Source organism: Rattus rattus, chromosome 6 (assembly GCF_011064425.1).
Source record: "Rattus rattus isolate New Zealand chromosome 6, Rrattus_CSIRO_v1, whole genome shotgun sequence".
NCBI classification, from domain to species: domain Eukaryota; kingdom Metazoa; phylum Chordata; class Mammalia; order Rodentia; family Muridae; genus Rattus; species Rattus rattus.
The window spans coordinates 29,450,760-29,522,398 of NC_046159.1; the positions used below are offsets into that span (position 1 = coordinate 29,450,760).

Genomic DNA, 71,639 nt, shown 5'->3' on the forward strand with positions numbered 1-71,639 from the left:
TTGATCAAGTATCTGGGATGTACGGCTTGACCAAGTTGGAAAATAAAAGGTCCTCTCAGGCCTTCTTTCTTGGAGTCTGGATGCCATGCTGTGAGCCATCTAAGTCACAACCCAACCTGTGTGCTGTTAGCTCAAGTGGCAGGTATGGAGGGCAGGTGTTTGGGGAGGGTCCACACCCAGTCTTAGCTCTCAGCTTCAGTGTCAGCCATTCCTGTCTCTTGAGCTGAAGTCTGAGAGAACATAGTGAGGTGGGGGGGGCAGGGCATACGTCACCTCCATTTTCCCCATTCAGACCATGAGCTCCTGAATCTGTGCACACAGTGAGGTGCTTTGAAATGGTTTGCTGCAGCAGTGTGAGGGAGAGGTGTGAAATCTCCAGAGGAGATCTTCAGAGGGAGGCAGGAGAGATTTTGCAGGTTCCACTGAAAGCTGCAGCTCTCATTAAGCCCAACTCTAGGTGCTCTTGCTGCTGTCTGTCTCTGTTTTCTCTTCCCTAGAAATAAAATCTTCTATGGCCCATTCCAGGTACCTCAGTTTGTTTGTTTTTCCATTACTTAACTTATTTATTCACTCTACCTCCCAATCTAGGCCCTCCTCTCCTCCCAGTTCTACCCTCCCATCCCTTCTCCCATTTGTCCCTCCCCTTCTCAGAGAAGGGGAGCCCCCTATCCCCAGTACCACTCTCCTTGGCATATCAATTCACATCAGGACTAAGCGCACCCTCTCCCACTGAGGCCAGACAAGGCAGCCCAGCTAAGGAAGAGGGATGTATAAGCTGTCAACAGAGTCTAAGTCAGAGAGAGCCCCTTCTCTAGTTGTTGGGGGAACCACACGAAAACCAAGCTACACATCTGCTACAGTCCGGAAGGGGAAATAAGGTAGATATTAGAAGGGATGGCGAGAGGGAACTGTGTGGGAGAGGGGGCGGGGAGGGGAATTGGGGTGGGGATCAGATGTGTGTGAAGGGGTGAGTGGGTCCAGTCCATGAACGCTCTTTGGTTGGTAGTTCAGTCTCTGTGAACTCTTATGGGCCCAGTTTAGTTGGGGAGACAGAGAGATACATGAAGTTCCATGAAGTTGGGTGGGTAGAAAGGTATAGAGTGCATCTTCTTTTTGTGCTTTTAAACCCTCCAGCGTCCTCAATCCTTCCCTCAACTCTTTCACAAGACCCCCTGAGCTCTGCCTGATGTTTGGCTGTGGGTCTCTGCATCTGTTTCTATCGGCTTCTGGATGAAGCCTCTCAGAGGACAGTTATGCTAGGCTCCTGTCTGCATGCATAGCAGAGCACCATTAATAGTATCGGGGTTGACTTTCTCCCATGGGGTAGGTCTCAAGTCGGGCAGCCATTGCTTGGCCATTCCCTCAATCACTGCTCCATCTTTATCCCTGCACACCTTGTAGGAAGGGCAAATTTGGGGTTGAAGGTTTTATGGGTGAGTTCGTGTCCACTGGAAGTTTTGCCTGGCTACAAGACAGTGCCACTTCAGTCTCCATATCCCCTTCCATTTAGGGGAGTCTCAGCTAGGGTCACCCCATATTCTTCCAGGAGTCTCCCTAGTCCCAGGTCTCTGGCTTGTACAGAGATGTCCCCTTACCAATTTCTCTTCTCTCTCCCAGCCCTCTCACCCCTCCACACACATATATCCCCACTCCAATTCCCATCCCCATCCCCTCTTCCAACCAGTTCCCTCTCTCCCTCCACTTCTAATAACTATTTTTATTTTCCCTCGAGTGAGATTCAAGCACCCTCCCTTGGGCCCTCCTTGTTTAGCTTCTTCGATCAGTTTCCCTCATTTCTCATGTCTCTGTATCCTCAGCAGTCTGTCCACAGCACACATCAGCCCGAGCTTACAAAGAAGCCCAAAATGAAGAAGCTGCAGGACTTCTTTTGTGAAAATTAATTTAGCTTAGGATACACTGATGCAGTCTCTCAAGGGGGAATTAAAGGACGCAGTAATTGCCAAAGTTCCTACTTCTTCCCCTCTTCAGAGACTCTCATGAGTTGACTTTGTAGCATTGCATTCAACTTAGTGGCTCGCACATGCCAAACTCTGGCCCTGCCGCCAAGCAACACCTCCAGCCCTGTCTCAGGAATTCTGTGGGTCAGCTTTGAACTGGCCTGGAGCCTCTTGCCCTGACAGGCACTGGGAACACGCGTGAATGATGAGGTTGCATTGGATGGGGATGCATTTCTGGAAGGAGGAAAGAGAGAAGCGGGCTGTGTGACTTCCAGCCTGCACTACCCGGCCTGACATGGGAGCCAGGACTACTTTTGTTGAAAGGAGAACAGGCTTGGGAAAACTGCTTCTTTGCACCCCGACTTCAGGGGATTCTAATTCCATCCATGCTGTCCTGAGTGAGCTATGTCAGAAACAGATGGGCCTGTTTGTATTTTGATACAATGTCAGCATTTAGTTAACATTTCACTACTACATGCGTTATTTCCCTGGGTACTCAAGGCCATTCACATACAAGTGTCCTTTTATTCCAGCCTTAATTATATTAACTCTCAGACCACACTTTTATAATTCACACAGTCACACACACACACACACACACACACACACACACACACACACACACACACACACATTCCCACAAGGTAAGGAAGGGTTAAGGGGGCTGCAGAGTTCTGAGAGGCACTAAGTTGATAACCAACAAGGAAAGCCTCTATTGGGTCCCAGATAAGAAACCTCATAAACGTGTAGGCACAGGGCGGCTCACGGCGTAGACAGATGCAGGTCCCGATGGTGTGCTGTTTTAAAGTGTCAGTTTCAAGTGGGCTGTGTGTCACAGACAGGAGAAATCTCACTCGAGCCAGAGGTTCAGGGGAGCAGACAGATAGCTTTCACTTTGGTAATTTTTCTCTATGAGGCTTGTGACCAGTGACAGAGTGACAGGTCAGCAGACTTGTCACATCTCAGCCTGGTGCTCTTTCTCATATGGTCCCAGGTGAGGGTGTTCACATCTAAAGTAACTGATAGACTAGTGCTGTCTGGTGTTTCTAACATCACTTTATTCATTCACAGATGTCCTTATTTGTTGGTACAGATGTATTATTGATTTATTTGTGTCTTCTGGTATTCTAACAAATGTTGGGTGCTTGCTTGTATAAACAAGATGTATAAGATTCGATCTTAATACTTAGATGCAAAATGGGAAAACAAGTCAAAGTTGTTGCTTTCTGAAATGGCTCAAGGAAAGGCACGCCTGAGAGATGGTGTTCTGTGTAGCATGTGTGATGCAGAGCAGATCTGGGCTCTCACAGGATCTTCTCTTTAAAATTCCCCAATTCAGAAGGTCTTTATTAGGAAACTGCCTTTAATGGTGGAGTGTGCCTCTAACAAATTAGTCTGGAAGACAAAACGCAGGGGGCACGGTGTTCTGTCATTTCCACAGGGCATAACTTGTCTTCTATTTAGCTGGGAGAACCAGGAATGATGGATGAGATGAAACATGAAGGCTGTGGGCATCGTAGCCCTGAGATGCCCTGAAAGGCTGGTGAGGTCATTGAGGTTAGAAGTAGCTACAGTCAGTCAATCCTTAGAAAGTATGAGCAGTGGCTGGGTCTGCTTGGGTAGAGCCTTTACCCTCCCTCAGCCACAGAGCATGAATCTGAGATGGCAGAGTGTCCCAGTCATAGGACACGGTTCCTCCCTGACCCCGAAGGCAAATGGGGCTAAGGAGTAGGTCAGTAGCCATGCATGAACCCATGCTTTGGAGTCACTGGGACATATCCAGCTTCTCAACTGGACCATGCCCTCTCTGTTCCTCATGACCAGTACTAAGTAGGGGAGGAAAGATTCCCTTCTCACCTTTTGCTAGGCTGAGGGTGCTGTAAAAGGCCAATTTGCAACAGACTATACACATTTAATTTCATATCGTTTTATGAGCCATGAGACCTGTTCACGTTTGATAGAAAGTCTAGCCATAGACAAGTATAACTAGGGACAAAGCATTTAATATAATGGTAACAGAATGTGGTCACTTAGCAGGGCCTGTTTGTACAGATCTTCTATCTGCCCCTGTGTTCTCAGACATGAGATGTTTTCCTTTGCCATAGATATGGAAACTGTCTTTCTTGAATGGAGGCTTTCCCACCCTCGTCAGGGGAGAACGACGAGAAGCTAGGATTGCTGTCTAAGGTCTTTGGAAATGTCCCACAGGATGGACATCAGCCCAGAACACTACTGGGAGATGGCAGGACTCTGAAGAGGGGAGACCTAGTGGGAAAAAGAAGTTAGGTCATTAGGAACAGACCTTTGGAGGGGACATTGGATCCCTAGTTTCTCTCTCTTGCTTTCTGAATGTCATGAAGTGGGCAGTTTCCTCTGTCCGACACTGAGAGGAAGAGGTAAAATGACCTCTTTGGGGAAGGTTCATTGTAGGCTCAGAGGGAAACGGTTACTCGTGGGGTTCAGGCGAGGATACCACAGGAGCAGGCAGGGGTCACAGGAGTGGGGCATCTACCTTCTCTCAGCTGGGCACTGCTGGGGTATGTCTTCCCAGGAGGCTTTGAACAGAAGAGGAGAGCTGAGTGCTGGACACACGATAGGGCAAAACATTTTTTTTTCGAAAGGAGGCTTCAAGCATCACATGACCCTAATCCTTGACAAGGGACAAAGTATGAAATGTCAGAAAATGGCCTTTCTTGTAGGAAACAGAAAATGCAAGCACGAGACAAAGCCAGAAGAAGCCAGCTGGGAGTTAAGGGAGAGGCCCACCAGGAAGAAAGCTGGGACAGATACACAAGTGTCAGAATGTCCAAGGAAAGGGCCTCTCAAAATTGTGCTCTAGGCTTTGGGGAATAGCTACAGATGCAAGAATGAGAGATGGAAGCCTGTCTTCAATTACTTTATGATGTGATCATTCAAGCTATGGCAAAGAGAGACAGAGGAAAACACAAGAAAACTGTCTGTTGAACTCACAGATTCTAGAAGCAGGAGATGTGAGCACACTGCCCAGGGCTACATGTGAGGCAGAAGCCAGGGTAGTACTGGCCGCAGGCTTTGGTGCAGTTTCTGGGGCAGAAGCAAGGCAGGGTTGCATGAACAGTGGGAATGATATGTGGGCTTTGGGCCAGGGGTAAGTCTCTGGTTGCCTGGTTACCTCTAAGATTTTGCTGTCTTAGCCCATTCAGAAAACAAAACAAAATACCACAAACTGGGTGGCTTCTAAAGTGAAACTTTACTTCTCACAACTATAGAATCTGGAAAGTCTCCAAAGTTTCCAAAGTCAAGGAAATTGGCTCTTTGGCGGTGCCTTCCCTATCTCTTCACACGGTGGAGTTGGTGTGGGCCTCTGTCATGAGGACACTGATCCCATGTGTATGACTTTTGCCTCCAAGACTCCTCATCTCCCACTGTTTTCATTCACACAATACTGTCCACTAAGGGATGAGAATATTAGAAATAAATTTGGTTGAAGACAGGGGGTAGGGCAAATAAAACTGACCCTTAGATAATTAAATTAGGTGAATATTGCCTCTTGTGGAGGGGTGGGCAGAGAGAGGGGAGGAATTCTGTGTGAATCAGCTTTCTGTTACCATAATGAGTTAATCAGTTTTCTCTGTGATATGGAAAGACTTACTTTGGAGCCTGGTATTAAAGATTTTAGTCCGTGATCTCTCATCATTGTCTTGGAGTAGCAGTGTACAGACAAAAATGGGCAGGAGATCTCAAGGGTACAAACGGAACCGCTGGTCTCATGGCCAGGATGCAGAAATCATCGAGGAGGGGGCCAGAATCCTAAATCTTATTCAAGGGTATTCCTCCATGACTGAAAGACCTAACAGCCTAGAACACCCAGAACCTTTCTTTACTCTTTCCTCATCATCACAGCACCACGATGGGACTAAGTATGGGTCTCCTATTCCAATAGGAGACCACCGGAAGTATGGAATAGGAGACCACCGGAAGTATGGAATAGGAGACCACCAGAAGAGAATCTAGATCCAAACTATTGCAGGTTCTGACTGATTGGCTCTCCCATCCTTGTCCACACATTGCCTACCTGGCCACTAGCCGCTAATATTCTTAGTTTTCTTCAAGATAAACACAGCTTTATGTTTGAGTAGATGTGTCTTCCGCTCCTGTCACCTACTGATTTGGAATCTGCTCTTCATCAGCCATAGTTGGCATCAGTCAGAGTCCAAGCAGGACTGATGTCTTCCATGCTCACTGCTGCCAGCACCAGTGAGGCAGCAAAACACTTCCCAGAGGGACCAGTCGATTTCCAGATGGGAAGAGCATCAGTGAAGGAGACTCAATGCCAGGGTGTCAGGAGCTGGAGAACCAGGTTGCCGAGGAATCAGAAGGTCGGCCTGCCTTCCCAGCCACCATCTCCAGAAGGTCATGGCGGCGGAAGCTTTCCATCTGCCTCCCTGCACTCAAAGGTCACATCTCCTTTCAGCGTGACACTTAACCCAGCTTGAAAGACAAAGGCTCAGCAAGTATATCAGGAGAGTGTCAGTGTGTATATGTACATACATGTGTGCGTGTATATGTGTATAGTTTTGTGTATGTGTGTGTGCGTGTGCGCGTGTGAGTGTGTGTGCTTAGCCAGGAAGCCTTGGGGAGGATTTCCAGAACCGAGTATGGAGCTCACACCCTGAAGCCTGTAGGGCACTGCAGCCCATCAACCCTTCCACGTCTCAGCAGCCCATAAGCCCAGCTAGCGTCCTCACCTCCTTCCTGTCTTCTTTATGCCCCACTAACCTCTGTTTCTATTCCTCCTGTGAGTGAAGCAAAGCCTCCATTCTGTTTGGGCAACCAGCAGAGTGTGAGTGTTGCCAAGAGGATGCGGGGACTTTGGCAGGGAGGAAATTCAGGGCTGGAGAGTGACCCGAGGACCAGTCCTTGGGGAGGTGCAAGAGAGAAGGCTGTCAACAGAGGACCCACTGGAGTACAGAGAGGCTTTTTCTCCAGAGCCAACCTGTTCTCAGAAGATGTTGGCTCTGGGACCTTTCCAACAATTACTGCAGTCTGCTCCACTCGCAGGTTTGGAGAGAGACAGGGAATTACATATGAAGTCATGAGTTTATTCTCTGGTGTCTTCAGGTCAGGTCGTGTGGACTTTTCTGCTAAACTGAGCACCCCACATCCAGCACACCCTGGACCACTGCATCCTTCCCCGTGCCTGCTCTCTCTCTGTTGGTAATGCTGGCTGTTCCGAGCCGATCCTGACCAGCGTGCCCTCTGTTTTCTGTAGGGGCCCAGACGGAAACATTGGGTGGTCTTACTTTCAGCTCTTGTTTTTCTACAGTGTCAGCATTTCAAGTCACACTTCCGTGATGCTTTGATTGTCGGGGTAAATAGTGGAAAAGTCGATGAGGAAAGACAGCACTCACCACTCTGCAAGGGGAGCTGCCCCAAGCTCAGCTCACTCTGGGTTCAGGGGCCAACCTCTGCTTTCTTTCAGACCTTTGTCTGTCTGTCCTAGGTTGAAGGACCCAAGTTGGCTTCCAATGGGTGGCAAAGAGCTTTCATCCTCTTTACAAGTGTCAGCCTCCCATCAGCCACCATTCACAACGGACTGTGTGTGCTTTGCCTCTAAGGAAGAACCATGACGCTGATAAGATCCCCCAGAAGGCTGCCTGCCACCCTGAGTGATTAGGTGGGGGCAAACATCTTATGTTGTGTCACTGAGTGCTTTGTGGCCTAACTCACTTTTTAATAAGGGACTGTTGCTCAGGACAGGTATTTTCATGAATGGAGTCAAACTGAGTCACCCGGATGGCTACTCATGGACACAGGGACAGTTCCCCTGTGTCGGAGCCCAGTCCTTGCTTTCCTTCTCATTTCACACAACCTCTCTGTGCCCAGAGGTTGAGAGATTCACTCGATGTGGGTCAGTGGAGCATGTCCGATGCCAGCAATAATGGAGTCACCAGATCTGAAGTTAGAGAGGCAAACTGAGACATACATGCCTCCAGAAAGAAAGGCAGAACTTTCTTGTTCATTCCACCCAGTGACACATAGACCACTGCTGGGGACCAGCAATATAACTAGACTTACCTCAGCAGAGTCGCTGTTTGGGTACCAGTGGCTGGGAGTACCAGACAGGTTCCAGCAGAGGAGATAAAGAACAGGGGGAAGGGAGTAATGGATGAATGAGTGAGAGACCATGGCTAGTAACTCTTACATCTCTGACTGACTAGCAACCAAGATGTTTGTTTATACAGATTTCACAAAAGAGGCAAATTTATGATTTCAAAGGAACATAGATGATATCATTGTGTCCGTGGGCAAGTGTTACAAGTCCAGAGAGAATAGTTATTATCAATCTCAAATCATTTTAGGCTACATGAAGATTTATGACATATGACCTATTCCTCAGGAAAATGAAACATTAAATAGAAAAATAGCTGATCTGATCTTGGTGATTTCCCAACGAGGGTGGTTGAAGTACAACTTGTGTGTTAGCCTAAATTAAAGTCTGAAAGCTCTCCCAGACTGCAGGCTGATTTGTTTTCTCTTTATTTTTTAGTTAAAAGACATCACTGTAACTTAATGTGAGCCCATTCCCCTTATGATTGGCAATTTCTTATACTTTCATATTAATTTTACATCTCCATATGTCTCAAAGGTTACTTTAGGTAAACTAACTCTGTTACTAGGTTTTTATTTTCTGGGGGAAATGTCCTGTGGACTACACAGAGGGGGAGGCCTGTAATCTGATCTGTTGCAGAATCTCTTGTTTCTGAGTTTACTATGGGCAGCTGTGCCAAGAGAACTCTGAGCTGCCTAACTTTTTGTGTTTCCCACAATCTCCATGGTAAGGAGGACTCCCAAGGAAGAGCAGATAAGGTTATTTTCTTAAGAAAACTAATTTTTCCGGGGAGAAGACATAGGGCATCACAATGTAAGAAGTCTCCCACAATGCATCATGTAGAGATCCGAAACCCAAAGTGGAAGAGAACACAATGGCAAACAGCATTCGTCCCAGTTTTGCTGGACCATGCACAGCTGTGCCTCCTTCATAGCTCTTGTCATTTTTACAGCTATGCCAGACAGACGGCCACATTCCCTTTCTGCTCGTAGTCGGCTCAGTTCTGAGAAGGGCAAGGATCTCCCTCATGTGTGTGACAACCCAAACATCTTGGGACTCAGTCCATGGTGATCAATAAATTACAGTCCAGCGACATGTTGTATATCATACGACAGGACCTTTTATGGTTGCAGACCCTTACTAGGCAGCCGAAAGCTTCTGCCAGCCGATTTGATTACTGAGCATTAATTCAGCCATTCTATTCTTGATGAGAAGAATAAAATCCAAGCTCCTTTCAGGAGCCCACAGGTCTAGTAATCCTTGCCTCTCACAATTTTCCTCAGCACACTGAGATCTAACACCTGCCCCTTCAAAAGACTCCTATGCAGAGTATATCCAGCTTTTTGCTCTGCCCCACCTCTCCCTACTTGTCCCATACCACAGACTATTATGTCATGGTTTCTTGTCAGTTTGTGTTCTTACCTGCTATCCCCATCAGTCTGGGAACGTCATAAGGGTATATATAAATAGTCAAAGGTCTTTGACTTTTCCAGACTCTATCACCAGGACCTTGGAGATGTTTGGAGGACCTGGTAAGGACTAATTTATTTGCAGGGGCTGAATAGGTCCTGTCACAGATTAGATACAAGAGGTCCTGTCTCTGAGAGAATTGCCATCAGCTACTCCACTCTGTGGACCAGCGGGGGGAAATGATGTCATGCTCCAATAATAAGAACACGGTGGCCTAGAACCTCCTGACAGAGGAACATGGGGAATAAGTGTGCAGAAAAGGGAGGCATTGGCACTGGAGTTCCAGAGAGCCCAAGGTAAGAGATGGTGTCCCCATGTAAGTTCTGGGGACAGGCAGCTTGCCCAAGCCACAGCTGTCCAGTTTCAGCTGAGCCTCTGGAAAGAGAAGGGCTGTCTAAACAGGAAGTTCACCACCCAGATGCTGATGTGTCTTTGATAAGTGCTAAGCCCTTCTGGGCCTCTTTCCCCAAAACATTCCACCACACAGTTCTGAGGTATGAAAATGAGTTCTGTATCTTCTCTACCCAATCACCATGAGCCAGAGGAAAGGACGGGGAGGGGGGGCAGGAAGAAGGAGGAGAGAGGAGAGGCAAGGAACAAAGGATAGAAACCCCAGGAAGAAAGGCGAACTTGAGAGAGAAACAGCAAGGCAAGGTGCACTACAGGGATGAGGCAAAGAGGAGTTGGGATGGATGTGTAGTTTCTCTAGTGTGAACTATGCATACGCAGAACTTGTAAATTTTAGGGAAGCCTGGGAGGACAACTTGGAATGCCTCAGGTCTCCCCTTCTATCAGCTCCCTACCTATAAAGAATCCAGTCAGAATCCCATCCCTGTAGAAGTGTATGGTATGGGACCCCTCACGACCTGTCTGCCTCTCATGCTTCCCTGTAGGGAGCCCCGGCCCTCATCTCTCAGAAAACAGCTGGTGCTCTTGGCATCCACAGCAGTGTCCCTACTGCTCTGTTCCTGGAGACTCTCGAAAACACAGAGAACCAGCTAGAATTCCTGTCACCCAGAAGCGGCTGCACATGCTACCACTTGCAGTGAGCTGTCTGACACTGAGAAAGTCTTTCTCTGCCTTAAGCCTTAGCTTCCTTATCCCTAAGACGACAATGAGAAAAGTAGCTCAAGAAGATTCACAACTGCCTGTGATCCAGTTCCAGGGGAGCTAACATTCCTCTGCTCCTCTGCTGACACTGTCTCTCTCTGTCTCTGTCTCTCTCTGTCTCTCTCTGTCTCTCTCTGTCTCTGTCTGTCTCTCTCTGTCTCTCTATCTCTATGTGTGTGTGTGTGTGTGTGTGTGTGTGTGAGAGAGAGAGAGAGAGAGAGAGAGAGAGAGAGAGAGAGAGAGAGAGAGAGATCTGTCAAGGGAACACAGCAGACCAAAGAAACTGTCTGAAGGCAACTCCTCCATCTTGTGTAATACTCCCCCAGGGCAGGTGGGCAAGTCAAAAAACCAGAGGACCCATGACAAAGTGCATAGTAGAGAGGCCTGGCTAACTATTCACAATCCCAGGAGGCCAGCCAGTAGATTTCCTGGCTGAACATGTCATAGGGAAGAGAGTCACATGATGCCCTCTGAGGATGAGACTGTGAGGAGAGAGAGACAAAGGCTGTGTACAGCTGAGCCAAGAACTGACTGTTTCTGGGATCTTGTCACTCATGGGTCAGATTCCAGGTAATTAAAGCAAGAGCAGCAATATTTTTTCACACACTGGACTAAGAGATTCATCTCAGATCCTGATGCTTGCTTCTCTCTGAAAAAAGGCAGAGAGAGTTGAACACTAAATCTGAAAATTTTTCCAGTGGATCTTGTGTCTAAGGTAGCTATTAAGTGACTACTGGGCAGAGGGCTAATTCATATACCGCATGGATGGAGCAGAGACGAGAGCTTTCAAGCTCCTCAGAATGGTACTCAGTGTGAGCTTATGAATTATTTCTAGAAGTTTCCATTTAATATTTGAAAGCTTGATTGATCTGAAGTAACAGAAAACAAAACCCCAAAAAAGAGGGCTTACTCTTCTGAATGTACAGACAAGATCCACATCAATACCCCAGATGTTGAACGTCTCTTCCCATCTCACAGTCTCTTTCCTTGTCTCTTGATCTTAGAACCACCCTCAGCACAAAGCCCTATACCTTTAACAAGATAAAATGTCCAGGTTGTGAGCCTTGGTCTTCCTTACCTTAAGGTTCTTAACGTTCAACACTGTGTCTCCTGGAAGCCATTGCGAATGTGTGTTGCTGAAGTCCCACTTTCACCTGCTGAATCAGAGACTTTGAGATGCAAATAAACCATGCGTTAGAGGCCATTGTGGAAACTTTGGAAGGTAGGAGCTGATGGGAGAGCCTCAGATCATTAGAGGTGTGGCCTTGAAACAGACTTTGGGCCCTGACATCCCTTCCTTTGTTCTTTTTCTGTCTTCTACCCCATTAATCAATCATAGACTGGAATCTCAAAAACTGTAAATTAAGGGCTGAAGAAATGGCTTGGCCATTAAGAGGGCTGACTGCCCTTCCCGAGGACCCAGGTTCAATTCCCAGCAGACACAGAGCAGCTCACAACTGTCTGTAACTCAATTCCAGGGGATCCAATAGACACGATGCAGGTAAAACACCAATGCACACAAAATTAAAATGAATCATTAAAAGTTTTAAACCAAAAAAGTGAATTAAAATACATCTTCCTTCTCCATGTATTAATCCCTTCAAATATCTTGTTATAGGATAGAAATCTAACAACATACAGGGCCTGATTCGCTGTCCCAACAGGACACCCCAGTGGAGAGTGCTGGCCTAGCCTTCCTGGGAGAGAGCTGACATCCATTAGAACCATTTCCATCTCAGTTTGATTTACTAACCTTTGTAAGGTTTTCCCTCTCTTTCCTTCAATACACCATGACACACAGCTAAAGGACTACTCTCTTCTCCATGTATTTCTTGGTAAATGTCAAACAAAAGACTCAGAAACAAAGCCTTTGATCAGAGGATTTTTATACATGTCTTGTTAAAATGGTCTATTCCATTTCTTAAAAGATTTATTTATTTATATGTACATGAGTGCTGTATTTGCACGTACACCTGCATGCCAGAAGAGGGCATCAGATCCCATTACACAGATGGTTGTGAGCACCCATGTGGTTGCTGGGAATTGAACTCAGGACCTCTGGAAGAGCAGTCAGTGCTCTTAACTCCTGAGACATCTCTCCAGCCCCAATATATTCTATTTTATTCAGGGCCATGGTGTGGTTTTTTTTTTTTGGGAGGGGAGGTTATGGTATTTTTTATACTAAACTGTTTAAAATGAATTACTTATATTAAGTACTATGGATATTATGGTTTGTGCTAATATAACATTTTCCTTGCAAATGTATCTATAGGAAAGACTTCAGAGAAGTATTAGTTTGCCACATCATTTACATTATTATAATTTGAACACTGGGAACCTCCGGGCTTATGGGCAACCTCAAAGTAAGGCCCCATTCTGTAAATACCTAACATGCAAGGGAGGTTTTGGCTGTCTTCCTTTTCTGAACTGTAAGCCAGGCTTTGGCCACTGAGAAGGAAGGTGCATTTGGTTATGATTGAGAGGTGGAGGAAGACAGAGTAACAAGCCCATAGAAGAATCAGGTCTCCTCAGATAGCTGCCGGGCAGGAAGAGCTGCAGGTGTGGTGTGCAGGACACGGCCCTGCTGGCGGAGCGCTCGTCCAGCAGACCTCAGACACCTATCAACTAGAGATGAAACAAGGGGTTAGGGGCGTGAGGGAAGCGGGACAGAGCAGAGCGCGGCGGGAGAGCATTCCTAGCACGTCTCTCAATGAAGGAAGCTCAGTGAGGAGCGGCCTGCTCTTGGCCGCTGGCTTAAGGAGATGGGAGCAAGAGGGCGTGGCCGAGGGTGGAGCGAGGCAAGGGCTAGAGGCAAGGGCTAGAGAGCGGTGCTGTGGGAGCATTTGAGGGGGTTTCAGACGCAGGACTGTCACATTCTGGTACTCTGTGGCTCTGCAGGGTAGGATGGTTAACAACAAAGCAGCTTATGGGAGTCAGGAGAGTCTGAATGTTTGCACCGTAGTGAAGCCATCGGTGTTCGCACTACCCGGAGTTGGTCATGATCCATTTACCCAGAAGCCGAAATATCACAGTACACGTCATAAGTATGAACAAATCTTGTGTGTCCATCAAAAAAGAAAATCGAACGTATTAGGTCACTGTTCATGCACAATGACTTTATTCAGTGTTCATGTGAATGTACCCAGAGGCGAACCTTCGATTAGACACAGCAGGTCTTTTTGCCTCAGAATCGGACATGCTGCAATGTTTGAGAGACTTCCAGTCTGCTGGACGGAAGAAATTGTTAGGTCCAAAATTCCAAGTGTTTAGGGTGATTATCTGGGCCCTCCTAGCATTTTTTTCTAAAAATGTTTAGCATTATTTTACAAATTACGTTTTCCACCCTTGGATTTATTCTTTCAGACTCTCCCTGGCCTTATCCAGCACTTTGGATAGCCTCCAGGCTTCTGATTCTGGTTGCTACAGCATCCGAAAGTTCTTGAACCTGCTTTCCTCACACTGAACATCAAGAATGGTCTCCAAAGGTCATCATTCAAGACCAGAGTTTTCCCTAATGCTGCCAGTTCTCCTCACTGCAAAAGCTTCATAAGCTGGGTGTGAGCTTACCAAAAGGCTCTCCTCAGCCCTTCTGGATCTATTTCCCCTCTGTATTCCCTACTGAATACACCGGTTTTTGGTTGTCGTTATTTTGTTTCATTGGATTTTTTTTTCCTTTCCTTTTTTTTCTGTTGCCCTCATTTGAGTGTGGTTTGTCCTCTCCAATGTCATATTGACAGTTGATTGCCACATGGTAGTACTCAGGGTAGAGCCAAGGGATAAGTCAATCACCTAGTGATAAAGTCCCCAAGAGAGACTTCGGTGTCTTATCACTTTGTGACCTTATCACGAAGAGAGATAGGGACTTCCTTTCAGGACATCAACCCTAAACATTGCCTCTCTTCCTCAAGTGCCTGCTTACCTTTCCCACAACGCTGTGGCCAAGCCCAAGGTCATCCACCAGCTGTAGCCGCTGACCCTCATCTTGCAGCCTCCACATCTGCGAGCTAAGTACCCGTTCCTCTGTGAGTTACCCAGGCTCTGGTTGTGCTCAACAACAGAAAGCACGTGAAGACATCCATCTTGGTTTGCTTCACTTTGATGCTGAAAATGGTGCGAAAATGTGAACAGAACCGACGGGGAAGAAACATTCCAACGCCGGGACCTGCTAAAAAGTGCCTTGCTTTGATCTGCTTCCTGAGCTGCAGCGCATGCTGCGGGCTGTTGCCAGCCTTTCTGGAACATTCCTGCTGATCACTAAGCAAGCTGAGGAGTGTCCAGGTTGAGAGATGGAGAGGGACCTTGGTGGAAGGCACTGTGCTCGTCTTCTTTCCTTTTACTTTGAACCATCTTATTATTCTATTTTCTCCCTGTGTCTTTCTATCTGGTTATGCTAAGAAAGGCTCCACTTCTCCCTGTGACACCTGTGTGGGTGGTGGTGGAGCCCCTGGTTGCCAAGCCGGAACGGAACGAACTTGCTGAGCCTAGAGCAACTGAGAACAGATGATGGGATTTGGGAATCTGGAGTCTCAGGAACACATGCATGCAAAGCCATGGAGATCCGTGCGCCGCGAAGCATCAGCAGAATTAGGAGATGCTAAAATGCAGAGGCAAGCATCTCTGTTCACAGGTGAAGGAGCAAAGCTGGTTTCCAGCCCCGTCAGCCTGCAGTCAGGTAATTAAGTATGCCTTTCCCCCCAGAATGGTGCAGGTTCAGTGCTCTAAGGAGCCCTAGGGTTTATGTCCGGAAATGTGGCTACCCTAACCCCTCTGAAGCTGTAGGTCAGAGAGCTGCAGTGGGTGGCAATTTACATAACCTCTGGCTGTTTATTTAAAAATTCTGTTCAATGCAGAATTGCAATGCCTTGCAATGCGTCTACAGTGCTTTAGGCTTGATCTTAGAAGCTGGAAATTTCCATGAAACTCTGTAGAGCTGGTAACTCTTACCAGTGGATCTGGGGCCAAGGAGACTAGTATTAAAAGCCCACATCAAGTTAGAGAATCTCACAAAAGACTAAACTAGAAGCTCTGTGGTCCCCAGCGGACACTAGTAACAAGGGCAAACCCCTAAGCACAGGACTTTGGCATAACTCCTGATACCTGATTTCTGATCATATCCTGTCCTTGGTTACTGCCAAGCTCTCAGGCCATCCTAGCAAGAACACAAGGAGGGAATCTTCTAGAAAAAAAAATGATTGAGGAGATCATAGTCCTATGGAAGCCCAGCTTCCTGTAAAGACCTTTCCTGGCTGAAAGGGTATCACCAGGGCACTGCATGCCATGAAGATCTGCGTTTCATTGCGGCTGCGGCTGGAAGGATGGTTGAGAAACAAGAGTATGGTCAGGGTACCACACTTTGACAAACAAAGCCACTGACGGAGAGCCTCACTCACTAGTCACTGTGACTACTGCATCTCCAGCCCCAGGAGTTAGCGATCAAAGTCAGTGCCAGGCTGAACAGAAGGGAAAGGTCCTGTGCATGCGGTGACCGTGGAGTATTTAGGTCTGCTCGAGTGCCAGGGTTACCCTCTTTCTTTCCATTGGACAAGGCTGTTACTGCCCTGTATCTAGAGCAGCCACGCCCACCCACCCACCCCCGCCTCTGACTGACAATTGATACAGTCTAGGGACCTTGATTTCGGGTTTGTCCTCTCTGCCAGTTGAAGAAGTAAGAGGCAAAAGCAGCCTCACAGATGATAGCTGCAGAGGAATCCCCAATGCTGCAAACAGGAGCAGATAGAACAAATCAGCAATGGCAGAACAACATTTACTGGGGGCGAGGAAGCACACCCAGAGCAACCACACAGAGAAAAGGACCCTCTGCAAAGAAAGTGGGGGAATCGGAAAACTGAAAACCCAGTTTCCACCTTGAGGGCTGGAGTTTTAAAGTCTCTGAAGAATGTTCCTCCCTTGGTTTAGGACAGATGAGTTTGAAAAAGGTGGGATGGCTGATTGGATACCAAATGCCATGTAACGTGTCCTGTTCTGTCCTCAGACTTGCTGAGGCTGTCCATCAGTAGGGCCTTGCTGGTGGCAGACGAAGCGGACAAGGCTTTTGTTTTAAGCAACCAGGCTTTTGTCCCAAGTAGGGAAGTTATGGAGGAAGCTGGTCATCTTGGAAATCTGCCACTTTTATTAGCTACCCATGCTCTCTTTCCCTACCTGTCTGCATACCAGGAAACCTGTCTAACTCCTAGTATCTTATAATTAGCACTTGGCATAACTTTATTGATGATATTTCTCTGCCTAGTCTCCTTCATCTATGCCAAGAGTCTAACACTTCCTTTCCCCAGTTCCAGGACATTTCTCCCACTCTCGAGCCTGTAACTTCCTCGGACAACTCACCGAGCAGCAGGCCAGGTAAGAGACACATTATGCATATGTCATGTGCTGGGTTTCTTGAGGATTCACACCCTGTCGCCTCTTATATCCAATGACAGCCAATAGCAAATAGAAAGAAGGCAAAAATGTGTCTAAAGATACCTGTTTGGTACCAGTCATTGCAACATCCCTCCATACCTCATCTCTTCATATGTCCCTCAGTGTCCAAATGTCTGTGGACCAAACCTTTAACTCCATTTAACAAACAAACAAACAAAGCCAGTGAAGAGTCAAGGTTCTACGCTTCAGATGCATGACTGAGGAAAGCACTTAACTTGCGGGTATCACGTCAACAAGGTGGAAGTCTCATCTCTCTGTAGGGACCATGAAACTGTCAGGTATAGCAAGTACCAGGTACATCAGAGGGTGAGAGCACGCACAGTTGTCCTCCCTTACCTGCAGAGCAGTTGAGGGCTACTCTTTCTGCCCACAAAGCATTTGTTTATGAATGAAGAGCCTCAGGCAAGGAGTCTGGATAACTCCTGAGCCCTGTGACAGCCCTGGGGGAAAGGAGAGGACGGAGCTCCCAGGTCTCCCATAGGAGAATCAAGTGCATCCAGGATGCTGCCCAGATGCCTTTTCAATGCCTTCAAACATGGACAGGTCCTCTGTCCGATGTGAGTGTGTTTGCCTGCTGTGCCAGCAATGATCGATGTGGCTCTCCTTCCTTCTCAGACTGCCTTGGGGTGAATGACAAGCTGTGCAGCCACTTGGCATAGAGTGACCAAGTCTATGGCTTCTGTTGAGCTCACTGTGCCTTGGTAGGCAGAAGTTCCCCCCTTCCCGCCTCATCCCCACATCCCTGTCCTCCCCCAGTTCCCAAAGCCGCAGGCCCTGCTGTTCTTCTGCCCACTCCCAGACTCTCCTCTCTTTCCTTCACACAAAGCTGGGTTCACTTCCCAAGGGGTTTGGGTCTCAGCCAGATCATGTATATCTTCTACTTCCTGGAAGCTCAATGTAAGGCAGGGAGGTTGGGGAGAGGAGATAGTGGAGCGCAGTCTGAGAAGGGATGCTGGAAGTGTGTTGAGAGGCAGAGAGGCGATTTCCTTATTCTAGAAAATCGCAGAGTTCACCGCACTCTTTCTGTGAGGACTCAGATGCTCCAGCTTTTCTAAGAACAGCAGTGCTGTGGTCACACGTTCACGGCATGAGGACTTCACCATACCTGTCTGGGTACTCTTGTTTGTAAACTGGTGATCAGTGGCATCTCCAGGGCACATACTGGTCACGATCGTTTCTCAGAAAGGTAGGATGAGGTGCTGGTGTGAAAACATAACACAGACAAGTTCAGTGTAGCTACAAATACGACTGTGGGGTTGCTTGCTTGGTTGGCTGGCTGGTCTTTCAAGACAGGGTTTCTCCGTGTAGTCCTGGCTGTCCTGGAATCCACTCTGTAAACCGGGCTGGCCAGGATCTCATAGAGCTCTGCTAATCTCTGCCTTCCAGGTGCCAGGGTTAAAGGCTGTGCACCACTGTCACCAGGCAAGAAATATGATCATGTTTTGAAGATTCTGGGTTATTATCATTAGGAGAGAAAACTTAGCCCAAGAAATGCATTTCAACTGTAAAGTGTATTCGGGGTCTACAGTATTTCAGGTTCTCAAACCAGAAGATCCATCATCAGCCTCTGCCTCTGCCTGCTCAGCCTCCCTCTATCTGGGAAACACGCCCGTGTCTATGTGCACAGAGCTTTACTCGCCACATCTGTAGTGGAAAACGAGCTCTGATCTTCACAGCGGCGCACAAACACAGACTGCTCTTTCCCAGTAGGCATGAGGTGGGTCAACAGCTCCCATTTTGTCCTATTCTTTCTCTTTTATTTGATGCTGCAACCTTCCTCTTTGTTTTCTTTTTCTCCTCCCCCTCCTCCTCCTCCTCCTCCTCCTCTTCCTCCTCCCCTTCCTCCTCCTCCTCCCCCTCCTAACAAGTACCAGGTACATCAGAGGGTGAGAGCATGCATAGTTGTCATCCTTTATCTCTTCTGCTCCTCCTCCTCCTCCTCTCCTCCTCCTCCTCCTCCTCCTCCTCCTCCTCCTCCTCCTCCTCCTCCTTCTCCTGAGTTGTCGCCCCTGACAGGTTATTACTTTATTACACAGTTCAGGTTTTCCCAGCACTTCTCCTAAAACTACACTCAATTCTAACCCAGAAGCGTCCTTGGACCCTGAACCCACATCTTCTGCCTGAGGCACTGTGCAAACTGCAAGAACAGATTGGAAATTGCCACCGAACAGCTCCAGAATGCCCCCTGCCCCTGCCCATGAGGAACAGAGCTTCTTGACCATGGGTGCGGAGCTTGCGCTTTCTTTGTGTCCTTTACAAGAGACAGCGCTGAATGTCAGCTATGAGTATTTGAACAACTTTAGATGGAGGCCAACGTGTCATGGGTACACGTTGTCCCAGGAAATGTCAGTTGAACAGAAAGCACCTGATCAAATGCTCTTCACCCCCTGGAATCTCAGCCCTGCAGAGCTCTGTGAATGCATTAGCCTCCCATTCCCCTTGGCTTCCTGAGCAAGGCTCCCGTGCAGCATGCTGGACTGGTATGCTCTGCAAGTGAGAACTGGAAAGAGCTGGTCCTTGGTGAGCCTCATTCCCAGGTGCTGAAGCACTGGAAGGTTCTCATGGTGGTCAAAGGGAAAACTAGTGCCCTGAGGCTCAGAAAGGCCCCAAAAGGTTAGTCACTCATGACTTGCAAGCCCATGTGACCTGGGCCCACACTACCATGTTAGGAATTCCCTGGAAATAGGGGAGGACAAAGTCAGCCTGTGGCTGCATCTGAGGCCTCCCAGACTGAGCATGTCCAGTCCATTCCCATGGCTATAGTTCGGAAGATGGAGGTCACTGGGAATACTGGGCACAGCCTTCTTTGCCAGCAAGCCAACAGCCCAAGCTCTCAGCCACCAACCTCTATTCCCTCAGGTGACCAATTTCAGCAGACAGTAAGCATCTCTCTGTAGTCTTGCCCAGAAATCCAAGAAGTGAGACTTATACCTGGGCAGGGCTATGAGAAAGGCCCAGACAATTCCAGAATGAAAGTAGGAGGAACTCTTGGTGATAGGTTCATGTTAAGAACCAAACAGGTGTCGGATCTCCAGTGCACTGCTTCTTGGCTGTGCCTATTTGTAGAGGAAGTGGCTTCTAGCCACTGATTTCTTCATAGTACTTCTGTTGGCTTTTCTGCTTGACAGTATCTGTGGAGTCATGCTCCTCTGGGGCCCGGGACACGTCATATGAGTCAGACCTGTGCAGAAGCACCAGGACCCGACCCATGACCCGAAGGATCTGCACTTGCAATGGTGGCTAGCCCTGCCCACCCAGTCACTGGCTGCGGTCTAGATTGACAGGATCCCAGCCTGGCAGTGATCACCACTATGGTCATATGATCTGCACAGCAGTGAGCACAGGGCCTTCACTGGGGGAAGAGTCAGATGTCAGATTCTAGGGGTGGCAGAGTATGTACTATAATTTCTGAGAAATATTGGCATGAACTGAATTTTGGCCCAAGTAACAACTTACCAGTGTGGACATGAGTGTCCAAGGAAATGCACAATCCTGAGAGACAACCATTGCCGCCTTTACTGTCAAAATGAGCAAAGAACATGTGTAACATGTTAAAAGATCCTGTCGATTTATCAGGCAATCTTCAAAAACTCTTTCTCCAGTGCTTCCTGTGTCAGCCAAAAAGATCAATTAGGCAAAAAGACAAAGACTATGGCAAAGGCCTGCTAGCAATAAACCAGCCCATCTGGTCAGGGAGAGCCACGGAGAGCGGCGGGTCGCAGGCATGCTGGTGGGAGGGAACAGCTGTTAGGGGTCTCTGAGGAGGCTGCACGGGCAGAGAAGGCAGGAAAGGATGAGTCATATCTTCTGAAGGCTATGGAGGACTGCCCAGTACAAAAGCCCTACTAAGACAAGAGTCTAACCTGTTCGGGGAGAAAAGGTCAGAGTGACTGTGACAGAGAGGGGCCAAGTTAGGGGTGGAGATGGTGGTACAAACTTTATGGACATTACTTTATCTACAAATCTTTATGTGCATATACTTCCATGCATATAAACCTTACATGTATACAGATCTTTATATACTTATACTCTGCATAAGCCAGGACATCACTGGAGGGTTTGAGCTGAGGTAGTGTGGCCTGTTATTGTCACAGACCACTGTGGCTTCTGTTGAAACGTGAACCCCTCAGGAGGCTAGTAACACGTGTGGTTTAGACCAAAATGGTAACGGTAAGAAGAGATTGGGTTCCGGAAGTGTTTTTCGGTAGCTCGTTTCATTTATTCATGAGGCAACTCAGAGTTGAAAGGTGAAATAACAAGTCAGGTGGCAATAGGTCTCGGCAGGAACCATTGCAGGGAGGTGGTGGTTTGCAGAAACAGGGATGGTGAGTTGTGAGAGAGGGCAGAAGTGGGTTTTGAGTTATTGGTTTGCCTGGGATAATGTTTACAAGGGAAGGTGTGTATGCAGGGTTAGAGCTCAAGAGAAAGTCTGGGCTGAGGTCAGCACTCTGGGCTGAGTGTCTTCATGGCTGCACAGTGTTTGAGGCCAGAACGGAAGGGGAATTTGGTGCTGTGAAATGTGAAGTAGTTCTGGATGTTTCGGGACTCAGATGTCAAGAAGGAAGAGGAAGCAGCTGAAGTTCATGAGAAAGTGACAATCTGAAGAGGAGGCAGTCCTGAAAGCTAGGCTGAAGTCTACTTCCAGGAGGGTACATGGTCACATGATGCTGATTAAGCTGGAAACTCATAAACAGTGTGATAGTTTGGATGTGCTCGGCCCAGGGAGTGGCGCTATTAGAAGGTGTGGCACTGTTGGAGTAGGTGTGTCACTGTGGGGGTGGGGTTTAAGACCCTCATCCTAGCCACCTGGTAGTCTGTATTCTACTAGCAGCCTTCAGATGAGGATGTAGAACTCTTAGCTCCTCCTGCACCATGCCTGCCTGGACGCTGCCACGCTCTGCCTTGATGATACTGGACTCAACCTCTGAGCCTGTAAGCCAGCCCCAATGAAATGTTGTCCTCATAAGAGTTGCCTTAGTCATGGTGTCTGTTCACAGCAGTAAAACCCTAACTAAGACAAATGGATTTCCTGATGTGAGTTTCCTGATGTTCTTGTCAAAAACTATCCTCATGGTGTAGGTGAGAGGATCGATGTTTTAACTGAAATCGAATCAGGGAAAGGAAGAGGGAAGAAAACAAATATTTACATTATGAGAGAAGAATCATAATGTAAATACTTTTGGGGTAGGATTTGCCAAAGGAGTTGTAATGCACAAGTTGAGAACCACATCTTTAGGAAGACACACAGGTATATGCATAAAACACAGAAGTGCTTTTATTTTTGCCATTGTTTTTCTCCTTGTAGACTTTGTCAAGTTTTGTAAAGTTGGCTAAGGTATTTTACACTAGGGAATGGGTTTCACTGTGGCGTTCTCATAGATGCCTTTCACCGTTACTGTTATTCCCCTTTCCCCTGCCTGTCCTCATGCCTCCTGAATCATTCCTCTGGTTCCCTTCCTAATCCCAGAGTCCTCCTGTTACCAGGATGTACATACTACGCTAACTACTCCTGTTCCCACCTCCCTCTGCAGTTAGACCTCCCCATTCCGTCTCATAGACGCTGCATAATTTGCCTTCTATTGCTCTGATAAACACCATGACCAACAGAAGCTTAGAGAGGATACTGTTTGTTTCATGAAGAGAAATCAGGGCAAGGACTCAAAGCAAGGGAGGAACATGGAGGCAGGAGCTGAGGCAGAGACCATGCGGGAATGCTATTTGCTTGCTCTTCACAGCTCTCTCAGCTTGCTTTTTTATATAACCCAGAACCACTTGCCCATGGTGGTACAGCATACAGTAGGCTAGACTCTTCCACACCAATCACTGATCAAGAATTTCCCATGGATGTGCCAACAGGCCAGTGTGGTGGAAGCATTTTCTCAGTGAGGTCCCCTCTTCCCAGATGACTCTAACTTATGTCAAGTTGACAAATACGAAACAAAAAACTAACCAACATAGACTCCTCTCTACTTTCATGTACACATATGTGCATATATACGTACAGAGATACAAGTATATATAAATTTAATTTAGATTCTACCCATGAGAGAAAACATGTAATATTATCTTTCTGTGTCTCACTTATTCTGTTTAATGTCATCATCTCCAGTTCTAGTTCCAAAAAAGCATGATTTCATTCTCTACATCCAAATACAGTTCTATCGAGTGTGTCTCTATATGTGGTTTGTTCTTTTGAGGAAGTGCCACGGGCCAATTCGCCCTATCTGGGCACTACTGTTATTCCTACAAGAAATGTGTGTTTCTCTTTCCCAATGTCATCACTGCCAACATCTGGAGTTTTCTTCCCCAGGTCAGATAGAATCTCAATGCAGTTTTAATTTACATTTCTATGATGGCTAGGAGTGTCAAAGCACTTTTTCAAATATTCCTTGGTCGTTTGTATTATTTGAGTATTCTCTATGTAATTTATTATCCTATATATGGATCGAATTAGTTGAGTTTTGTTTATTTTTACTGTTTCCCCCCTGTTTAAGTTTCAGAGTTATTTATAGATTCGAGATACTAATCTCCTTCCAGATGCACAGTTGTCAAACATGCTCCCCATTCTGTATACTATCTCGCCATTCTGCCGATGGCTTCCTTTGTTCTGCTGTTCGCTTCCGTTACTGTGCAGAAGTTATGAAAACGGTTTTCATGAAATCCCGCTTGTTGGTTTAATGATGTTTTGGTGATTTCCTGTGCTCTTGGAGTCCTTTGGAGAAAGCCTTCACCTAAGCCTGTGCATTGAACTGTTTAGCCATTTCATTGTCTCAGGTTAAGATCTTTGGTCCATTTTAAATTGATCTTTTGGGGGAGGGGCACTGAAGAGATGCGTATCTAGTTTCATTCTTTACGTGTGGACCCTCAGTTTTCCTAGCACTCTCTGTTGAGCAGTCTGTCCGCCAACATCTCTGTGCAGCACAGGTGGCTGCAACCACGCGGGTAATTCTAGATCCTTCACTCTGTTCCACTGGTTGATATGGGATTTTGTTATTTACTTATCCGTTTATCATTTGATTGTATTTGTTTGTTTGTTTATTGATTGACTGATTGTGCCACGCTGCTTTTGTTGCTTTGGCTCTGTTATATAATTTGAGAATAATTTTGTGATGCTCACAGCACTGCTTTGTGCTTAGGACTGCTTCGGTTACTCAGGCTCCTTTGAGCCTTTATATGCATTTTAGGATTGAGATTTCCTAGTCCTGTGTAGAAAATAATTGGAATTTTGATATGGCCTATATGGCATCTGCAGATTGCTTTTCATACTACAGCCATTTCCATCATATCACTGCCATCATATATGAGTGAAGGAAGTCTTGCAGTGTTCAACTGTCGCCTGCAGTTGCTGTCTTCATTGTCATAAAGTTTTCCTTGTACAAAAGTTCACCCTCATAATTAGGTTTAGTCCCAACTTTTTGGCTTTGATGAATGAAGCAAGCTCCATTTTGGGCCTGAAAGCCCTCTTATAATAAAGACACTTAAGTGTCATTCTTGCTTATAATTAAATGTCTGCTTCTTAAAGACTGGGCCCCACCCCACCTGTAACTCTAACTACGAATGGTACCGCCTGTTCCAGAAAATAGTAGCCTGTTCGTTTGTTTCACAAAGTTGTTGTGACGACCTTGCAGCTGTGCCTTTGTTTCTGGAGGATGCTGCGACCATTTTGCAGCCCTACCTTTGTTTCAACAGGTTTATTATGACCACCAGCTGTTACGACCACCTTGTTATGTTCTGTGTCCGTAACCCTGCCTGTTTGCCTGCCACCCCTACCCCTAAGCTATAAAAACCTATCTTCCTTAATCCAACGCTGACCTCTTGAACCCTGCCTTAGGGGGAGGCAACCCATGAGCATGAATTATAAAAATGCTTTAATTAATCTAGCCGTGATGATTTGGGTCTGTGATCTTTTGCTTGGCATCTTTGGGATTAACCGTCTGATTTTAAAACCATTGTGAATGGGAAGTTTTCCTGACTTCTCTCTCAGCAAAATTCATTATAGGTATATGGAAAGGCTGCTGATTTATTTTACATGCGTGTGTGTATGTTCAGGCACACACACATGCATGTGTGCATGTGGAGAGCAGAGAATTAGGAACACCATCCACTCCATTTTAGACATTGTTTCTCACGGCATGGTTACTTTAACACCCGGAGCTACATTTAACGCTCGAAACTGTTTTTCAGGGCTGCCTCTCACATTGGGCTGTGGCAGGGTAAATTCAATCATAACCCCCTTCCCTCTCTTCATCTCTCATGTCCTCACCTCCCCTCCCCCAGGGATGCCCCTGTCTCTGCCCTCCCAGTGCTGTAATCATACACCTGTACCACTATGCCCTGCTTTTTACCCCATTTCGGGAGTTTGAACTCAGACCCTCGCTCTTTCCAGGTAAGTATTTTAGTTGCTAGTCCTCTCCGGAGCCAGCTACTGATATTTGCATGCTGACTTTCTCTCTCGCTACTCTGTTAAAAGTTTTCTCTTAAAATCAGACCTGTATGTTTGCTGGTATAGTCACTAAAGGTCTCTAAGGACAGGATCCTATCCTGTGGAAACAGGGATAATGTAATGTCTTTTCCTGTTGGTATCATCTCCAGGCAGCCCCCCCCCCAAAAAACACTCACCTCTTTGTCATTCATTCTTGGACTGCTCTTTTAGCTTCTGTTTCTTTAATTTCTGCCCTGATCTTCATCATTTCTTTCCAGCTCCTGCTTTTAGGTGTACTTTGTTCTTGTCTTTTTTAAGATGTTGATGAACATCATTAATTATTTGGTACCTCTGATTTCAGAATGTAAACACTCACATTATAAACTTTCCTTTTAGAATTGCCTGAGTTGTATCCCAAAGTCTTGCTATAAATCAGGAGAAAGAGAAGAGTACCCAAGCTCCAGACTGTTGAGCCTGTCTGTGTTGGACAGGTAGGTGTCCATTGTCACTGGAACTGTCCTTACTGCAGCACCTTCCCTTCTGTGCATACCAGAGCTCCTTGCTGACCACATTTACCTTTGAAATCTGTAGGCTAAACAGGATCTTGTATGTTTATGGGTTTCCTCAGACCCCCTTCTCTTAGCTGGCTAGTGTTGGGGGATGTCTTCCAAGTGTATTAGGAATGTGGGCGACAGTGACAGCCCTGGGTCTACACATATGCTGGAGCTCCAGAGCTTTGGGACTTCACAGCAGTAATGCAAGATAATGGCTTCAACAGTTGACTTACTTGCTGCCTCAGGCACAGGGCTAGGACAGCTCGGAGTAACCCCACTGATTGGTTTACTTCCCAAGGCTGTTTCTCACATTGGGCTAGTTAAATTCAAGTACTGTAGCCTGTGATGTTTCCAGTCCTCAGGAGCCCAGGGTAGCTCAGTTTTAAACAGGTTCACTCTCAACACAGAGTCAAGCCACTGCCTTCTGAGTCATGCAGAGTGAGTAGAAACTAGAGATGGGGGTTGGGGATTTAGCTCAGTGGTAGAGCGCTTGCCTAGGAAGCGCAAGGCCCTGGGTTCGATCCCCAGCTCAAAAAAAAAAAAGAAAAAAAAAAAAAAAAAAAAAGAAACTAGAGATGGTTCAGAAGTTACCTTTGCTTTCCCCCAAGCCTGAGGGTTCAATCCCAACAACCAAATAGTGAAGAGAACAGACTTCTTCAAGTTGTTCTCTGATTTCTCTGATAGACACAGACAGACAGAGACAGACAGACAGACAGACAGACACACACACACACCCTACATAAGCAGTCATGCACGAGTCAGAGAGAGAGAGAGAGAGAGAGAGAGAGAGAGAGAGAGAGAGAGAGAGAGATATGAATGACTGCATAAATGTTTAAAGTGTGATTTCTTTCTATTCTTGACAGGTCCACAAAAGAAAACACTGTCTCACCAAAAGTTGCAACAAAACTTGCAAGTCCATTTACTGTGGGCTTCTCCTGGGACAGGAACTGCCAGTCTCTTCTTACCAGAGCCTCCAGAGCTTCCAGGCCAAAGTTGTGCTTCCCTTAGTTTACTTGTTTGCGTGTGTTTCCTGTTCTTTGCTCTACATTTTCCGGCCGTTATTATTACCTCTGTGAAGTTCCAGGGTTAATCCTCTCTGGAGTAGAGTTTAATTTTTTCCCTTATCCTGGCTTTAGCTTTGGTAAGTCACATAAGCTATGCGATTAAATAGTCTAGTCTGCAATTTAGCTGGGAGACAATTATATTTTCTTTTAAAGGGAAGATATATTTATTTTTATCATGTGTACCCATTTTTATTGTGTGTACTGCATATGTGAGCATGTGTGAAGGCAGGAAGAGTGTGTCACAGGCAGAGCTGGAGTTACAAGGTCTTGTGAGTTACTCTGTGTGGGTGCTGATTACCAAACCTGGGTCTTCCATAAGAACAAAAAATTATTTTAACTACTGAGGTGTCTCCCCAACCACAATCTTTTTTTAAACAAAGATATAATGTTAGCATGTTGTTATAAACCAGGGTCATCCAACCTGTTACATGTAACCCAGGATAGCTACAAATGTAGCCCGCTACAAAACAACAGTTACTTAAAACATTACGGGACTATTTTTGGTTACTTGGTTGCATGGTTCTTGAGCATGAATTTTCAAGATGAAGTTATCATGTACAGCATCGTGCAAAATAAACCTCTGTGTGTTCTTGATCTTTGCATGCATGCAATGTCTTCAATTCTACCGAGGTTTGTGGCTTTCAGTTGAGTCATTTTCCAGGCAGGGGCTTAGCATGGCCCACCACACTTACCTGTGTTCATAGTAACTTGGAGAGTAAAACGTGGCTGTTGTCAATGAAGTCTTAACCTTACATTACAAACGGTAGGCATTTAATATAACTTGGAAGATAAGTATTCTTATTTGATTAAGGGTGTTCCTCACCTCAGCTAGGCCTCATGGGCTGTCTGCAGCACTTGGCCCTCTGCCTTACCCAGCATTCCGTGAGTCAACAGCCATCTACTGTACCTATGCTCTTTACAAGTCTGAATGCCCAAGCCCCCCTTGCCACTCCACCCAGACGGCTCCCTTCCATTCTCAGCAATAACCGGAAGGCCTGGCTTCTCTCTTCTTTGTTTCTATTTGGTCTTGTGGGGCAAGAAGTAGATTCTACTCTGTTTACCCCAAAACTTGCCAGAGCACCATCAGCTGAAAACTGAGAGCGGTTTATGGCACAGTAAGAGCACCAGCTCTTTGCTGTTGGTGTTGGCTTGTGGACACCAAGTCTCTCAAGTATGCTCTAAACACTCATCATGATCAGGTGCTGGGAATACATCCTCATGCAAGACTTCTGCAGCTTACATCTCAGTAGACACTCGAGGATGGACTTCACCTAGAAATTCATGGTCTTCAGTCTATCCTTGGATATCCAGAGTGAGATTGGGTTCTAAGACCCATCATGCACCTGTAGAGCTCTAGCTTTAGACAGGCCAGTAGATGTCTAACTGTCTCTCCACGGGTGATTCTGGGCCACTAATTTGGTGTTCATACGTATCTTTAGGCAAAGAAGGATATCCAGGATCTAAATGGATTCTGAGCATGTTTTATATGAGGAGAGCCTGGGCATCACATCTGAGACTTAAATCAATCTAGGGTGAGAGCCATAGTCTAGAATGCTTCTGTAGTTTCAGTAATCTTTCCTTGGAGTTCCAACTAAAACCAGGAAGTGAGCTTTAAGAAGATCTCTGGGGAAGCTTGGCAAAGAAGTCAGGAGACCTCTAGCAACTTCCTGTGCAAGCACCAGCCTGTGGCCTCCATACTTGACCCACTTGGTCTAATTAACTTAGAAATGGCTATTTTGGTGTCATTACAAGATTTTTTAAAAAAAATCTTGGATGGAAGTGTATCTAACTAGAGTCTAGGTTAGGGAGTATGGACCAATGCTAATGCCTTCTGAGCCCTTCTACTATAGGTTCCCTTGTCTCTTATCCACACCTCTCTCTGAGTCCTGTTGATCAAGACTTAACCTTTTCTGCCTGTCCTCTGACTGTCCACAGTCCTGAGTGTCAAGTCCCCAGTATGAACACAGAGAAAAAGAAGCAGAAGTGTGACTCATTGCAATATATCTCTGTACCCCTGAAACAAGATTGGCCCACAGCTGGCTTGGGTGTCCATGCATCTGATCACCCTCAAGGTTTTCTCACACCTTTCCAGACTGCTGGGACCTTCTCACCATGGGAGTCAGTACTGCCTTTGTACAACTTATACCTCTCGTTATAAGACTACAGCCAGAGTGAGGAGGTAGAATCCTAGCTTCCTAGCTGTGCTGGACTCCCATGTGCAGCCTCTAAAGAGCAACGGCTGCTTCTAATTAACAAGGATACCTTCTGGGCCCTCAGTGGCCTAATGCACTCAGGAGACTGGCTCTCAAAAGAGCACATTTTCTCTCCTATCCCAGGCCAGTAGATGTCTAACAGGACCCTTCATTGTAGCCTGAATTAGACATCTTTCTTCTTTGAGCTTCCCTGTCTGTGCTGTATGGACATGCCCAGTCTGTTCTGCATGCAGAGGGAAAGGAACATGGTGGATTGAGGACACAGATTGTTCAGAGAACTGGTGATCAGGTCCTGGTGCTGGAATAGCAGCTTACTGTTCTTGAGAACGCTGCTCTGACCCTAAAGAATCCACAGGGGCCAATGGAAGGCTTCTCCCCTTCACTGGCCTGGAGCAGGCTCGACCTTGTCACTGGGCTTTGCTGTGGGCTGTTTGAGAAGCAAATGTAAGCAATTTCTTCTAGTTCTATGAACTTCATAGCACAGGAGGTATAAAGAGGGGACCTTCTGGAAGCACGGGTTTGGGGGGTGTTTCTATCATTCTAGCTGATCCTATATTCTCTCTCTCGTGGATGGTATATGACTAAGACCCCAAGGACAATTAGTATGTCTCAAGTCACGGCGTGGGCAAAGAGAGAGTGGGATTCAAGCTCTTGCCTGTTTCTTACATCTTCACATGCATGTGGTCGGATAGTCCCATGTTGCCTCCCCTGGTGCCTCTGACCCTTCTAATTCTTGTGGGTTACACAACTTAGAACTCACCTGAAAACTATCCTATAAATAATGGGGAATTTGTGAATGTGGAGGGAGATGTGGTGAGATCTCTAACATTGAAGACTTGGACATTTTTGGAGCTTGGTGCTAGCCTCTCTTTTACAAAATGGCTGAATGTGGGATAAAGAGAATCCAAAGACCAAGCTGTAAGAGACAAAGGCTGTCTGTTGGGGAAAGCAGGACTCTTCAAGGAAGCTGGCCAGCAGTAGTCAGCAAATTACCCTTTCATTAGCTCCCTCACCCAGGATAGGAACATGCAGAATATTGTGGTTTTCAGCTGTTATAAGGACAGAGTCCTTCCTTTATCACCTACTACAATGACCTATATGTGTAGCGTGGGCCTTCCTCTCCCAAATTCTTGTGACTGTTGGGAAAACTCCTGTGACTTTACACTAAGCCATTGCTTATACAGTGAAAGGCTGTCTGGCCTCTAAGGAGCAATCCCGGTCATGTGGAGAAAATGGAACACCTTTCCCTATAGAGATCTTCCGGCACCGGCAGTTAGACCAAGAGGGGGCGAACACCAGGGCCTGTTGCCTGTTAAGCTCTTCTGCTAACACTGCAGGGTCGGTCTCCCAGAGTCAGGCTCGAGCAGGTAAAACCAAGTGTGGAAAGTTCCACATGGTAACGTTCACTGAGGATGCTTGGCAGCTACATTCGAATACAGAACTTTATTAGGAAAAATTGTAGGTGAAGATACATCATTTTTCATTGATATGACTTCAAAGTAGAAATGGCCTCTCAAATAACTGTCATATATTAAAAACGAGAATAAGAAAGCACACGCTGCGTATAGGAAGCTGCCTTCTCCTGGACCAGTTTCACATTATCTGGGAGACAGAACTGAAACAAAATACAGTATTCACCACATGCAACACTGAAACCATCGCTGCGTAGACACTGCAAGCTCTGCTGAGGAATGACTTCTGAGAGGAAGCCCCTGGTGACACCGCCGAGATAATCACCCATGAGAAGATAAACAGAACTCGAAGGAGAGGCCTAAAGGCCTCAGGCCAAGTCCCGCAGAGGAATGCAGCCTTTTGCTCTCCAAACCCTCCCTCAAAGCAGACCAGGCAATGAATCAGAGGGGTCTGCCACCTCGGCTGCACTTCCTTCCCACTGTCCCCGAGAGCCAGCAGCACAGTGTAAACACAGGGTACAAATCTGGGTTTCAACACAAAGCAGACTGTATGTCTCCAACCCCCCTTTCCCTATCCAGATGCAAAGGCTGGTGACAGAGGGACTGGCTGCCTGGCAGGTTACTTGGCGCCCAAGGGAATTCGGGCAGCACCAGGACCATCAGGGACAGCTAGGTGTCCGGGGTCAACAACCATTCAAGGACTGCTGTGCTTGTATTTTGAAAGCAGGAGCATGGGGGATTAAGGTGGGGAGAGGCTTTTCCCATGTAAATGTTCTATTTAAATGCACATTTGCTCTAGGCAGGCTGTCTCCACCTAGAAACTGACTGTCAGCAGAGGAATTGATACACAAATTCATCTCCCTCCAGTTTCCACCCAGTCTCTTTATCCTCCCTGTGAAGGAGACTTTGAAAGGATCCCTAACTGGAGAGAAGGTGCAAGGCTGTACTTGTTTCCTTCAAAGCTTGGATTAGATGCTAAGTGGCCATTGCACAGCGATCCAGACTAGTGGTTTCTCTTGTGGGGGTCCCGGATGTCCTAGTCAAGAGAGTTTAAAATAATTCTGAATCCACATGGGGACCCAGCTCTGCGGCAAGCCATATGCCCCTTATCCAAACTGGCTTCACATTTTTAGTTTTGTTGTTGTCCGAATTTGATCAAAATCTTGCTGGTTGGGTTTTTCATCTGCTGTGAAATCAACTTGAATGACTATTTATAGAAATCCCTCACCACACACACATCAACTAACAATTCTACAGCTCGTTCACTCTCAAACGCCTGCTTTTGAAGATGATCTTTTGGTAGCTTTCTCCCTTCCATCTTACTCCGTTTTCCTTCCCCTTCTTACTCCCTCCATCTTTGTCTCTGAAGAACTAGATACTGGCTCTTAACTGTGCGTTTGTCAAAGGTGGCAGGGAGCTTGCATAAAAACTGCAGAAGACAAAACACTTCCTGGGCCATGCTGGTCGGCTGTCCTAAGGAAAGGTAGGTGGTTCACCCCTTTCTAGAGAAATGCCCGCCCAGCGGGGCCCAATGCTGATGCTTTTATTCATTGGCTTTTAAAAATAATTGGAAAGAACTGAGACCTGCTAGTCCTCAATAGAAGAATGCATTTGGTTCCAGGAAGCTAAGAACCCACAATTTAAAGCTAACAGTTACGAAAATATGAAGGATCTACAGTTCTTAGAGCTGAGCGCTGTTGCAAACCACCTTTCTTTGGGCTTTGTGTGTCCAAAATGAGCCTGTCAACAGGGAGACAGTGCACTGTTTCCATGAAAGCCTGGACCTCAGGGCCATTACCTCATACACAGCCTTTGCATTTGGGTTAGAGACAGTGCACAAATGAGACATTGGTCATGGAGGTCAACAGAAGCAGGGGGTTGAAGAGACAATATTCCAAACAAGACATAGACGCGCGAAGGGTTTGGGCAGAAGAACAGACATTTCCTTTTCTTTCTTGCTGTCCCATTTGAGTAAAGGAGTTCATCTTGAGGGAGTCCTTTTTCAGGGTCATGGAGACAGTCTTGCAGACACACGGTGATGGATGAGACAGAGATGAGCATGGTGGGATGAAGAGGAGAGCATGGGATGAGGGTGGATCTCGCTCTTCCCTGACCTCACACTCCTGCCTAAGCTCGGGGAAAGCCCTGCAGTCCTTGGGGGTAGGAACACCCAGTTTCTAATCAGAAAAAGGTGAGCCTCCTGCCTCAGCTCAAAGAGACAAACCTTGGGAGCCACTGTTCAGAAAAGGTCCTTCATGGGAAAGATACTAGAACAAAGGAGATGACAGGCCTTGGCCTGTCACCAATGACATTGGAGAATCAGACTAAAAAAAAAAAATGATTACCATGTATCTTGCTATATAATCAAATGGTGAAAATGTAGCAAACTGCAAAGCAAGTCCCTTGGAAATGGCATCAGCCCTGCTCAGGAGCAGAGGAAGTGGCTATGGGCCCTTCCCTAACACTGACTTCAGACCTAGGCTCCTTCTGTAAGTTCCTCAGGCGTCTGACTCACACCTCTCACATCTTGAGCCTCCTGTTGACAAGAACAGAGGAGACACATTAAGGCGGATTCTCACCACGTGCCTGGGACGCTGTGTGGCCTGGCAGGAGCCACAGGCCCTACTCCTTAGTTCAGCTTGCAGTCGAGCCATCTTCCTTCCAAGGCCTGAGAGAGTGGGAGGGCAGGGAAGGGCACAGCCAGGGCTGATGCTGAGGGTCTGGGTGGTGGTGGCAAGCAGAGAAGACGGGTGAACATGTCAAGCACAGGCTAAGGCAGACACACACTGGCACAGGAGGCGTGGTACAAGGAACACATGACAAGGCACACTGCCTTAACCTTAGGACACTGGAGTTGACACTATGCATCGACTCCAACAACAGCAGGTGCCCTGAGTTCCTGGGCATCCCCAGGCCTCAGAACTCCAAGAGAAGAGGCAGTTCCCATCAAATATTCACTCTTGATATAATTCAAGTTATTTCATCAAATAATCACTCTTCCTTGAAATCTCTTGGCTGCTCCCACACCACCAGAAGAGGTCTTGGCACTGAGGAGGTGACCTCTAGAGCTGCAGATCTTCCAGAAGGTGTTTATGCTAGATACTGTAAGGACGACCCCCTCTCACCTGCCTGAGAACATACAGGAGCACATCCTACCTTCAACCCATCCTTAGACGAAATCAGCTTCTCACGCATTTCCATGAGGACTCTGTCCAGAAGGCTGGGGCTGCCCATTAGATGGGCTTCATAAGCACAGAGGGCTCCTGGGAGCTTGCTGTGGTTCCTAAGAAACAGACTGTTCTCCTACTCTCTAACTCTTAGGAGTCAGGGGTGGATGGTGGGAGGCAGAGTCCATGGGCATTTCGGAAAGTGGTCTTCCAACTCAGGGCAGCCTCGGTATGGCCTTTGGTTGCTAGGGGCCAACAGTCCTTCCCAGTGTCCCGGAGGGGCTGGGCATCCATTCCTAGGCAGAACTATGGCTTGAGCACAGATCTGGCCTTCAGAAGTGTTTTGTCAACAGTAGGAAGGATGCAGCCAAGGCCACTGAGACCAGACTGTAACTGACTGCCCCAAGAAGGACAGACAGTAACCCTGGGCTTGAAAGATGCCCACCAATAGCCCACCCCACTACCTCAGATCTGAGGAGAGGGTATGGGCCAGGAGGGCTGTCCAGATAAAGCGTAAGAGTTCGTAACATGGGTCTTCCCTGAAGCTCCCTGGTGAGACCCTTCCCCAGCAAGGACCATGAAGGCCTCTTACCTATTTAATGTTAGACCCTCTAAGGAACCTAGAACTTAAGGACCCAAGAGGGCATGGCACACAGGACACTGGGCCTTCCTTCCCCTGCAATCCATTTGCTGTATCTTCAGATCATTTCTTCTTTCTGCCCCAATTATGAAAATTAGACCCAGAGGTCTGGGGTACAAGATGTGTGTGTGTGTGTGTGTGTGTGTGTGTGTGTGTGTGTGTCTACATGAGATGAAGAAAAAAATTTTTTTCTCCAAAACACTGCTAGAATCAGAGCCTTGCCCTCTATCCTTCTAATCCAAACCGGAGAAAGACAAAAACAAAAGACTAGACAAAAATTGCCAGGTGAGGGTGGTGGGTTGGGATATTAGATAATTCCAGAGCTTTAACCCAATCCACAGAAGGCAGACATCTCTCAGGAGTGAGGACGGAGGCAGTGGTGACCGGATAGCACACCATTCTAGGAATGTTGAGACCAAACGTGGGGAGGACAGACTAAGTCCCTGAAGCTGCTGGCCCTTCAGAAAGTCCCAGAGCACATCTGCCCTCCCCACGAGGGACCCGTTTAAAGACTCTAAAGTGAATTTTCCAAAGGAAAGATTCCCTGAGAAGCAGCTAACATGCGTTCTCTGAGACCTCATTCTTCCGGCTTCTCACCCAACACAGTCTGCAGATACCCTTCTGTGTTGAAACCAAGCTGCTCCCACAGCCCGGGGAAGCAGGGCTGAATGAAGTCCCTTCCCAGGCCGCGGGGATTTGGAAAAGCTCCCCGTGGGCCTGAGAGCAAGTCAGTTACCTGAGAAGGCCACAGGGGGCAGTGTGGTTGAGGGGAAGGCACATGCCCTTTCCTGGCTAAGCAGACCACCCTGGCCTTCATGGGATTGTAGGTGTGAGCCTTGTGAACTCCTGGCCAAGGGGCTCAGCTCGGGGCAAGCTGCCAGGCTAGGCAGGTCCTCTGTGGCTTAGTCTCCACCCCAGTCTCTGCACATCTTTCTTCATAGCTTAGCAGACAGAGCAGGGCCTTAAGAAGCGCATAAATACAGCAGCTGGTGTGGCCACCGGGGCAGGAAAGCCTAAGCATCTGCCCCGGGGTGTGGGGTCTGCCCCGGGATGTGGGGTCTGCCCCCAGAAGAGGGAAGAGTTTACCATCAGTCTGAGCACCTGCCCGGAGTGTGGGATCTGCCCCCGGAGAGGGAAGAGGGAGTTACAAAGCGCCAGAGCAGAGCGTACTGTGGTCCATCTGCAGGAAGCACGTAACTAGTTTTTCTTTTTCTGGGCCGCCTTTCTCTTCTTCTGTCGCTTCTTTTTTCCTATCTTTTCTTTTTTCCCCACTTTTTCTTCTCTGCGCCCCCTTCGATAGAATTAGTAGAACCATTAATCACATTGCAACATATGGGAGGGTATCTCTCTCAGTTCGCACAGTATTTAACATTGCCATACGAGTTGTTTTAACTCGGTCTTCAGTTTGAGGCCTGGAGGCCACTTGGCAACTGTGGTTCCTAAGCAATTTATCAAAGTAAACTAGACATTTTCCCCACCCAGAAGTTAAATAGGCTACCTTAACCCTATGGCCTGGGGACCGCTGACAGAGACTGCCAGTTTGCCAGGTTGGTCCTGGTTTTTACCATCCCTGCCAAAGCTCACCAGGAGATAAAAAACGCCCATCTCAGAGGGCAGGGAAGGAAGCTCTGGGCCTGCCTTCCTTTTCAAGGCAGAGGTGAACTCTGCCTTCATTACAAATCTGCATTTCAAATTATACAAAGTTGGGGATGTTGAGGCCCCAGGCTCAGGCAGCCCTCCAAGAAGGCAGGATGATTGATCCCACTTCTCTTTTCTGGATGCTGGGGAGCATCCCTAGGGATAACTGAGATTGTTCTAGAAAGCTAAGGAGAGGAATGGTTAGCAGAGTTTTTATTAGAGCAACTGCTTTGTGACTGTCACATTAAAATGATTCAAGCTGAATGGTATTTAATGATTTATGGGGTGAGGCCACCTGTTCCCACCAAAGCCTGATATTAACATGGCCTGGAGTCATGGGATTTTTTACATGGGAAACTAGGAAAGCTTGGTATTACTGGGGTTGAGTCCGGGGATTACATGAGGATGTTAGGAGAACTGAGGAGGAGGAGGGGAAGGAGAATTAGTGAGTCAAGTATTATTCATCAGAAAACTAGTTTGGGTTAAAAAAAAACAAAACAAAACACAAACTTTTGATGCAGACTCAATCTGCACCTGAGACGAGCCTGCCGCCGTGTCTGTTGCTCGCCCGGACTGCAGGGCGGTCCACAGCACATGACCGGCAGGTGTGCCTGGTTTTTCCATCTTCAGACACGTAAGTGCACTCCATCTAACAACTAGTAGATTTTATTTCAGGTAAATAAATTCCCACATACAGTAGGAGGCTTACAGCATGAAACAGTTGGCATTTTATTGCTAGTGCATATAGTGTCACAGTTGATACAATTTCATTACAAGTGGAAAAATACACTGGCTGACATTGGCAAGCTACAATACATCTATATGTCATATATATTTCTTTACAAATCGCCAGTAGTTCAAGACCGTAGAGGTTATCTACTGACACTACTATGGCTTCTCTTCAAATATAGGAATTGACTACAAATATATTCTGAAATACATTTGTCTTCCAAAGAAACATAAAAAGTGCACAAAAATATATGTAAAAAATGCCTTGCAAATAGTTATCAAAACCACCAGGGCCGTCTGTGATCATAAGGACGTATCCAATTTTTATCTTGTTCCCATTTCTGATTGGAACCCAGAATCCCCACTGTGGCTTCACGGCAAGATTCTGGCTTATTCGTTTTTTTTTCATCTCTGATATTCGAAAACCCAGAGCCCACGGAGCCACTGTTGAAATATATAGGACTCATGGGCAATTGCAAAAGTCCAATTCCTCACAGTTTTCAAATTTAAAATTGCGTTTCGGATAATTCTCAGACTTGTGTTCTGTGGTTAATTCTAGGCATGTTCTCACATTATCCAGGAGGGGCTGGCTCCGTTCTACAGGAGGCCAAAGAGAAATCTCACAAAGGGCCCAAGTGAGAGGAAAGCAAAGGGAAGAGAGGGGGGGGAGCGCCCCCCAAATCATTCTCCTTCCTTCCACTGCAGCATTGGCAGATCAGGCTACAGAGGTGAGAAGCGGAAGCCAGTTGAAGCATGCTTTTGGAGGCAAGCAGAGATCAGGAACGGCTAGGAAAGGGTCTCTGAGCACAGGCCCCAGGGGTACCTTCTAAAGGAAGCTTCCCCCGGCACTGAACTGGAAAAAGGAGCCTCTGCCCAACCTTGAGCTGAGTGACTCTCGGCAAGGAATCTGTCCGGGAGCGCCCCCTGCAGGACAAGCCCTGCAGCATTCCTCGGACCTGCTCTGGTGGAAGGTTGCTACTCCCCAGGGCTCCCAGCAAAGCCACCACCTGTAACTGTGCCCAGAGGCCCCAGGGAAGCGAGAAGCTCCAAAGCAAACCGAATACAGACCTTGAAGTAATCACTGCTTTTAAAAAATGAGGATGAGGATGAGGATGAGGAAGATGAGGATGAAGCTAACTGGTTAGGGTAATACAATTTCTTAGAAAAACCCCAGTTATAAAAGCTCCATTGTGCACGGGCGAGGGCACGGATGAATATAAGTAGCAATATCGTACCATGTGCTATTGGTGGAGTGTCTTTGTGCTGGCAAATCTCAGCATGACCCCAGTCAGTGCCGTCCCACTGGCCAACCTGGCCAGGGTTCAGGCCCTCCTCCCCACCACTGCCCTTTCCTCTCCCACGGAGGTCAGCCTTCCTCAGGGGTCTACTGGAAAGTCCTTTGGGCTGTTGTGCTTACTTGTTTAAGGCTTTGTCCAGGTACTCTTGGATCCACTTTAATTTCGGGTCAATGCACACTTGTCTGTTGTTGCTTTTCAGCCTTGCACTGCCAAAACACAAGGGAAGAGACACTGTACAGCCGAGCAGGAGAAAGCGATCGCGCGGGAGAAAGCGATCGCGCGGGCTCACCCGACACACCCAGCTGAAGGTCCTCACTGAAGGGCCCAGCTGCTGCTCCTGGAAGCCTCAGTTTTGGAAGACACAGCGCTTGAAGTGTGTTGGGACCACCACTGCAGAGTTAGGGATGTGCTAAGGATGCTTCCCAGGGGACACAGAGAAGAGACCACAGCAGAGACATCTGAGCATCTGGCCAAGCCAGAGTTTGGCAAATGAGTAAAGTAAAGGAAAACGAAGGACGAATCTCCAAAAGGAGCCAAAGCGCCCAAGGAGGTGGAGGAAGAGCCACCCAGAAGGCGCAAATGACTGACATCATGGGTGCGCGGGGTCGGGGGTGGGGTGGGGTCTTGGAAACCTCTGGTGAGTGCCAGAAGCAGCCTAAAAATTTGACAGAGCATCTTGATAGCACACAGGACAAACTTAAGGGTAGCTCAGGAAAAAGACGGCAGGAATGCAGAAGGGGAGGAACAGGGCAGGTGAAGTGAGGTTGTTCAGATGGGCAAGGAGCAGTCTAGACAAATTGTCCAGCGGTTGCCTGAGAGCGTTTACAAGCGTTTACAAGCGCTTGAAAGTCTTAGCTTTGTGGGTTTGTTAAAATTGACTCAATGTTCTCCCTTCCATTCCTAGGCTTCCTAATTGAGAGATGAACTGATGAACTGGTTATTCTCCATAAAGTCCTCGATGACAGATAATTAAAAAGCAAAACAAAAACAAAAACAAAAACAAAAAAAAACCGAAAGCAACCCCCCTCCAAGAAAACAAACAAAAATCAAACCAACCAAACAAACAAACAAAAAAACACAACAACCAAAGACAAACACAAACTACTGGAGAATATTCCTCCCCAGCCACTGAGTTGTCTCTGGGGAAAACAAACGCCTACCCAGTGTCCTAGGACAGGGAAAGCTCTTCAGGCAGGCTGTCCATTAGTTGGTCAAAGGGATGCAATTTCAATAGGGTTGGGGGGGGCGGTCAGTCTGGATCCAGTCATTTATTAACTTAGTGATCACTTAGAATCAATAGTTGTATTCGACACTGAATGTTCAACGCTCATTCCCAGGACACTGAACCAGCACGGCCTACTCAAAAGTCAAATCATCACCTTAGAAATACCTTTCTCAGGACAATACTGTATTTTAATCAAAATAGTAATAGTAATATTCACCATCGAGGTCTCTAAAGCATACTGTACATAACACAGCAGCGAAGGCCGGTAAGGGAGACTGACGAAGACGGAGAGCCTAAAGCAGTCGCTGTTGGGCGAAGAAGCCTTTGAGCTAGCATGGTTCCAGCTGCCGTTTACTGTTTTTAGTGTTGATCATCTGAGCTTGGGAACCCCTCCTAGGAGGCTCTGAGCCCTCACCATCCTCAGGTATGGGAGGACAGACTAAAACACGACACATCTCTGCCAAGTCTACCAGACTCTGAGTGAGATATTTACATCACTTCTATGTTTTGGGCTTTTCTTATTTCCAACCTAAATTTAAATCAAACGCTGGCAGCTATCATCACCATCCAGCAAACCGGAAAACTCTGAAACAAAATGACTTTAAAATGTTGACCTCTGAGAAAGTGATTAAAAGTATTTCCATGCTATCTCGGGTCCTTTTTGTTTCGTTTTGTTTTGTTTCACTACGTGAGAAAGGATTGATTTTGGGTACCAGAGCCTTGAAACTGACAGGACAGATGCAACTGTCGATAGTAGAGGGCTGACCTCCGTCAAGTCCATGGTTTTTTAGTTGAGGGCTGACCTCCGTCAAGTCCAGAGTTGAGGGCTGACCTCCGTCAAGACCATGGCTTTCTCTGTAAAGAGGCAGCCCACTGTAATGCAAGAAGCAGCTTGGAAAGCAAGAGTGAGAAACACTGAGCGTGAGCACACCAGGGTTCTGGGAACAAAAGTAGCCTTTGAAACTCAGGTCTGATGGCACATCACTGTCCCAGTGATGGCAATAGCTGCCCCTAATTATGCCGAGTCTGAGGCCTTCTATACTGTGTTCCTCCTTGGGGAATGATGGCTAAGACTTACACAATCTGAAGGGCACAGTTTGGAGTGTTGAGGATTTTCAGATGTTTGACGTTGGCTCTGGCGACATGGCTCTCGAAGAATCGGCAGGGGCATCTGTAGCTCAGGCTGACTGGCTTACCTAAAGGAGGTGGAGAGAGAAAAACAGGACCAGTCATTACTCTGCCTGGTGCTGGGGGTTTGAGTGTTTGAGGGTTTGCTGGTACCAGTGATGAAGAATGGCAGGAATGGTAACAGAAAGATTCTTGCAAAGACCCTCCCCTCTGCTAGGGAGCACCGTGAGATTTGATTTGGGTCAGCTTCTGAGGGACAAAAGGACCCGGGAAGTGGGGGTTCTAGGCTCCTCTTCATCCCTCTGTTGCAGGCCTGGGGGTGGGGGCTTCCCTCTACCACCTGCAGCTCCTCCTCCTCCCACTCACCCTATCCTAAGCCCTGGAAATCACAAAAGAATCCACAGGGGAGGCCATGGCTTTACCTTCTATCCAGCTTTCCCCAAAAGCTGGGGTCAACTGTGGCTTTTATGGTCACTACCTAGACGCTTAGGCCTCCTGGATCCTATTACTAGCTTTGTTTGCCAATTCACCAATTTGCAAAATGCTTTAATTGACACTCATTAGTGTAAATTAGCAAGGGGCTCCTTTAGAACCCCTCTTAAGACCCACCCTTTAAGTCTAGAATTGCAAACCCCTGAGGACTGGATTTGTAGCTGCTCCCCTCCCCTCCAACAACAAGATTTTATCCTAGCTCTTCTTAATATCCCCAGATGTTTAAATTTATGGATCTCTTCACCAACGTTTAAAAGTATGGTTGAGAATAGTTAGTCCCAGGATTTTAAGTTTGCTTATTCAGAGTTCCAGGGGACTTCTGGGTACTCTGAAGGTCTCTACCTTTGGGAAGCAGGTGGAGAAGTGGGCCAAATTAAATATATGATGGGATTATCTTCTTCTGCAGGTGCCATTTAGCTAAGAGATGCGTGACCTGGGAAGGGTAGTGTATTTAGACGCTAAAGCATAGGAAAAACAGACTGCAGGTACAGACCAAAGGCCGAACCAGCTCACTGCCCACCCTGGACTTGGGAACAGAGAGAGCTTGGCTTAAGGAGGCAAGGCGCATTCACTCTAACAGTCCTGGGAAGCTTGCTGTCCTGGGTTTAAGCAAGGAAGCCTAGGGTGCCTAATGTCTAGCTGCTGAGTTGGATCCGCTGGTGGGGAAACACAGGAACCACAACAAGGTTAGCCATGCTGCAACTCGAGGGCTGTGCAGGACCGGAGGGCACACAGGCGCTTTCATCTGGGCAATGCAACGGAGTCCTGCCTAGAGAACAGGTCTGATCCAGACACTTGGTTGTAGAGAAGACAAGAGTCCGACTCTTCCTACAGTCAGAATATGTCTGGGGGTGAGACACCCCAATTACTCGGGACAATTGCACTCCAGCCTTGAGGACCCGAGTTCCTACATTCCTGCCTCATACCTGACTTCCCAGGAGGCAGTACAGTTTGCCAGAGACTGTGACCCTTGCAACGTCACCAGCTCATTCAATTATTAATGCCCAAATCAATGTGCTCCATGATGACGCACTGGGGGCCAGTGGGAAGTTGCAGCCTCCCAGGTGTTCTCAGTAGCAGAGGAAAAAAAAAAAACTAAATTGCTTTTCATTTGTCTTTTTTACTCCTCCGATCAGCAACTGACTATTCTTTTATTGAACTTTTACTGAACATTTACTAAATTTTTACTGAACATTTCCCTCGGACTAGGCAAGTCCAGCCTCTCCAACCATACTTAGCCAAACAAACGCAGGTCCCACTACTTTCCGTACCCTGTTGTTCACAGGGAAAGAACCCAAACCAACGCTTTGGCGCACTTGGGGCAGCATTTAGATCGCAGCCTCACCAAGGGCTCCGACCGCCCCTCAGTTCGGAAACAACACAGCGGAGGAAGGCAGGGGCCCGACTGGTAGGGTTTTGTTTTGTGTTCAGAGGCAATGGTTTGTTTTGTTTTGCAGCAACGGTGTCTTGTAACAGCGCTGAGAGTTTTCTCTTCAGTGTCAAAAAAAGAAAACAAAATGAAAGCCCTTTCCCAGTGAAAGAAGACACCACCCTGGGTCTGGGAGACTGAACTCTGCTGCAGATCTCATTCCAGAGCGGAGGGCTCCGGGGCTGGCTACAAAAGCGCCCATTTGCAGGTGTGTTTGGGGGTTGGGGAGAGGTGTGCAGATAGCTCGAGTAACTGCTGCGCCTTTGTCTAGTGACCCCGGTAAGAAGAAAAAGGCGCAGCGAAGAGACGCGTGCTCAGGTCCGCGTCGCTACGGACCAACGAACTGTGCAGAAGCGCAGCCCTGGCTGTTGGCGCAAGCTCTAGCGCTGCACTGCGCTGCTCATGGCCGGGAGGGTGTTGTAAGAGAACTCGCTACAGTCTGAGGGGACGAAACTCAACTGCACCACCGAACCTATAGCCAAACCAAGCTACTTTAAGAGTTTGCTGGCACACGCACCACCCGAATGAATCTCCTGCACGGTCAACTCCGGGACCACGCTGCCCTTCGCCTCTGGGAACATCTGGGCGCGGGTGGACACTAGCTGAGTGCAGCTGGCGCGCTCCAGGGCCCAAGCCCAGGACACCGTCGCCCAAGCTTCCATTCCGCGCCGACCCCACACTTGCCCAACAATCCTGCAGGGCCTCGCCTGCAGCCCTCTCTAGGTCCTGCAGCCGCGCTTCGCAGAGCACAAAACCTCGGTGCGACCCGTGGGACACGGGAAAGGGCACCCGTGGGGAGTGCGCCCTGCAGAGTGGGCTGCCTGAAGTTAGCTTGCAGTGAACGGCGCGGAACGAGTTCTTTCTCCGCGACTCCGGCGCGGGCAGGGGAACCGCGGACCCGAAGGAGCTCCGGCACAGAGCTGCGAGCCTTGCCCGGGCCCGGGCGCAGATTGCACTCACCGTCACTGATGCAGAGCGCGGCCAGCACCAGGGCCAGCACGGCGACGACCTTGGCGTCCATGGCGTGGGCGGGAGGGCGCGCCGGAGGCTGCAGAGCTGGGCAGCAAGAGGACACCGAGGTGGACCGAGAGTGAAAGTGCGGCAGCGAGAGGCGCGCGCTGGGCGCTTTAGAGCCGAAAACCAGGCGGGGCGGGGCTCGTCAAGGGGCGTGTCTGAAGTGTGGCTGGGGTCTCTGACGCGCATCCCCTGCGGAGCAGCCGCCCTTCCAGTCCCCTACCTACCCACCCCCTTCTTGGCGCCCTCGGTGTCCCCGGCTCCGCTGGGTGCCGAGACCTTTGATCTTCCCAGTCCCCAACTTGGGCGGGCTCCTTGGACTACAAATGCTCCCATCCTGCAGATAGAGAAACTAAGGGGCTGTCGAAACCGAAAGTTGTCAAGTAAGGACCAGAGGCGAAACAGTGTGTTCCAGGCACGAGGTTCTGTTGCGCCGCACCCAAAAAGTTGCCAGAGAACCCTTTCTTTGGTGCCAGGACCTCAAGCTGACCCACCTCACTCCCAGGGTGTCTGTGCCGCAGGCGACAGCTAGGCTTAAGGACAACGCGGAGCAGCCTACAGTTAGAATAACTTGGACTCCCAGCCAAAGTCTCACTACAGTCACCCCCGGGAAGATGCATTCTAACGTAGGGCCGTGCTGCCCAGCAAAGAGACCAAGCGGGTCTTCCAGACATAGTACCATGAATTTTCTTTGCCACCTCCCCGCTGTAACGGTATCTGTCGCTGGGGGGTGGCGGAGGGAGGTGATCACAGCTCTCACCCAGCAGAATGGAAACGGAGAAATCACTGAGAGCCTCACTCCCGCGAAACGTCGTGACGCTCAGTACCTGGTTTTAATGGGTGTTCTTAAACTTCAGTGTTTCCTACCTCTCCTGAAGAAAGTCCAGTGTTCCAAAAGGGACGAAAGAGTTCCTTTCCCTGCTCCCTAAAAACCCTAAAACTTCGGAAGCCCAGGAGTGAGTGCTTCCGAAGGTGGTCATTGGTGTCTTTACAAATATACCCACGGGTGCTCAGTCCTGCCGATAGACCGTTGTACTCCACGCTGGTCAACCAAAACAACCCCAACCTGGGTGTGGGGAGACACAGGGGAAGGGGCAGACCGCAGCTGGAGGGCTAGAGGCTGGGAGCAGCGTCCTTTGGACCTTCCGCTGCCACATACAGTGTTGGCCACGCTCCCATTGCCTTTCCCACATAACCAATTAGCGATTTGGATTCTGTTATCACGTTCACCCAAGGGAGTGCACAAAGAGACTTGCCTCTGTCCAGGGCAATCTGGGAATCATATTTTTGAAGAAGTGGCCAGGACCTTTGGCCTGGGGCTCCACCTAGGGACTAAAGAAGGGTGGCCGGGGTCAAGAGGAAAATGTTTCAGCCATGAGAGTGTCTTAAACAATTCCGCCAAGCACTTTGCGTCCATTCATTTGTCAGGCGCACTTTAGGGGCTCAGCTTCAAATCTGGAACAGCGCCGACCTGGTCCCTGTGTTTAAAAAGTAGCACTCTAGAGAAGGCAGCCATTCATTTCTACCGGCTTTTGCATTATCCTGAGCTTTCAGGATGCTGAACACTGAACTTGCTGGCCCTGTTGTACTGTAGGATCGGCAGAGGCTGGGCTCCGGCGCCCTCTAGTGGTCCCATCTCCCCTGCTCCCGTAACCGGAGAGGCTGGAGTTCAGGCAGTTGGGATACCTGATGCCTGTATAAAGCACAGTTTAAAAAAAAAAGAAAACAACAAAACAGATGCTCTTGGGCAAAACCTACTCTGCGCACAAAAACTTGTGTGGTGCTCCTATTCCCTACATCTCTGAGGTGAACCTCTGCTGTAAGTTTGTCCAAAGCAGGTCGACGTCCAGGTCTCTTGCTACTTAGTGTTTGCTAGGAAATCAGGAGAGAAGGACCCACTCACAGCCCAGGAGTGAGGTTGGGGGAGGGGTGTCCTATGCAGGCCAAGAGCAAGGCAGAAACCAACAAAGGCTCTGGCAGACCGAGGCTCCAGAACAGAAGCAGATGTGGGTCACATCTGTCCCTACCTTCCTACAACCATTCATTAAAACACGTTCGGTAGGTTCTCCTCTATGTGCTAGACATGCACTAAGAGTTCGAAATATTTAAAAGAAAAAATTCCGGGGTAGGGGAAGAAGAAGAAGGGGCGAGCAACAAAAAAGCCAGCAATCGAGCACCAGTCGAGCAACAGTGAGCGCTCTGGGAGCTGCCGCACACAGTAAGAGGGTTTCGGATAGGGTGGATTTTAGATGTAAAAACTCTACAATTTTACAGTTGGTGAATTTTTTTTTTTATTTTCTGAAAAAAAAAAAAAAAAAGAAAAACCACAAAGGAAACAGATGGGGTTGGGGTCATAAGCCTTTCGAATGTGCTCAGCCAAAGAAGTCTCTCCACAACTTGGGGCCACCTTTGTTGATGCAACCGTCTCTACTCAGGTCCACCCAGTTCCTCTGTGGGAAGACTGGTTTCATGGGAAGGCACAGAAAACCAGCTCATGTCTCTGTGAAGTCTGCAGCTCTTCTCCACATAACCTGGGAACAGAGAGCGGGCTGCTGCCTCCTGGACGCTGCCCCTTGGCTTTCAGGGTGGACTATCCAGAAATCAAGATGGGAGCCTGAAGGCTGGCTTCAGAGTTACGAAGCAGGCTTGTCTACATGGCCAGCCTCTGGGTCCTTGGCGCAGACATCTGCCCCTTAGCCCTCTGCTTGATCAGCGAAGCTCACTGCAAAGTTCACTGGCTAGCCTTCCCCGGTTGGCTTCTCAGGGCAAAGATGAAGATCTGTACCAAGTCCCCATCTGCAAGGTGACTGCCAAGATGACTTCAGTTGTCTCCTTCTGAAAGCAATATTATTATTGTCTTTAAAAAAATACAGTGATAGTTCACAACTATCATGTAATGGACCTTGATGATACTCACGTCCCTGTGAGTTTTATCTTCTTTTTCTCACTTCCTCCTCCTTCCACATGACGACTAGTGTCATAACTTCCTTTTCTTCTTTTCTCTATATTCCATATATGAAGGAAAACAGACAATGTTTGTTTGTTATGAGATTGAACGTATGTTCCCTTGCCAATGACATAATTTCACCTGTCTTTGTGGCTGAGTATAACTCCATTGTCCATATAAACCGCATTACCCATTCACCCACTGGTGGCATCTAGGCTATTTCCATAATTTGGTGGTGCAAATATTACATAATAAAAGTGAGCCCAGGAAGCGCTGGTTCTGGATGTAGATTTGCAGATGTTTAAAGTAATATAAAAACACGACTCCTACAACGGTTCAAATATCCCTCAAGATTGGTCCTGTTTTTATGTATGATTTTAGTTTTACAAAGTGAGTTGATTTATGCTAACATATGATAAAATAGTATAGGTGGTGGGTGACAGCAAATCTTGAAAATAATATAAAAAGTCCCGAAGTTTGATATCGCACACTATCTCGGCGAGGTTCTCCTTCTGAAATCAACTATTTGGCTTCACAATGGTAAAATATAAAACCGAAAGGGAAGTGCTTATCCTCCTCACTCACATACCCAGCTAGGCAGGGGAGAAATGATCGAGGAGTGTGCAGGTCCTAAGAAGAGAGTGAGTACATGTGAGATCCTTGGGCATCTGTGGTCCTCCCGCCCCTGACAGTGCTCCTGGTGCCTCCTCCACATAGGTCTAATGGGGCTCGGTTAGCAGACAGCAGCTCATGCTGATTCCCTCTCCACTGTTTCTGCTCTCACACCTCTGATGCCTCGATTAGAGCTCAGGAGCAGATGACCTACCCATACGGTAGTGAAGCTGAAGAAGTTAAACGCCCAGAGCCTCGCTGCTGTCCCTTGAACCATTTGCAAGCTCCCCATCGACGGTGGTGGCGGGTGGTTGACCAAGTGTCCAAACGCTTGGCCCAGAGAAAGTTTTGCAGATGATATTTGACAACTCTATTTCTGTAGGACTTTTGCTTACCACTTCTGGGTCTATCACATTGAGCTTTTACTAAGACATTTTCAGTATAAGTCCTGTTACCTCGGCTTCAAAGACAAGAGCTGGGACCAACAATGGCAGAATCGCCGAGGGAAATTGTTGCAAGTGCATGTGACCACCAGTAAGTCATAGAAGCATATTTGGGGACATAAGTCATTTCTGTGACAGCCATCTAGAAGTCTCTTGAAGGTTTATAGGGAGGACTGAGGCTCGGCACATGCTGAGCTGGCCATGTTTCCCTTGACTAGATCCCAAACTGAAGTTCTTAAAATCCCCTGCCACCAGGTGGGGAAGGATCCTAGGAAACCTGAGGCAGACACCACTGGGTTTGGGATGCATACATAGGCAGGACCACCTACAGGGAGCATGCATGACCATCAAACCAGGATGTCTATTGAACATGGTCCTGCTCAGGATGAGCAGACACTTGAAGGCAAACATACTTGCCAAAGCACAGCTAGGAGAAGAGCCGCCCAGATTTAATGATCTGTGGAAAACTTCAGTTTCTCTGGGCCCAGGCCCGAGAGTAGCCCACATTAGCTCCCAAGCCAGGAGAATCGGGTCTGGGTTTGTTCCACCTCTCTATGCCTAGCTACCTTGACTTGAGCTAACCTTCCTTTCAGCAGACAGGGTTTAGTAGCGAGGGTACCACTAAGGGTCTCGACTGGAATATAGCAGTTGCACCTCACTACAGGTGGTGCTTTCTGTGGTTCCAGTCACCCACAGTCAACCATGCCATGGAAACACCCAGTGGAAGAGTCCTGAAATCAATAATTTCATGTTCAAGATTGTCCGTGGTTCTGAGTATGATAAAATCTCTTATGAATACATCGTATCCCAGTCACCACACTGTCCAGCATATTCACAAAGCACACACTCCCTACTTGTCTCTTAAGTGCTGTCTCAGTGACAGATGAAAGCCATAGATGACCTTTGCAGGGCTCAGTGTGATTCATGGTTTCAGAGATCCATGGGCGGCGATCTCAGAGCACACTCGCAACTACTGTGTATACCACATTCTGCTAACCACAAACCTGACTGACAGACAGACTGTGAACTTGGGAGCATGTGTCACTCCGCATCCTATTCTTGTCCCCTTTGTGTCCTCACACCTGCCCTGTGAGACTGGTTCAGTGTTCACTGCCCAACTAGCAGAGTCAGTCCTCCCCCACGTTTTTAACTTTGAAGACCTGGGATTTAAATGTAATTTACAAGAGGGCTGTCCTGGTGAGGGATGAAAGTAAATTTGCTCCACAGAAATTCAAGACACCTTTGAATTCAGATAAATATGTGTTTAAATTTTTGTTGTTCTTGTTAGAATATTCCACATGTTTTGTGGGGCATATTTTGCAGAAAAGAATTACTTATTGTTTATCTGAGATGCAAGCTTACCTATATATCTTGTGTTTTGTTTATGATTAGTCTGACAGACCGACTTCAGGATCTATACTGTAAGAGATCCCCCTCCCTATGGGCTTTCCGCCCATTCAGAATCTGTGGATAGAAAGACACGAGAGGCATATTCTTGAATTGCCCACTTTCTCATTGAGGGGATACCTTGAGTTTTATCAAGTCAGGGGTGCTAAATGGTAGTGTGTTGATACGATAGAAGATAGAAGAATGCCCTTTCTCTGTTCCGTTCTTGAAATTCAAGCAGACACTTGTCCTAGCCCTTCTTCTTCCCCTGAGCATCACCAGTGCCCCTCCTCCTCTAGTAGATGTACAAACAACCCAAGCACTGGCATCCTTTCTAATACAGGATGCATGGACTGAATGTGGGGAAGGAAAAGGTGATACCCAGAAAACAGCAGCACATGAACATGAACATATCCTGGTTGAAAGCCAGGGAAGGGGCCAGGAATTCCTGGGAGTTGTGAAGGCTAAGCCTGGTGCTTGCACAGGTAGTCACTCCCCACCCTCATGTCAGAGAAACCAGAATTCTGTCCTCACTTGCTGTTCTTGCTTAGAGGAGGATCCTGTTCTCTGTCCTTCAGTCCATGCCACTTTGTGGAATATCTGCAGTACACAGACTCCTCGGAGAACCTTTCAAGGCCAAGTTTGAAGATAGGTACCTCTGAGAGGCTGGCCCAGAAGATATTAGTAGAAGATGGATTCTTGAGTAAACTTTTCAGCACCTCTCAATCACTCACCTACCTAGCATGTGTCTTAGTTTTGCTTCATTTACTGTGACAAAATACTCCAATAAAATCCATTTAAAGGACGAAGGGTCTTTTTGGTTTGGGGCTCCAGGTTAGAGTCCACCATGGTAGCGAAGTCCCAGCAGCAGTGGCTTGGGAAGCAGTCACTTTATATCCAGAGTGAAGAACAGTGGGAATAGAACAACAGCTCATAATAGAATAATGTATGCTCAGCTTTCTCTCCCAGTTCCATTCACACCAGGGCCCACAGAATGGTACTTTAAAAATTCACAGTGGTCCTTCCCATCCCAATCAAAACCCAATTCCAAAAGGCTCTCGCAGGCATGCTCATAACATAATGCGATGGAGACAATTCCATTAAGACCCTCTTCCCCGGTGCTTCTATATTGGGTTAGATTGACAGCAATGACTTCCACACCATCTGTATCCATTCATACACGTATCCGTGAACTCACCCAACCATCACCTGTCCATCTATCCTTCTATTCACCATCTGTCTGCCCATCTACCCACCCATTTATCATTTCTTTGGTCCATCTTTTCCTCATTCACCCATCAGCTTCTCCTTTTACACCTTCATCAGTCCCCACCACCACCCACACCTCTATATCTGTCCACTTACCACTCCTTCCTAATGTCCTTACACTCATTCATAGCTGGTCAATGGTTCCACATGTCTAAGTCTCCATCTCCAACCACGTCCCCACTCCATTCATCCACTCACTCATCAGGTTCGTCTACCCATCTACTTACCACTATCTGGGTCTTTCTCTCCAACTCTTCCATACCGGTGACTTTAAGTTGTTTTAAACTTAAAAGGCTTTCTCTGTGAATAAGATCTATGTCTTCTGCAACCCTGGCCCCAAAGCAAGGAATAAACAGGTCAGGGACTCCTAACTTGAAGGTTGCACAACAAGCCTTAGTCTTATGCAGATTAAAACCTTTACCTTTCATTTTGCTGAGGGACTAGTCCTCTCTGGAGGGCAGGAAGCAAGGCTGGGGATACCCACCCAGTGAGAGGAACGGTATCTGAATATGTCTCCCTCCCTGGGTCCACCCCTTGGGTTTTCTCCATAAGTTAAAAATAAATAGAGAATAAAGAAAGAAACAAACCTTTACCTCTCTGTTTACCCTCTGCATTTAATGAACAGTTGTTAACATGACTGAAACCATCTGATGATTTTTACCAAATGGAAAAATCTCCCTACAGGGGCAATAAAATAAATATTCGGGACAGAGAGAGGCGGTCGTAAAAGGCATTACCCGGTTGTAAACAGAGGCGGGTTGTGGTGATCTATTACCCCGGCCTTGGCAGCTTTCAACAGTTCTGGGATTCCAGGAGGGGGATCTGACCCAAGGCAATATTTACTTCTGTGGCTTTTTCGGCAGGTCATTGTGGGTATAATTCTGTCGACCAGTTGACTGGAGTTGAGGTTTTGAGCAGGAAGCCAGAGCCTCAAGCACTCATAACTCAGGAAGAGTAAGGCACCCTTTCCAGGGTGTGCCAAGAAAAGCACAGGGTACTGTCCTGGCTGTCAAGGTGAGGGTCCCGCAGAACCAGGCCATTGTCAGGGGGATATACAGCTTGTTTGTACTGGGGCAGACAGTACTGATGGTTGACACATCTGTTGGCTGTATTTCAACCCGGAGGCCCGGCTGTGTTTGGTGTTCTACTGTGCAAATGCATGGTCATTTCGCACACTTTCACGCACAGTCTTAGACTCTTTAAGGATCCTTCACTCCAAAGGGAGTGAAGCTTAAACTCACAAGGACAAGAATTATTCCCCAAGGACCAAGCACTAAACTGATTCTTGAAGTGGCCACAGTCAGTAGCAGCCTCTGTAAAAGCGTCAGTGTGTCCAGTGTTAGACAGAGCAAAATGACCATACTGATGGGCCACACAGTGCTGCGTGCAGAAGCATGTTTATGCTATCCTCTGAGGCAGCACGCAGACTCGGAGGGAAGCCGTGTCTCAGGAGTCAGTCTTGTAGCTTGGCTTGGGTCTTGGCTCTTAGCGTTGACTTTAAGACCTACTCTTGGGTCAGTTTGCTACTAAGCCTGACCCACATGACGGGAAGAGAGAACTGACTTCTGAAAGCTGTCTTCTGGCTCCACATGTACACTGTGACTGTGCACATGTGTCCCCATAAAGAAGTAAATGTAGCTTAATTCTGTTTAACATTCCCTTCCTGTTCCCTGGCCTAGCTGTTGAAATGTTTGGTCGTTGGTGGCTTTGGGTAGAGCAGAGTAGACACTTGAAGCTACTGCCCAGTCCAGGATACACTTGTTAGTATGCATATGGGTCAGTGTATCACAGACAGGCCCTGCTCGGTGGTTAAGAGGGCAGTTTAGTAAACATCAAGAAAAACTGACTAAGAACAAATTGAGTCTGATGTCGCCTCAATCTGCTGAATAGTCAGTCAGCCGTGGGGTCTGTAGGACATGGAAGCCTGGGCGGCAGGGACTAGAGTGGGCTAGGACTGAAGCGTGGGACAGATTGAGTACCCAGGTAGGCCATGGCACCAGCTTCCACTGCTCTTTGTCCGCCAGAACCTTCTAGAGCATCCTAGGCACAGTTTTCTAGGCGTCTGAAGATTGAGTCCCTCGCTCCTGCCCTTGCAGACCTGAGATGTGTGTGCCTAAACTTGGACACAGGTTTTTCAGGATGCAATGATTAAGAGAGGTTTCAGAGACTGGAGATGGGGCAGGGACTGTTGTTCGTCCCCCTGTGGTGGCTTTATAAACTCCTGGTGTCCTGTAGAAGTGTGGGGATATCTGTTCTTGTTTCCCAACTCCCAGTTGACAGCTGCCTCAGGAGGCCGGACTTTTGTGCATTTATCTCTTCTAAGGGTATGTGGTGAGGCAGAGTGCTCAACTCTGTCTTTATATGAGAAATCTGGATCTAAGGCTAGACCTGAGGGTGGTTGCCTGAGTAGAGGGGGCAGGAAAGTGAACTGAGTATCCGTCGTCTCTTGGAGTATGTGGTCCCTGAAGGCTGATGCATGGTTGGAGGTCTATAAGCAGAGAACGTTTTGACATTTCCTCCAGCATATTAGCCCTTAGCATGTTAGTCAGCTTTAGGTGGCTGCAAAAGATGCCTGAGATAATTACCTTACAAAACAAGACAGCCCTTAGGGGATGAAGAGATAGCTCAGCGGTTAAGAGTGCCCACTACTCACTCTCACAAAGGGTCCAAGTTTAGTTCCCAGAACCCATGTCAGGTGGCTCACAATTACCTATAACTCAAGTTCCAGAGAAATCGTCACCTCTGCCCTCCATGGATATCTGGCACATATATGTGTATACATATACACACAAACATACACATGCACATACACACATGCAATTATATATACATATAATATACATACACATACACATATACATATACACATACATATATATTAAAAAAAGAAAATCACTTACTTTGACTCAGTTTTGAAAGTGACAGTTTATGAGCTGCTTCCCCTGTCATTTTGAGGAGGTGAAGAGGCAAGGCATGGTGACAGACAGTGCATGGCAGAGGAAGTCATATGGCTGGAAAGAGAAAGAGAGGAAAGAGACCCGAGTCTCACAATTCCTTTTAATGACTCACTAGCAAATGCCAGAGGACCTCTCCCTGGGCCTCACTTCCCTATATCCCTTCCTGAGAAGTAAGAATTACACATGGAATGTGAATTTAAGAGGCACACTAGCATTAGGACATTGGTTGGAAAAGATTTCCTTCCAGCGGCCGCTCTGGGCTCCTGTAGGCTTGCAAACCCCTAAGCCATCATATTGGGGCTGCTGGGGCAGTTGTCCAAACAACCAGATCCTGGTCTGAGTCTCAGCGACAATTGGCCTCCTGTAGTCCAGGAACACTTTATCGATGGCCAGCCCTCTACTTGTGTTGGAGAAGAGGAGGAGTGGACAGAAGAAAGAAGGAAAAGCAACCTGGGGAGTCACATTGAAGAGGCTGGGATGTGTACACGGCACTGGTCCTTAGGAAGAGGCTGCTGGAGATACTTCCGCGCCTCTATTCAGCCAGAGGGCGGGGCTGGCCTGCGGGTGGACCGCCACCTGCCCCTTCCTTTCCCAGGCTGTAGAAGTGAGACTCTCTTCTTGCTTTCCCCCCACCTAGCCAGGGCAGGTGTGTACTTGCCCTAGAACACGTCTGGGGCCAGGAGGAAGAGCAGACTGTGAACAGCTGGACCGATTCTGGGAATGACCGAGGACCAAAGGAAAGAAAGGAACTTGTTTATTCAGGCAGAAATGCTTCGTGCGTGCAGAATTTGACCTCCATTTCCAGGGTGCCAGATGGTAGATGTGTTTAGTTCAGATGAGAGAAAGGAAGAAGAAACTGGATGGAAAAACCAATGATCAGGCTTCACCGAGGCCTGATTCTCAACTCAGACGGGGGCATAGTGTCTCTACTCAGCAGGAACACCCAACACGTCCGTGGGGGGAGCTATCTCTGTTCACCTGGACTGGGCAGCAGTATCCTGGCAGGACCAGACAGCTCTTCAGTGGATGCTCAGTCCAGTTTAGAGGAGGAGCACAGAGGAGAAAGAGGTACACTGGGAATCATGGCCGGCCTGAATTTTCTTCTCTCAAGACTTAGGCCCTAAGGATAGAGTTTGTATGGTCTAGAGCTACAAATCAGAGGTATTTCCAGGTCAGAATGGGTGTGGGTCTGGCACTCTCCACTCGGCAGCTTGGTTTCAGGAAAGGAGGTCAATATTGCACCAACCTGCATCCTAGTTCTGGGCCCCCATAGATTATGTATTTTCTTCCATTGCCTGTCCATTCTTACCGAGTCATAACTGCCATGTCTTACGTCCAAGAAATGAGCACCAGGGCCTCTTGCCTGCTGTCTGAGCTACCAGGGTCCTTACCTCTAACTTCCTTTTCTATGGTTAAGTGTTTTAGTCTGTAGTGCTCGATTGCTGTTAAAAGACACCAAGATGATTCTTAACAAAGAAAGCATTTAATTAGGAACTTGCTTACAGTTTCAAAGGTTCAGACCATTGTCAGTCATGGCAGGGAGAATAGCAGGAGTTATGTCCTGAGAGGAGAGAAAGAGAGAGTGAGATTACATCTGGTTTGGGATTTTGAAACCTCAAAGCCCACCCCTGGTGACGCATTTCCTCCAGCAAAACCACACCTCCTAATCCTTCTATCAAAGAGTTCCACTCCCTGGTGGCTAAGCATTAAAATATGGCAGCAGATGGGGCCATTCTTATTCAAACCACCACAGTGAAGGTACACTCCCGATTCAGGAGTGTCTTGAAATATTTGTTCTGCCCTTCTAAAGGGTTCTATGGCTTGAATCTTGAATGTCTCCCTAAAGCCTGTATATTAAAGGGCTGATCCCCAAAGTGGTGCCTCTGGGAGGTGGCACATCTAGGAGGAGGGAGTTAGTGGGAGCAAATTAGGTCACTGGGGTCATTGGAGAGTTACTGGAACCTTTCTGTTTGCTTCCCAAGTGCATGAGTCTTTCTCCATCAAAATATCTCTGTTATCATAGACCTAAAGTAACAGAACCAATTGTCTGTGGATTGAAGCCTCTGAGATCATGGACCAGATAAACCTTTTCTCCTTATAAATTGTCATGGACATTTTGCCATAGTGACAAATGCTGATGAACACACGAGGCTACTAGAAGTTCTGGTGAATGACACATCTGATACAGCTTAAAAGTTCAAATGTATACTTGAAGCACCCAGAATCCTTTTCTGCCTCCAGGAGCAGAAAGGGAGCCTATCACAGTGCAGAAGAAGGGACCCATCTGACAACCAGAGGTGAACAAGTCATCTCACCTCCCTTTGACAAGAAAAGTAGGCAAGGTCAGGGACTATGCCATTAGGAAGTAGAAAGGGAAATTTTGGCTTAATTGGCAACTACCACTCCCCATTTCTTCCAGCTGCCTGCACACTGTCAGGCAGAACAGAAGAGGCCTCTTGGCATGACTGGCTGCCTCTCAGGCAAGGACTCAGGATCTTGAACTATACCATGATATGTATACTCCCCAGAGAGGAGACCAGGCTGTAGGGGCAGCAGCAAGAACATGATGAAGAACTGATGAAGGAGGTTTATTTCAGTTAATTGTCACAGGCTAAGGGTTTTAAAAGTAGAACTGAAATAGATGAAGGGAGATATTTGGGGAGCAGAGAAATGGGCATAAAACCTGGGGTCATGTTGGACATAATAGAGAGCATATTTAGGGGGAGCATGAGAAGTAACGGTAAGACCAAGTTGGTCACAGAACCATCAGACTAGAGAACAAGGAGGCACTTGTCGGGCCTCACCCCACTGTTTCCCTGGTCTGGATGGTGCCTAAGCAGGACCTAGGTGTCCAGTCTGTTCTTTCATATTTGTCCCAGACAGTCACTGGCTTTACTGATAAGGACAATCCCCCAAAGCACTGTCAGCCTCACTGGGCTCAAGCTACACGGCAGGTGCTGTAATCTTTTCTGTGCAGTGGGCCTGGCTGCTTTCTTATCCAAGTTGTTTATAGAGATAGCATAGGTGTCCTGTAAGCTCTTGCTCATGGTGGCTGGACCCTAGTGCCACCCTGCTGTTCTCTCCAGATACCCTTCCTATCTCATTCCATCAACTGAGCCTGGGGAAGATGTCCAGGGTGGTCCAAGCCTGGCCCGGTGGACTGCATCTGAAGGTTGCTTAATTCAGGAGAGACTGAGCAACGTATCAGTTTCAACATGTGGCTTGTTTATTTGTGATTTTTTTCTGGATCACTCAAAAGGAAGGAAGAAAGGAATGAGGATCAGGCAGAAGGGTCCTTGGGCTGTGACAGTCTTGAGAATTGTGCTAGCTGGCCCTGAGAGAGCTCCAGCTCATAGGAATCTGACTGTGATTATACACAGTCTAGCAGCTACAGTAGGAGAGAGGAGCAAGGACTTCCCTCCCATTGAGATCAAGGCAGACTCATACCATCCAGGTCTGCTGTGCCCCAGAAGAATGTTAGGGGGCAGTCCCTCGCGATGCACAGTCTTCTGCACCTACTCTGATGGGTTGGTTGTTGAATGTTGTTGTCCAGTGATGAACAGGGATCATAGGCAAGGTTGCATTCAGATGGAGGGACATGTGATAGAGCAGCCAACACTGGCTTCAAGGTGAGGCAAGCCTAGTATTTTGGAGAAACTTGTCTTTCAGGTCAGTAGAAACTTGGACGAAATTTTCTCTTATCTCAACTTAGCCTTATCAGATTATGCCTCAACAGAGGTCTGTGCTAGCAGAGATGTCCAGCCAGTGAAGGCACCAGATGATTTGAAAGAATTCTTGCATATAATTGGCTCACATATGGGTGGCCAGCCTGTGTGGACAGGGCTTTGGTGACATCTCAGGATGCTCAATGGAATTTCATGGGTCATTGTGGATTGGCCAGGCTTAAGTGACTTTTGAGAAACTTTTATCATGGAAACAGCAATAAAAATTCCACCAGCTTGCTGGAGCAGAGTGTGTACAAACCTTTTGCAAGGCGTTTTGTATTAGCCAAACATTTTTACAGTCAGAAGTGACTAAAACTAAACCGAATTAACTCGGGCCGTGGTTGAGGAGGAATTTATTACTTCTCATAAATAAACCAGAGAAAGGAAGGCAGGGGAGGGTGGGCTGGCCCCGGGGGAGTCCAGATCGCCCACTCTTCCATCATGCAAGGGGAGAAGGAAAGCCATCACTCCTCCATCATGCAAGGGGGAAGGAAACCCATTGCAGCCATTGACAGCATCCAGAGGGAGGGACTGCCCACTAGCATCCTTCTGGGATACAGAAGACCTGGGTAGTGTGATCCTGGCTTAGTCTTAATGGGAGGGAGGTCCTTGCTTCCTTTTCTGACTGTAGCTGCTGGACTGTGTATAAACATAGTCAGAAATAAGACTTGATTGCTTGTTGAGAAATACTAGACAACTTGACAGAAGCGTAGACAGTTGACCGATAACAGTTGATAGGTAACTCCAGGTTATGGTACGGTACTGCTGTATCCCTAATCAGCCTTGTAGGCTGGTCTCTCTGAGGAAGATTCTTAGAGAAAGAAAGGAGTCGGTGACGTTTCTCTAGGCCCTGCCATTTGGGCTCCTTCTCAAGTTTAACCCGTTTCTCTTCAGACCGGACTTTAAAAGTAAAACGCCTGAGTGTTACTCATTTTTCTTTTGAAAGACCAGGTTTCTTGAAAATTCCTGAGTTGACACTCAAAATTCCACAAAATTAAAAACATACATTCATCAGGATGAAATGTGCAAAACCCTTCAAAACCTCCCCACTGCACTCAGCAGAGAACCCAGAGGAATTGGCCAGTGTAGGGCCTGGCACTTGGCCAGCTCCAGAATCCCACCCAAGCACTCGCAGCTGGCCATCAGCAGCTTTGGGACCGCACCATCCCCTGTCCCTTACTGTGCTTACCCCACACCTTAGCAAGGTACCTGGGGCACAGGCAGAGGCAGTGTTGTCTTTCCTCTGATTCCAGATCCCTGGGTTCTGGAATTCCAATCCTCTCTCCCAGACCTCATAGGATGGCACCAACCACATCATTCATCACTGGCGTTCATAGCCACCGTCCCAAGTCCATAATGGGCCATCCTCTTCCAAACTTGTGTGGTATCTTCAATGTATAAAACGCTGAACCACTGAAGGGGTTGAAGTTAGGAAAACTGAACTTGTACCGTGCACTAGCATGCTCTATGGAAATAGTCCTTATTTACTGCAATTGACCTAGAACACACACGTCAGGGAGGCAGCTGTATCGTCATTTGTTAATCTAAGGGAAAAAAAAAACAGGCTCAGGAGCCATCTGAGATGTGCCTAACCTCTATCACGGATGAGATGCTAGGCCTGTAAGTCCTGCTGCCAGTCTATCACGTAGCTCTTCCTGCTGAGTCATTTCACACCTTGAGCAAGCACCGTATTTACCAACAAGGCTGAGTGAAGCCTTTGGCTGCCAGCAGATTATGTCAGTGTGAAACTTGTAAACTGAGAAGCCCTTGCCCTTGGAGGTGTCCTGATTCTTACTGTTGAAGCTGGTCACTATTCAGGGGACATGGGCGACAAGGGCATGCATTTGAAGGGCATCCCTCCGGGATAGAGAGGCATAGGGATTCCTGGCTTTTTATCCTGTGCTCCCAAAGTAGTTGCTGTTTTTATCTGCAGGCGAGTGCGGATTTTCTAAACAAGACTCTGACCCTGAAGCTCAAGAGCATCAAAGAGACCTCATCCTACCCCCTGCCCCTCTCCAGACTCACAATCCAAATGCAAAGTACTAACCGCATTCTTAGGACTCAATCCTCAGAGGTAACACCAGGACCTGGTGCTCACTAAATTAACCTGAAACGGTCACAAGGAGAGAGATTAGTAACCTGGGACAAGTAAGGGTCAGAGATGAGACTGCCCTGACATATTCATTACTGTCAGCCTTGACCCAGAGTGCTGTAAAAATAGCAGAAGCTGGTCCCCAAGCCTTGGTCTTGGTTGTAATGGGCAGCATGAGTACCAGCGGCATAAAGGTCCGACTCTGGCTACCAAGATCTCAGAAGCCCCGCCCCTTTGTGGACCTGTAAACAGAGACTGCCGAGACAATGCAGGTGCCAGACTGGTCTCCATCCCTAGTGACAGATGCTCTTTCAAGGAAGGCTGGCTCACTTGCACTTCAAGGTAGATATTTCTGTTTGTTTCCTCCCCAAAGACAAAGCAAGGAAAGCCCCGCCCCCTTCTGTGTTCCACGCTTCTCAAGGTCCGTTAGTAAGGATCCCAGGGCCAACCCAGAAAACATAGCCCACCTCACTGTGCACCAGGGCCAGAGAGCTGTGTTGTGGGAGGGGGTGTGTTTCAGCCGTTCGTTTCCTAAATTCATACCAGATGAGTTCCAGAAGATTAAAGTTATTGCAATAAGCCCCAGGGAGCCAATCATGCTCTGCCTTATAACCTTCTTGGTTTACGGTGTCATTCACACAAATCGCTTTCTACGGGGTCTTGAGGAGACACGGAGCCTGTGGAGTTAACAAGGGGTTCAGATGATTCCTGAGTGAAGCCTTTTGCTGCATGGGGATTAAGCTCAACCAGGTCTCAAGAAAACAGTTTAGAGAGCTGACAGCAAGGTAGGCCTGGATGGAGTGCTGGATCTGGCCTGTGTCTCCTTGTCTGTCTGTCACAGCTAGGACAAGCATCCGGGAACAAAGATGTACCTCCCTAGTGTTGTAGCTCCCTGGAGTCCCCCATTTGCCTAAGGTATGATGGTCTTGGGGTGGTCATTGTCTAAAGCTTGATTAAAAAAAAAAAAGAAAGAAAGACAAATATTAGCATTTTCTCTAGGCTCTGCCCAGAAGTTACCTAGCAACAGGTAAGTTGCTCACCTATAAAAGGACCAAGTTTTTCTTTCTCCCTTCCCCTCCCCTCCCACCCCCCTCCCTGTCCCCTGTCTCTCTCTGTCTCTCTGTCTCTGTCTCTTCTTTCTCCATCTGCTCTCCCATTCTCTCTTCCTCACACGTCCCCAGCTAGCCAGCCTCTTTCTTCCTCTCTTCCTCTCTTCTCTCTCTTTCTGTCCTCCTCTGTCTCCCTTTCTCTGCCTCTACGCCCTCCTCTAGGTCCCCTACCCTTCCCAAATAAGCTCCCTTTCATACTAAGCCTGTTGCATGGCTTAATTGTTCAGGGGTTGTGGGTCAGGATGCCCCATCCTGCTGCTGCAGTTTCACAAAACGCAACACTAAATGCCAGAAAACACACACTGGATAAGCCATGAACCGAGAGCTCTGGTAAAGAATTTTTGTTTTGCCCTTTGATGCTGCTCTCATGTTTTTGAATTTTACACTGCCCCCCCTTTTTCCCTCAAAGTGCCCCTGGGAAACAGGATAAATCTTCCCAGTTCTCGCTTCCTGCATTCAGTGTCCTCAAGACCTGGACAGCCTCCAGTGACTCCCTGCCTGACCCAGGGAAAGTTCTCTCCCTGACACACTGGAGGACACCCTTACCCTCCAGAATCCCAGTGCTCCCGTTCCTTAGCACCTCAGACTAGGTAGCTCTTACTTCTACTTTCTAGAAAATTCTGAAGTGAGGAAGGTTGGGGACACACCAAACAGCGAGCCAGCAGTGTCTTCTCCTTACCCTGGCCTCTCTATTTGACCATCCGGATTCTAACTTCCGGGACTCTGAAGCTGAAGGTGCTGCGCGTGAAGTGCCCCTCCATGGTGTCCACACCCCTCTGCAGGAGGCTCCATTGTGCTTGTGAGCCTGAGAAGTACCATCATTTTTTTCCCTCTGAGATCTCAGCTTCACTTGGGTCAGTGACAGGGTAGGATGCTGGAGGCATCCAGCAACAGGAGAACAGCTCTTGTAAGGGTCTGAGAATCACTGAAAGAAGACCCGAGACTCGAACAGTATGCAACGCCAGAGCGCTTATTCCGTAGAAAGAGCCAGCAGGCAGGGTCAACCTTCCAAACAAAATGTAGGTGACTATGAGGGAAGCTCGCAGGTCCCTTTTAAAGCCAGTTAGGGCCTTTCCAGGAGAGGTTAGGTCACCTTCATCAGGATTGTTTGAGCTTATGGTACGGGATATTTGTACACTTCTGATTGGTTAGTACCTTGATGGAGAGAGGGTTACTTTATAGGGACGGTTTGTATCTGCAAGCCCTGGCCAGATGTCAGGCAGTTGCTGATTGGCTGCCCTTTTGCAGCGGTTTGTCTGAGAAGCCTGGGCTGTGTGTTCTAAAATGGAGTAAGTTACCTCCTCTGACTCTAAACTCTGAGTTCTCACTTTGTCCTTCTTTTCAAAGCTAATATTTAGGCCAATGCACTGAAAAAGTGTTTGCTGCTTTCCATTTTGATTTCCATGTCAGACCTGCAGAACCATCGCAGGGCCCTCGTCCCTCACCTCCACTCAACGCCCCCATGCTGCGAGGCAGCTTTTGAATGCTCTGAGAAGGCTGAGCAGGCTGTGTGCTTTGTGGCTCTAATGGACACTTTGAATTGGTGCTCACTTCAGGCACTCCTGTCCCCTGGGCTTCCTGGGGCCTTTCGCCTGTTCTTAAAAAGTGGGCACTTCAGGTTGGTGCTCATGAGAACATTTGCATGATTCTGTTTCTTTTATTATTCCTGTTTGGATGTGGTTATTTGTGCTTTCCGTTTCTGTCTGTCTCCCTCTTTGTCTATCTATCTGTCTCTCTCTCTTTCCTTTCCTTGCTCATACTGTTTTTCTACATAATGGTTCTGCTCTATCATCTATCTGTCTGTCTATCTATCTATCTATCTATCTATCTATCTATCTATCTATCATCTTTCTATCATTATCACTTATCTGTTATCTATAATTATCTATCATATCTATCATCTATAATTATCTATCATCACCTATTTATCTATATCATTATCTGTTATCTATCATCTGTGCCATTTATCTATCATATCTACCTATTTATCATTTATCTATCAGTTATCTATGTGTCTATTATCTATTTGTCATTTATCTATCCTGTCTGTCTGTCTGTCTGTCTATCTATCTATCTATCTATCTATCTATCTATCTATCTTCCTCTCTCTCCCTGTCTTCCATATCTTGTCTCTGTTCTCATGTTCCTGGCTTGCTTTGTTTTTCCTGAGTGGGCTAATGGATGTTTCCTCTCTCCTTCCTAACCACAGGACACATTTCATACATTCCTCTTATCTTTTAATTTTTACTATTTTACCTCCACTGGTACTAATTTTAAAATTACTTATAATTCTGTAATTAAATTTTGCACACTTGGGTTCATGAGAATACATCATGTGTGGAGGTCTGAGTACAAGTTCCAAAGGTCGGATCTCTTCCTCCATTACATGGGCTCCGGAGACACAATTCATGGTAATCAGGGTTTGCAAAACACACCTTTACAGTCTAGGCTACTGTGCTAGCCGAGAATTCTTAATTCATATTTCTGTGTGTGTGTATTCATATTCATGACCAATTTTTTTCTACAGAAAAAGCTGCTTTAACAATATCTAAAGATGCTGTTGGTTGTGTTGCTTTTAAGGAAGCATCATGAATAATTTAATATTGTCTCTTTGACCAAAGTATTGCTTAGGAAAGGATTTCTAATATTCCAAATATTGTTCTTTGTTATTATTGCAATGATTAAACTGTAATTATTTTTTAGTATATTGATGTTAAACATGGCATTTTCTGTTCCTTTTTGTCTCTCTTTTGAACTTAATGTTTCCTACATGAAGTAAAACAAAGACAGCGGACAGAAGAAAAGAATGCAGACACGTTGGCTAGAAGGCGTGGAGACACTTGCGCATAGGCAATCATGTCTACATAAAAGTGCGTGTGTGCTGTGTATGGGATACATTCAATTAATCAATTAATGCTTTATTTAGGCTGTCTCTGTTTTGTCTTTGATTGCCTTTTAGAAGGGGAAGTTCACATGGTTGAGCGAGAGGTTAAGATCCCTCACAGTTGCGCGTGTCTTGCCCAAGACTTTAAATGCTGTCCTTCTTGCTCCCTGGGTAAAGGCCCTTGAAAACGGCGTATTTGAATCGATATTAAAGTTGGGACAACAGAGAGCTGGATGCAGTCTAGTCCCCTTTTGATCCTGACTGTAATCGTGTAAGCTACTCAGCTCCGCTCTGTGTTTATGTGGAGTGAGCTCGATTATCTTTCTCTTCATTGTGCTTCTAAACTCCAGACGCTCCTGTACTTTAACTGCATATATTTTAGGGCGCAGATGACTAAAATGGGGTTCTGACCAACAGCCTTAGCTTTGTGGATAGGATTCTTGCACTGGCAGCTCTTGTCTGAAGAACGTGCTAGAGGCCCAGCTTCGTGGGTTTTATGTGTTGCTTGCTCAGTCGTTTAACTCTTTTCCATCGTTTGAAGCATGGTTTGTGTTTTTTCACGTCAAAACCCAAACCCATCACCAGTAATCTAGAAGGCTGGAAGTTCTGTGTGTGTGTGTGTGTGTGTGTGTGTGTGTGTGTGTGTGTGTGTGCTGTATTTTTGCAGTGTTGAGACTGAACTCAGTGCCTTGCAAATGTTAGACAAATGCTCTACTACCGAGCGCTCTCTCTCTCTCTCTCTCTCTCTCTCTCTCTCTCTCTCTCTCTCTCTCTCCAGAGCTGTTAGACAAGGTCTCACATTGTACCCAGGTTAGGCTCTATGAGATTCTTCTGCCTCTGTCTCCCGAGCTTTGAGATTTTGGTATAGTTGGACTTTTACATTATTGTATAACTTCAAAAGATGAAATTAGACATATTACAGAGCCGTAACATCTGGGATGTTATGAGACTTCAGACCGGAGAACTGCTTTTGGGTCAAGAACTTTTGGCTTCAGAGTTCCGTTTGTTTTATTTTGTCCTCAGTGGTTTCCTATGACCTCTTGCAATGGCCGTGCATCAGCTTCTCACATGGGAATTTGTCTTAGCTCACTCTGACCAGGACTGACTGGAAGAGCTGATGGGATTTGCTGTCCACCCAACAGAATAGGCTTCACCAGGACATGCAGAGTGCCCTCCTTCAGTCAACAATATTGTACTGGCTGACTTCCTTTCAACTCTGATTCAACGTGCAAATGTTAGGAGACGGTTGCCTGAGTCCTGCCTTCTCAGGAACAACCTCCATCTTGCTGGCAGTGCCAAAACTGAGCGCATGTGCCCAGGCCCAGGAGCCTGCTTCTTCAGGTGTTTCATGTGTGTCTGTTAAACAGTGAAGAGTGGAAAGAGAAATGTTGTTGCTGATTTATCCCAAAAGTCATAAATGTATTGCCTGTCAGGACTTGAATGGACACCATGCAGCTTGCCTAATCTTTTGTACCCTCATCAGTCTGAATTGAAGTCCAGGAGGGAACTTGATGGCAAACGCTGAATCAAGGACCTTGAAACCAAGTGACTTGGATAACATCCAGTCACCAACATTTACTTCCTTGTTCAACCCCTTGTGTCAAAATAGGATTGGACAGTACTACAGCCCACCCTGGTCCCTCTCGCTTTGGGGTTCCATCCTTTAAAACTGATGGACAATTTCTCTTCAGGTTTGCAGGTCAGCTCCCAAGTCTGTTCTGCAGCCCCGATCCGTCAGTAGCAGCCTATGTGTAGCAGCATTTTGCTGTCTGCTTACATACTTACTAAGACAAACATGCAAAGGCATTGTAGGCTCCCAAGTCTGTGCTGTTGTCCCTGACTGGTCAAATAAAGATCTTGCTTTGCTGGACTCTTGTGACTGCTTGGGCAGGTTTGGTTTTTCAAACCCAACACAGTCTCAGTTGGTTTGTAGCTAAGGGTCAGTTTTCACAATCTAGGATGTTCCTACTTCCACATAGAAGGTTGTTATTTTTGTTTGTGGTGAGAACCTTGTTATATGTGAGAACTTACTGGGTAGGAGGTACCATCTTCCCTTACCTCCAGATCTGTCTGTCTGATCCAGGAAGTAGCTCTTTGGAACAGGAGTACACAGATTCCCTGCTCTTCTGTGACTTGGCTTTCAAGTACCTGTAGTTCACTGCCATCCAGAAATACCAAGTGGAAGATCCCAGACGTCAGGGGCAGAAGGGAGTCTCATGCAGGCTGGCTCTGTCTTACTTTGGAAGGGAAGCATCCACCTGTCTGTTGTATCCATACTATGCACATGATCTAGCTGCTTAGCACTTAGCAGCCTTCTTCTTTGTCATATTGATTTTACAACCACAGTGCTTATTTTCATGTAGTCTCAATCTGCATCACAATAACTACTTACCTCACTGTATATCATGGAGGCATCCCAAACCCTTGGAAGAAGAAGGAGGAAGAGGAGAAAGAAGAGGAGGAGAAGAAAACTAACACACTAAAATACAGTATAAATGAGAGAACACATTCACATTTGAATTAAAATATCTTGCTATAATTATTCTATATTCTTACTGGTTATTATGTTCATCTCTTACTGTGCCCAATTCATAAATTAAGCTTTGTAATAGATATGAGTATATAGAAGAGACATGGTATATACAGGAAGCCTTGGCATATATTTCCCTCAGATAAAGGGAAATGGCTGTTCTTTTTCATAGTCAGAGATCTAGCAACTTGCCCAGTGCCTGTCAGGGGGGACAGTTCCTGTTCGTGGAGACCCTCCCCAGTAGCAGAGTGGCTGGGCTAGGAAGTGGATGCCTCATTGTGTAGCTCCAACAGCAATGGTGAACATCACCATGGTTACCTGCCATAGCACAGGTGATTGCAGAGCAGCATAGGGCATCTCCGTTGTACGCTTCACTTGTACACTGTGGCCCCATAGCAGTAAGTTTACACAGTGCAGAGATAAAATGCCCAGCGACAGCAATGTGAGGGAGGAAGGGTTTAATCTGGTTCACAGTTTTGGGAGAGGTGTATTCTTTATAGCATGAACTTTCTCTTTAAAGGTACTGTATCATGTAATTATAGCTACTTTACACCCCTGCGGTGGTCAGAACATCTTGTCTCCAGTTGGTGGCGCTTTGCGCAGAGGTTCTGAGGAAGTGAGGTTTTGCTGTATGAAGTAAATGACTAAGGAAATCTTTGAGAGTTCATAGTGTGATTCCACTTCTGGTTCACTCTCTCCTTTAACTTAAAGACGTGATCTCTCAGCCTCCTGCTCCTGCTACCATGCCTGCCACTTGCTGCCATGGCTTCCCACTGTAATGGACTCCCATCCCTATGGAACTGTAAGCCAAAATAAACCCCTTTCGTAAGTTGTTTTGGTTATGGTATTTTATCACAGCAATAGAAAAGCCAAACTGATCCACACTCATTTCCTCATCACACAACACCCTTTTCATAGCTCACTGCTCATTCACATTGTACATTTGGACAAAGGTAGAGAGCAGTAACCATGCCACAACCAGAAAGCAATCCTGTCTTGAAATTTCCTCTGCCAAAAACATTAATCCATGGCTTTTGAATGCTGTCGCATTCATGTTCTCAGAACTAAGCCACAGTCTTTGTTGGGATGTAGCACGGGTAGTCGCTTGCCCAGTGTCTGATGACTAATTTTCTGGGAAACCTTGGGAGCTGACCCTTCATTATCCTCACATCTCTGGGAATTTGGGCAGTTTGAACTCCCACAGTAATGGCTCACTGAACTCTGCTTACAGCATTCCAGGGCTTCCCTAACCTGTAGCCCAACACACTTCCATATTTCTCTCTCTCTTTTTTTTTTCTTTTTTTTTTCGGAGCTGGGGACCGAACCCAGGGCCTTGCGGTTGCTAGGCAAGCGCTCTACCACTGAGCTAAATCCCCAACCCCCATATTTCTCTCTAACAGCAACTCCAAAGGCCCAAGAAACACATGGTGAGGTTCCTCTCGGCAATGACCCCACTCCTCACTGCCATCTCCATGTCTTAGTTGCTGTTCTGTCATTGCAGCAAAATACCTAGTAACAGCACCTAAGGAAGAAAGAAAGGAATTCTGTGGCTGGCAGCTTGTGAAGGGATGGAGTGTATCATAGCCGAGATGGTATAAACATGAGGTAGGCAGATGAGTCCTAGTACCTACCACACTTCCTCCTTTTTAGACAGTCCAGCATCTCAGCCCATGGAAGGTGCCACCCATGGTCAGGATGGGTCTTCCTTCCTCAGTTAAACCTTCCTGAAATCACCTTCAATAACACACACCTATAAGTGATTCTTAACTCTGTCAATTTGACAGTGAAGGTTAGCCAGCACAGACCCTTTGTCTAACCTTTTTTTTATGTGTTATCTCATAATCTTTCTTGGATTAGAAATTCATTTACCAAACACAAGAAATACTTATCTCTTTAAGTCAAACATTTAAAAATATTTAGGGTGGAGACGTCTGCATCCTGTGGCCAATGAGAAGCAACCTCTGTATCACTCCATAAAGAAGACTTAGAATAATAAGGAGTATGATGTTTTTTCAAGAGATGAAGAGGAGGCATTTGGGGAATCCACAAAGGCAGAGATAGAATAGCCAAAAAGTCCAAGGAAAAGACAAGCTGCAAAGAAAATAGCCAGGCTGACCACAGTTCTGACATCCAAAGATCAAATAGGTGACCATGCTGAAAACAGATGGATAGTCCTGCCCTATGCACACGCCCAGAGGTCCACAGGCCTGAAATGAGTTGGGGACTTTGATGAGTCCCTAGCAGGTAGCTGTAGAGAGCAGGCCAGGTGGAAACTGGCAAGCTGAAAAGTGCAGGCTTCAGGAGGCTCAGCTCACACAGCGAATTAGGGAAAGGCAAGCCAGCACTTGGAGGCCAGGAGCAGATCCTACACAGTGAGGACCATTCTGGAGCCCGGTAGTTCTCAGCCTGAGCTAGGTAGAATGATAAAAACCTCTCCCACCACATTTCTGTATTTCTCTGCCCATAGAGTCTGAAGTACCCATATGCCAATAATCTGATTGACACTTATAGGTGTATTAGCCCAGTGGGGAGGTTAATGCTTAGGAGATCGTGAAACTACTAAGACAAGTTCCTCTCCCAGACAGACCTCAATGCTAAGGCTGTTTCTCCCAGTTCAATACTCTTGGAAGAATATCTAAATAGGATATCAACTACCCTGGGACTTAGTCTCCGGAGGGTAGGAAACCCACACAATTTATAGAATACAAAATTAAGTGCATACAGGAGAGCCCCTGGTATGCAGCAGAAGGAAGCTGCTGAAGAAGATAGATACCAGTCAACCCTCCAGTACAGGTTCACAACCACCATTCGTCAGAGAACACAGGAGACCACAAAATTCTACTGCTCCCTCCTCTATTCCCGACTCTCTCTAATTCCCAAGCAATAAAAGCTGTTCCAGTATGCCATCTTCTCCCTTTGTCATTTCCTTTTTCTACACATTTATCAGTAATTTTGCCTTATTACTTAATTTCTAAAAATTTGAAATTTCCCAGTATGCAGTCATCTAACTGTGTTTATATATATTTTCCATTATTGGGTAATCTCTGGCCTTTCCTTTTTTTCCATCTTTTATCAGCCCCCTCCCTCTTTTTGTCTACTATAATTTTGGCAGAGTTCTGGTTTTACTTTAAAAAGCTTACATTTTAATTTTTATTCTCTTCATATTTATATAAAACATGAAAATATAATTTTTTTTGTTCTGAGCTTCTTCATTAATAGGAAGTCATTGTTTTTATTGTTTTATTGTTTGCTTGCTTTTCTTTCTTAAAATTTTTGTTACATTTTTTGCTGTATTACTGCCCATAAAATTCTTCTCCATTTCTGTTCTTTCTTTGTCTTCTATCATTTAATTTCTTCTTTCTAGATCTCATTCATTTACTCTTTCCACATTTTATTTTTCAATGAAAAAAATTAACATCATAGGACATTCTGCATTAGATTTGCCTCTTTGGTTTGGTTTTATGCTTATTAGTGATGTATCAGAGGGACTGGATGAATTTCCAGTGTGTTTCTGTATCTCATACAATTTAATGTTGCTATCACAAATGTTTAACTTCATTCTTCTGCTTGTTACTGAGAATTGGGCTCAAAGGAGTAAACTACTTAATAAGACCCCTAATTGAAACCTGAAAAGATTTAACAAATTAATAGGTGCATAAATTCTGACCAAGAACCACCAAAAAACAAAAACAAAAAACCAAACAGAATCCAAGGCAACGACTCCTCCAAAATACCATGATGCCTCCAATATCAAATTGAAGCCTGAGATGGATAAAGATTTCAAATCTGTATTCAGTGACCTCAAATAGGACACAGAAAGTCAGGTGAATTCAATCCAGGAGCTGCAGAGAGAGGCCAGTGGCAGGCATGCAGGAAAGGAGAGAAGATCAGTAATACATGGTTTGGTGAAAGGTCAGAGACATGGGAAAATTCAGCAAGAAAACTGAGGTTTTGAATTAAAAAACCCAGAAAAATGTTGAAATGAGAAACAATGGATTAAATAAAAAGCTCAGAGGAAAGCATCAGCAATACACTTGACCAAATAGAAGAAAGAATGCTATGGAAATGGAGAAGATCAATTAGATGCATTCAACTCCCAATAAAGGAGAAAAAGTATCCAATAACAAGAAAGCCTAAGAATCCTCAGGACAGAAGATGAAGCTGAGAGGAAAAACTAAAGGTTTAGAGAGTCAATTCAAGGAGAGTAAAGTAGGAGATCTAAAAAGGATAATTGAAAACACACGGAGCGTTAATCCCCCAAACATGCAGGACCAGAGAAGAAGCTTTCTGTAGATCTTAGAGTTAAAGATGTCAAACATACAAAGAAAAGAAGCAATGCTACAATCTGTAGAGAAAAACACCAACTCTCCTACAAAGGCGAATGCGTGGTAAATTCACATCTATCGCCAGAAATCCTAAGAGCCAGGGAAGCATGGGACAGTATATTTCAAGCCTTGAAAGCGAGTATCTGACAGCCAAAATTTCTGCCTCTGGTAAATTTACCTCTCAAAATTGTCAGAGAAATGAGACAGGAACAAAGTAACATAGCTTATAGTCATCAAGCCAGCATTGCAAAACCATTAAAGAACCAAAGACAGTCTTCATCACAAGAAAGGATACATTTTGACAGAAATAGGCTAACAAGAGAGTTAGGAAAGAATTCATCATGTTTAATTCAACAAGCCAACACATCTCTAATACTAGTAAGGACGAAATAAAAAGAACAAACAATTATTTTACCAAACTGGAAAATAACCAACAAAACCATGGCAAGTAGTAAAAATCTCTCAGTAATAAATGTAAAGACGAATGGCTTCAACTCATACATAAAGAGATACAGCCTGGGTTGTTAGGATTGGTCTGGTACTACTATGTATCCAAAAGCTAAGTACTGCATCCTGTTTGCTTCAATACAAGGGAATTCTCATGTACACCAGGTTTTGTTGTGCAAACATTGCCCTTCAAGTTATCCCTGATTGGTTAATAAAGATGCCTATAGGCTGGGCTGGGCAGAAGAGAGGGGACAGAGCAAAGGCTCCAGGGCTTGGGGTCTGAGGCAGAGATGATGAGGAGGAAGAGAGTGGGGGGAGAGGGAAGTTGCCATATGGTAGGTTGACTGTGAGCTCATGGTCATGAGGGGTGTCCTGATGGAGTAGAGCAGACCAGGTTGAACATGGCAAGTGATATCTCGGGGATGGCCAAAGGGAAGTAGACAAAAGAACATAGTTGATAGTTGCCCAGCTCTAATGCATTTAAGCTCATTATAAATCTAGAGGTTTCAGTGTTTTTTATCTGGGAACATTACAGTCTGAAGTGGGGTAGAAACCCAGAATAGATATTTAAAGACAAAATGGGGTATGACGACCCCCAAAATAATAATTACCACAACACTAGGTGACTGCTAAAACAAAAAACAATCACAACGACAAACTCCAAGAGACAACTATTAGTTCCAAAGAACACCGCTCACTTGGGAAGACACTCACAGAGTGACAGTGGTGACACAGAGTGACAAAGAAAGAAAGCGGTCTAACAAAAGAGTAGAAGAAAAAGATAGCTGGTAGTTATTCTCATATCTGACAAAGTAGATCTTAAAGCAAAATCCGAAGATGTAAAAAAGGCCGCTGTATATTAGTAATAGGAACGAATCATTAAGATGTTATAATTGTATAAGATATAAAACTATATAAGAGGATATAATTTTACAATATTTGCATAATTGTATATTGTATGCATTGATGTCAGCATTTCTAATTTTGCAAATAAAAAACCACAATCGACTTAAAATATTAGAATAAATGAAATAGTAGGTGGATTCAATACCCCACCCTAATCTTCAGATAGACCATTCAAACTAAAAGTAACATATTTCAGAGTTAAAGTGTATCACAGAGCAATGGCTGGAACAACTATGTACCTTATATTCTATCCAATGGATACAGGACACACATTCTTCTCAGCAGGCCTATTCTCAAAACCATGCTCTAGGCCAGTAATTCTTAACAAATACAAGAGAACATGAAATTAGCAATCAATACAACATGCTTTCCCTGAGTAGAACTGAGGATTGTGCCTTTCAGAGTAGCTGGGATGCTTCATGTTAGCTTTCGATCTGGCCAGGAGATTGGGACAGAGCGGGTGAGATGGAGAGCTGGAGAGCTGTTTCTTACATCTGACAGGATGCAGGGGAAGG

The 71,639-nt window shown here is 46.7% G+C and overlaps 1 protein-coding gene across 1 annotated transcript; it reads right to left on the minus strand.

Moving 5' to 3' along the window:
• Positions 1-30,744: 30,744 nt before the first annotated feature.
• Cxcl12 (C-X-C motif chemokine ligand 12) lies at positions 30,745-43,575 on the minus strand. Its single transcript, XM_032905832.1, has 4 exons — positions 43,439-43,575; positions 40,508-40,625; positions 38,324-38,410; positions 30,745-35,830 (listed from the first exon to the last, which is right to left on the minus strand). The coding sequence occupies exons 1-4, from the start codon at positions 43,497-43,499 to the stop codon at positions 35,737-35,739; spliced, it is 360 nt and encodes a 119-aa protein (XP_032761723.1). The 5' UTR covers positions 43,500-43,575; the 3' UTR covers positions 30,745-35,736.
• Positions 43,576-71,639: the final 28,064 nt, after the last annotated feature.

Excerpts from the sequence above, each read along its gene's own strand:
- Cxcl12 (XM_032905832.1), bottom strand. The coding sequence starts at position 43,499 with ATGGACGCCAAGGTCGTCGCCGTGCTGGCCCTGGTGCTGGCCGCGCTC. Across the intron at positions 40,626-43,438 it reads CGCGCTCTGCATCAGTGACG|GTAAGCCAGTCAGCCTGAGC; the intron begins GTGAGTGCAATC and ends CACCTCCTTTAG. Across the intron at positions 38,411-40,507 it reads AACTGTGCCCTTCAGATTGT|TGCAAGGCTGAAAAGCAACA; the intron begins GTAAGTCTTAGC and ends GTGTTTTGGCAG.